The sequence below is a fragment of the Juglans microcarpa x Juglans regia genome, chromosome 5D (genome assembly GCF_004785595.1).
Source record: "Juglans microcarpa x Juglans regia isolate MS1-56 chromosome 5D, Jm3101_v1.0, whole genome shotgun sequence".
Lineage (NCBI taxonomy): Eukaryota > Viridiplantae > Streptophyta > Magnoliopsida > Fagales > Juglandaceae > Juglans > Juglans microcarpa x Juglans regia.
Genome location: NC_054602.1, coordinates 4,490,950 through 4,561,899, shown reverse-complemented (window position 1 = coordinate 4,561,899; position 70,950 = coordinate 4,490,950). Strand labels below are relative to the sequence as shown.

General features: G+C 37.2%; 6 protein-coding genes across 9 annotated transcripts in view; 4 read left to right on the top strand and 2 right to left on the bottom strand.

The window, feature by feature from the left end:
- The first annotated feature begins 596 nt into the window (after positions 1-596).
- On the top strand, positions 597-2,478 carry LOC121265185 (transcription factor bHLH106). The gene is made up of 2 exons (XM_041168697.1): positions 597-1,062; positions 1,884-2,478. The coding sequence occupies exons 1-2, from the start codon at positions 775-777 to the stop codon at positions 2,304-2,306; spliced, it is 711 nt and encodes a 236-aa protein (XP_041024631.1). The 5' UTR covers positions 597-774; the 3' UTR covers positions 2,307-2,478.
- Positions 2,479-14,469: 11,991 nt separating this feature from the next.
- LOC121265184 (CDPK-related kinase 7) lies at positions 14,470-22,791 on the top strand. The gene is made up of 11 exons (XM_041168695.1): positions 14,470-15,708; positions 16,736-16,866; positions 17,470-17,511; positions 17,639-17,747; positions 18,644-18,722; positions 18,802-19,098; positions 19,887-19,999; positions 21,519-21,626; positions 21,705-21,767; positions 21,883-22,050; positions 22,206-22,791. The coding sequence occupies exons 1-11, from the start codon at positions 15,226-15,228 to the stop codon at positions 22,341-22,343; spliced, it is 1,731 nt and encodes a 576-aa protein (XP_041024629.1). The 5' UTR covers positions 14,470-15,225; the 3' UTR covers positions 22,344-22,791.
- A 1,738-nt stretch (positions 22,792-24,529) lies between these two features.
- LOC121265183 lies at positions 24,530-28,619 on the top strand. The gene is made up of 6 exons (XM_041168694.1): positions 24,530-24,901; positions 25,529-25,621; positions 25,874-26,107; positions 26,472-26,574; positions 27,551-27,780; positions 28,165-28,619. The coding sequence occupies exons 1-6, from the start codon at positions 24,570-24,572 to the stop codon at positions 28,385-28,387; spliced, it is 1,215 nt and encodes a 404-aa protein (XP_041024628.1). The 5' UTR covers positions 24,530-24,569; the 3' UTR covers positions 28,388-28,619.
- Positions 28,620-31,729: 3,110 nt separating this feature from the next.
- LOC121265180 (dual specificity protein phosphatase 12-like) lies at positions 31,730-36,034 on the top strand. Of its 2 annotated transcripts, none has more exons than XM_041168691.1 (7): positions 31,730-31,850; positions 32,543-33,041; positions 33,596-33,648; positions 33,789-33,853; positions 33,951-34,029; positions 34,823-35,128; positions 35,593-36,034. In XM_041168691.1, the coding sequence occupies exons 2-7, from the start codon at positions 32,587-32,589 to the stop codon at positions 35,745-35,747; spliced, it is 1,113 nt and encodes a 370-aa protein (XP_041024625.1). In that variant the 5' UTR covers positions 31,730-31,850; positions 32,543-32,586; the 3' UTR covers positions 35,748-36,034. The 2 variants fall into 2 exon arrangements, with proteins under 2 accessions (XP_041024625.1, XP_041024626.1); XM_041168692.1 differs by lacking the exon at positions 31,730-31,850 and adding an exon at positions 31,926-32,132.
- A 443-nt stretch (positions 36,035-36,477) lies between these two features.
- Positions 36,478-52,451, bottom strand: LOC121265182 (rhomboid-like protein 20). Its single transcript, XM_041168693.1, has 8 exons — positions 52,284-52,451; positions 52,065-52,165; positions 49,768-49,908; positions 48,169-48,235; positions 47,311-47,462; positions 47,076-47,177; positions 46,562-46,684; positions 36,478-37,067 (listed from the first exon to the last, which is right to left on the bottom strand). Exons 1-8 carry the CDS (start codon positions 52,306-52,308, stop codon positions 36,900-36,902), a joined length of 879 nt encoding a protein of 292 aa, XP_041024627.1. The 5' UTR covers positions 52,309-52,451; the 3' UTR covers positions 36,478-36,899.
- A 15,105-nt stretch (positions 52,452-67,556) lies between these two features.
- The window catches only part of LOC121265179 (F-box protein At2g32560-like), a 4,863-nt gene continuing 1,469 nt past the window's right edge, over positions 67,557-70,950 (bottom strand). The window contains exons 3-6 of one of the 3 annotated variants that reach the window (XM_041168690.1): positions 70,647-70,819; positions 70,309-70,435; positions 69,720-69,753; positions 69,087-69,169 (exon numbers count right to left, since the gene is read on the bottom strand). In XM_041168690.1, coding sequence (XP_041024624.1) covers positions 69,726-69,753; positions 70,309-70,435; positions 70,647-70,819 — 328 coding nt within the window. In that variant the 3' untranslated portion in view covers positions 69,087-69,169; positions 69,720-69,725. Of the gene's footprint in view, positions 67,995-69,086; positions 69,170-69,719; positions 69,754-70,308; positions 70,436-70,646; positions 70,820-70,950 lie in introns of those variants that run through there. The other 2 variants (XM_041168689.1, XM_041168688.1) reach the window with 2 other exon arrangements.

The window sequence follows — 70,950 nt, the reverse complement described above, 5'->3', positions numbered from 1 at the left end:
GTGAGTTTTATTTTGTGAGATTTCTTTGTGAGCCAAGCATTTCTTAATTAATTTATAGTTTATAGCCGTTCTAAATTTGATATAAAACTAAATTTCAAAATTATATTTTACTGAATTTTGAATAAGGATGCCGATAGTAGGTAAAAGTACTTGAAGGTCCGGTTAATTTTTGTGTATGCATGCCTCTCTTATAACAAACATTATTATGATGTCTCACTAATTAAATTTTGGAAAACTAGATTTTATAATATAATAATTTCAAGAGATTTTAATCATATTATATATTAGTTAATCCATTTAGGCTCGGTTTGGATCTAAAAGTCATTTAACTCATATCAATTCATTATATCTAATCATTATAATTTTTTTAATTTTTCACACAAAATATAATAAATAATTTAATTTTCTCTAATATCAAAATAATAACAATATTAAAAATATTTTATTCTAATAATATTTTATTCAACTTTTAATTTTTATCACATCTCAATTCACTGTTCAAAATTCGGTAGTGTAAAATTTATAAGTTACATCCTTAATGATCTCTGAGCATATATAACAGCTACATTCGTGAGTCCGAGAAATTTATCTACTTTTTCCGCGACAACATTATTAAATCAACGCACAAAAGGTCCCAAAGGAGTCAAGGACCCAAAAATTCTCAGATTATATAACCCTAAAGACAAAACGCCACCGAAAGCTTCCTGCACTTTCTTATTTCACACAGGGATCAGTCGAGGATCCAAATCATAACCACAAAGCGTAGCGGCCAGTATGCATCAGCCTGCCGAAAACCAAGACCTCTACCGCTTCATCACTGGCAACGGCGTTATCAACGTCGGAACATATGGTTTCCCGGCAAACTGTGAGTTTCCGGGGATGCAAAGCTTCTCATGTAGTTCCTCATACTATCCCTTGGGGGTGTCGGGTTTAGCGGATACGCCACCGCAGGATAGAGCACTTGCAGCTTTGAAGAATCATAAAGAGGCTGAGAAGAGGAGGAGAGAGAGAATCAACTCCCATCTCGATAAACTGAGGAGTCTTCTTCCTTGTAATTCTAAGGTAATTAATTAGCATATTATCTTAACTTACGTGCACGGGTGCGCATGTGTGTAAATTCTTTCTATATATGTGGGGGTTAGGTACTTTACTGGCTTTGATGTTTGAGAAGGATTTTCTTTTCCAGGTGAAGGGTTAGTGTCTGCGAACGAGAAATAAATTGTTTTTACTCAGCATGTGTTTTCGATTTTATTTTGGATGGTTTTTGTAAAATCCTTGAAGGGTCACAAATATGCCTTGCTCCAAATAAGATTCTCGTGTTCGTTGTGTTTTTTGCTTTCATGTTGACTGTTTGGTTACTAAGAAAAGTACACAGAGAAATGAGAGAGAGATTGCGACGTTGATTCTTGGACTTTCCACTATTTATGTCCGAGTAAGAGTACTTTCATGGCTTACTTGCACAAACTTAATTTTCTTCATCAACTAATGCTTTGATTTTATTTTCTTTTCGGTGTGTGTGGCGGGCGGAAGCGTTTTTTGAAAGAAAGAACTCAGAGTTTCAGTTTTTGTTATTTCTATTTCTAGGGAGATTAATTAATTAGGATGTTCTGCTACAAGAGAGGAAGAAGAAGAAGGGAGTACTTAAGAACCAGCTTTACGAATTTAAGATGATCTGAAATCTCGGGTTCACAAATTCTTTTGAAACTTTAGAATGTTCAAACTGCATATACAGAATCTGAAAAGGGGTCAAGGCCTTTCTAGCTTCTAGGGCTACTCATCACTTTAATTGGGAAAGTTGCCCCAGCTTTTCAAAATAGGGTTTTCTGATCCCCCCCACAACTCCATCCCTTCTGATCATCTTTTCTTTTTCTGTATCTTATCAGACAGACAAAGCTTCACTACTGGCAAAAGTGGTTCAACGTGTTAAAGAGCTGAAGGAACAAACGTCAGAAATCACTGAACTCGAAACCTTCCCGTCTGAAACTGATGAAATCACCGTACTCTCGGGCGACCACAGTGATGGCAGATTAATATTCAAGGCCTCATTGTGCTGTGAGGATCGCACCGATCTGATACCAGACCTAATCGAAATTCTAAAGTCTCTCCATTTGACAACTCTAAGAGCAGAAATGGCCACGCTCGGAGGAAGAATTCGCAATGTTCTTATTGTCGCTGCGGATAAAGATCACAGCATTGAGTCAGTACATTTCTTGCAAAATGCCTTGAAATCTTTACTTGAACGTTCAAGTTCTAGTGATCGGTCCAAAAGGCGACGCATAATATTAGATCGAAAAATGATTATGTAACCGTATGTAGTACGTGATTGCTCGTTTCGATTTCCAAAATTATTGTTAGCTTTTGCATTTCATATGATCTTCCGATCGAACATCGAGAGCTAGTTTACAATATGTGTGATATATATGGGGGTTTGTTTGTTTCAACCCATATAACATGACAAGAAGAACAATTTATGTGTGAGCTTGTTGATAATTTGTTTAATTAGTACTTGACATTTATAGTTTTTCCGAGAAAAGTGGAAGAATCTATTTAAGTATGAGCTGATTTGTTTATATATATATATATATATATATGTACGCATAAGGAATTCGGAACAATGGGACTTGTTAGATCATCTTGTTTATTAAGTCATGAGCTGCATGGTGATCATCTGGTTAGATCGTGATAGTATGTATGCATTTAACGTGCCGTTTTCTAAAAACAATGGGACTAGATCTACGTAGTTGCATGGATTTTTCTGACAATAACAATTTGAATGAATTGCTGGTTAATTCGTGTAGTCTTCGAACGAACGGCATATATGCTTTGTATTTCTGCTTGTAAAGACTCATGATTTATTGAAACTACCAATGTAAGTTTTAAGGAATAGTCTTCTTTCAGTAATTAAGTGCTATATGAGAAAATTACATTTGATATTATCTCCAGTACTGGACCACTTTGGATTTTGAATGTGAGATATTGTTCCCTCCAAATACGATTGTGTCTTCCCTAGATCTAGGTGTACTGGTCCTTCCGTCCATATTTCACATCGTTCTGGTCTCGGACCATGCACTACGTACTAGCTTTTTTTGGATTATATAATATAGTTCATTATTACCTTTTAAATTAATTTTTGCAAGAAAATGTTTTTTTAAAGAAAAGAGCTTTGGTTTTTTCCAACATTACCGAGTTTTCAACGTTGCCAATTGGATATATACTTGGGTTTTTCTTTCGATCGAAAAAACATTACTTCGCGAAGTCAGCATTGTGGGATTCAATTTTCTTCTTCTTCTTCTTCTTCTTCTTCTTCTTCTTCTTCTTCTTTTTTTTTTTTTTTTTTTTTTTGCCTTTGTGGATAGGAAGATTCCATTCAAGATCTCACTGGATATATTGGTGCCATTTGGGTCAAAGGTAGTAGCAACAACAGTTGGATTGCTATTATATATATATATATATATCTTATAATCACTGCTAATCACTTTCCATTTGCAAGAAAGAATAAAATCAGATAAGTAAAATGCTTGCTCCACAGATGAAGCCCACCGAAAGCAGCCACCGATTCCCTTTTTTAATTTCTTTTTTACTTAGTGATTAATTAAGGAAGTGTTTTTAAATGATGTTGTGATTTTTTTTTAAAAAAATATTTAAAGATATAACAAAATGTATGAAAAAAAAAAAAAAAAAAAACACATTTACTTTGTTCGGTGTCCACCTTCGGTGGCCTTCATCTGTGGACGTAGCAGCGTCCATCAGATAATCTCCATTCAGATGTACTGCGTGGACAGTTTATTCAGGGACTATCTGCAACCTTTTCGATCGAGGTACCAAATTTTGCAGCTTCTGAATTTAGGTTTGGAGGAACGTCCGTTTGAAATGTTTAGGTTATCACAAAAGGTTATTTAATTCGGGGTTATGAAACTAAGTTCTGAAAATAATAGAAGTTTTCGTTGTCTGGTCCAAGTTTTGAGGATCTTTGATCAATAACGAGAGATTGACCAAGTGAACTGATCATGATCGAAAGCATGCAGTGTTATACATAATGGCCAAATAAGCGAGAGAGAGAGAGAGAGAGAGGGGGGGGCGGGGGGGGGGGGGGGGGGGGGGGGGGGGGGGGGGGGGGGGGGGAAGGCGTGCGTAAAGGGAGCTGACAAAAAGCAGCAATCATGGGCCGGCAGTGACAAGAAGACAAGAGAGACCCAGAGGAAGTGTGGTGTTATGTGGGGAGTGCTCTTTTTCTTTTCATTTCATTTCATGAGTGGAGACAAAGTGCAATGCGGATCGGAAAGCCCTGTCGGGGACGTGCTCTCAATCTCTGCAAACCTCTGTGTGTGGCCCTGGCGTACATCCTTTTCTTATACGATAGAATTGGTCCTCTGTGCTAACCTAGCTATCATCTCTGTCTGCCTCTCTTTGACCAATCATAACTCCCACTAGATTCAATCAGCTTTCTCCACTGTTTGCAGACGCAGCATGATCTGCATCATCATCTTCTGCATCCTAAAATCTACAAAACTACTGCTCGCTTGCTTTATAATCTGGATATATATAAACTTAGGACGGTACGTACGTATCTAGCTAGGAGATCGATCGAGCACTTTCCCATGAAATCACTTTACAGCTACAACCACTGTTCCTTCCTGCGTTTTTCAATCATCTTCCTTTGGAAGATGGTGATACCTGTTGTTTCAACGCTTTGGAGCAAATTTGAATATCTATGAGAGCTCTGGACATTTGGCCCTGGCAGTTCGAATTCTGGAAGTTTTTACATGGATCCATATTCTTAAGGGCTTTCAGAAGTCATCTCGCACGGATTTTGCATTAGGCACTTGGAATTGGAATGAGTTTCTAATCTGAGATTTTTTTACCTCAAACACGTGATGGGTTCTAATGTTTTGTCATGATCTTGGAGTTGGTGAGTAAAAGATGCTATACAGTGCTTAGAGAAGTCATTACAGTAGTCATGATCCGTTCCAAAATAATAATGGGAAAAAAAGAGGACAGTAAGAAAGAAACAGTCCCTACACAATTATTGGAAGAGACATAAATAGATGCAAGAAGTCATGTACTGTCGATCGATCGAGGACTCCAAATTTGGAAACGCCAACGGATCCATTTCCCTCGTCGGATGATGATCAGTTCAAATTCTGAGGACGTGATGATCAATCCATGTACTATACATCTTCCACTTCAGCCCCCTCCTTTTTCATGAACTTGAGAAAAACTGTTGTTTGAAAATGAAAGAATTTGATGAAATTATCTACAAACTATATTCCGTGTAAGTATTAAGAAGTTGAATTAAAAAAATAAAAATTGAAAAAAATGGTCTCGAGTTATTGTATAAAATTTAGGACCTTAAATGAAAGGATGTAAAATTATTACACATGAAGTAGGTCCTATAATATTTATTATTATTCGATTGAATTTTTCGAAATCACTAGATTATGACGTTTGGATATCAAGATTATCTCAACTCATCTCAAATCAATCATTGATGAGATCTACTACTTTTTCAACATATCTCAACATATCTCAACTTATTTCATATATTTAAATGCATATTTCAACTTAGTTACATTCAAACACATCTCGATAGAATTCACAAAATACTACCATTCACATATCAACACAGGTCATCTGAGATCATATCAGATCACCTCAGTATCTAAATGTAGCCTAAGGATCGTCCATTGCTAACTTGGGTGCAATTGTAGAGATCATTGTCCAACCAACTTCCAAAGGGTTAGGAGCAATTGTTGTCAAAATTATAAAGTTGTATTTCTGAAACTTGAATTTAATTTTACATTGAGGGAATGGTCATATAAATAGATACAAGGAATTAAGCTATCTATGGTAACTAATTAAGTATGGTATGAATTTACAATTACAAAATTAATGTCTAATTTCCTAAAATCATGGTGTTGCTAATTTGAAGGAGATCTTTGCTGATTTGTGGTAAGTGAGCTGTCAATACTCCCCCTCAAGTTGGTGCATGAAGATTCGTAATGCCCAACTTGTATGAAAAATGGTGAAAAAGTTTTCGTCTTAATGCTTTGGTGAAGATGTTGGCAACTTGCTCATGGGAGGAGGTGTGAATAATTGTAAGGAGTCCGGGCTGAATTTTAACACGAATAACGTGGCAGTCAATCTCAATTTGTTTAGTTCGCTCATGAAACATATGATTGTGAGCGATATGAAGAGTAGATTGATTGTCACAGTATAGGCTGATAGGCTCGGTGTGAGATACACTAAGACCATTAAGGAGCTGTTTCAACCAAGTGAGTTCGCAGGTGGTGACGAGCATGATGCAGTATTCAGCTTCAACAAAGGAACGGGCCACTGTCGCCTTTTTTTTTGTACGCCAGGAAATATGACTGGTGCTGAGTTGAATGAAATAGCCTGTGATGGAGCGACGAGTAGTGGGGCAACTAGCTCAATCTGAATTAGTATAGGTAGTAACATAGAGAATGTTGGAGGAAGGGGGGAAAATGCCTTACCTTGAATTGCCTTTGACGTAACAAAGAACTCGAGCGACAACCTCCATGTGAGGAGCACGAGGAGCGTGCATGAGCTGACTAAGAATAATCACTGCAAATTTAATATTAGGACGTGTGATAGTCAGGTATATGAAACGACCAACAAGTTGTCAATAAGTACAAGGATCTGGAAGAAGAGTGGCATCGTGATTGGTAAGCTTCAAGTTTTGTTCCATGGGAAAGGGGCCAATCCGAGCACCGAGTTGGCCACTATCAGATAAGATGTCAAAAGCTATTTGCTTTGATTGAGGAAGATGCCGTCAGGTGAGCCAGCAACTTCATGACCAAGAAAATATTTGAAATGACCAAGATCTTTGGTCTTGAAGTGTGTGGAGAGAAAACTTTTAAAGACCTCAATTTGTGAGCGATCATTTTCGGCAACCAGAATATTGTCAACATAGACAAGAATAATTGTGATACTAGTAGAAGTGACCAAAGTGAATAAAGAATGATCTGTCTGAGATTGAAAACAATTTACATCAAGAAGCATAATAGTTAGTTTAAAAAACCAGTTGCAGGAAGCTTGTTTGAGCCCATAGAAGGATTTGCGAAGGTGACAGACACGAGTCTCCCTTTTGGGACAGTAACTAGAAGGAGAAGTCATGTAGACTTCCTCATCCAGGCCGTCATGTAATAAGGTATTATTGACATCAAGTTGGTTAATAATCCATCGTCGAGAAGCAGCGAAAATCAATAAACACCGAACAATAGTCATCTTGGCAACGTGAGCAAAAGTCTCATGGTAGTCGAGGCCTTCAACTTGAGTATAGCCTTTGGTGACTAATCGAGTTTTGTATCTTTCGACGGCGCCATCCGCTTTGAGCTTAGTTTTGAACATCCATTTGTAGCCAATGAGTTTCTTTCCAGGAGAAAGTGACTCAAGCGTCTAAGTGGAATTTTCTTCAATAGTATGGAGTTCAGAAGACATGGCATCGCGCCAATGGGTGTGACGAATAGCAGTGGAATAATAGGAAGGGTGAGAGCAGTTAAAAAAGCAAAATGAGAAGATGAGAAGCGAGAATAAGAATGAAAATTAGATAAAGGGTGAGAAGTACCTGAGGGCGATGCAACAAGTGAGGATGCAGTGGGCTCCATGTGTATTGCAGGGCATAGGGGTGTACATCGATGGTTTCAGTGTCGGCTTTAGCGCCAAATCGAGACCCCACCGACGTCTACCATGAGAGCTCAGTATCGACCGAAACAGCTCGATTGGGGAGAGAAAATCGAGATTATTGATCTCAACGCAGTGCGGTTCAGTTCTTCAGTTTGTTGTCAGCATCTCTGTGACGAAAGAGGGATGCCACATCCATTGTCGAGTGAGAGTAGAAGCTTAGGGTTTAGGGTTTAGGGTTGTAGAGGAAGAAGAAGACTCGGGAGGAAGAAGAAGATGCGAGGAAGAAGAAGAAGGGAGGGTTAATGAAACCTAATTCAAAATAGCGCCGTTTGGTTTAAAGACAAATGGCGCCGTTCTATATATATATATATTAAACTTCCACTTGGAAAAACGATGTCGTTTCACTCATTTAAGTGAAACGGTGCCGTTTTATATACATATATTCAAAAAAAAGAAAGAAAATGATCGGTCGGCTCAGCAGTTTCCCAGGGGTTCAAACCTACGCCAAACCACCGACGTTGGTTTTCCCTCAAATCCTTTCACCCGCCGACCGATTCTTCATCGGTTTTGGTCGGTTCCTAAATCCGACATCCGGTCCGCGTTGGAGACAGTTGGTCCGGCTGGTTCTTGTATAGCCCTAGCCGAGCATACATAGTCTTGAAAATATGCGGGTCGAGTAGTGGTTCGACAAGGACGAATAGGACGAGGAGGAGGAGGAGGAGCAGAAGGGTCGGGAATATTAGTAGAGGAAGTGGGAGGTGAAAAAATAGGTTCAGGAACAGGAAGAGAAATAATAGGGAGAGATGTAGGTGAAAGATCAGGAATGTCTTGGAAAGTAAATTGTTGTTCGTGAAAGGTTACATCACAAGAATATGGGGAGGCAGGAGGGTTTGACTTTTGAGGAAGAGGCCATTTGGACGTGAGAAAGAGAATCAGTTAGGCTGATACCATGTCAAAATTATAAACTTGTATTTCTGAAACTTGAATTTTACATTGAGGGAATAGTCAAATAAATAGATACAAGGAATTAAGTTATCTATGGTAACGTATGGTAAGAATTTACAATTACAAAATTAATGTCTAATTTTCTAAAATAACGGTGTTGCTAATTTGAAGGAGATCTTTGCTTATTTGTGGTAAGTGAGCTGTCAATAATTGGTGCAAGAGTCGAATAATTGATAGAAAAAGTCCTTCGGACTTGTAAGTTGGTGCAAATGATTTGTTCTCTGTATTATTGACATAGCATAAAATAGTTTTCTAAAAATAATTTCTTAATCTGAAGACAGTGTAGAAAGTGTTCGGATCTAGACAAGTTTGCAAAATAGTCTCTCTCATGGGCCCATGGCAACTGCTAACACGAGCAATTGGTAAAAGACATTCCTTTGACACGATTGAGCCCAACATATGCATGGGTCCTGATGGTGTCGAGCTTGTTATTAACAGCCCATGCTGGTGTTATCCAGAGGCCCAAATTTGTAACTGGGCTAGTTAGCATGAGCAGGAAGCTCCGCCTTCTCTATTCATGTTCTCAGAATATTCATGTTCTCTATTCATGTTCTCATTTTGAGGAGATATTTGACTCTACGCTGCCTATGGCGACCTTATAAACCGAAGATATTATATGCTACCTACCTATGCGTTACGTAAAATCAAATTCGTTTTCACACTTGAAATATTTATTTCAAGTCTCATATACAGTGAATGGGTTGAAATAAACATAACTTGACATTATTGTATCTCAAATTCGATAACAATACAGAATCTCATTCATTATTGTTGCTCAAAACAGACATTTCCCCACTTTAAAGCATTGAGATGCCTTAAGCAAGCAGGTATCCTTTATCCTTCCCACTTGTTTTGGCATCAAAGCTCATAACCAAAAAAACGAAACAAAAATCCTAATGGAGTACTAAGGTAAGTGGCCGGTTGTGTGCTTTAGGTTGTTTAATTTATGCCAGTTATCGCCCAGTTTACTGCTTGTATCTAAACCTTCCAAGCTCATGATCAGCATCCGCTAATATAAAATGGAAAATGATAAACTTATAATTAGTCTACAATTATTTTACAACTTCACTATTTACCACCCCACACCCCACATCTTATACTTCCTATGAAAAATATCGGGGACACCTTGTGAAAAGGTGATAGATGTGGAGTGTGCGAGTGAATAGTAACTCATGGTAAATCTCTATTTTTAATGAAGTGGTGCAATCACATTAGTTGATTTAAAATAAATTGTAAAATAATTATAAAAGAATTGTAATTATATCATTATCATGAAATTTGATTGTTTCTGTTAAATTAATAGGCAATAATTTTGTCTTGTATTGTGATATGTCATTTCGATCAATATGCAAGAAACATTTGCTTGCACCATAAGTTATTTGATTTAGTTCTTTATTGGCTTGAAAATTTTGCAATTACTTAAACCACTTCCGGCCTTCACGTCTTACCCACTCATGGACGGACAACTTATATATAATAACCATGCGTAGAGCGTGAAAGCCTTTTTTTCGGAATTCTTAACCACCACCCTGTTGTTGGTTAGCAAAGAGCAGCTTTTAAAAACTCCCAAAAAACGATTAACAAGGCAATATAATACACACACAAGTAATATCATGTACATGTTCATATTCTTTATAGGGGTAGCAATTTGTGTTTGTGAGAGTATTCGTGTTGGGTCGTGTCGTGTCGTGTTGTGTCAAGCAGACAAATATTAATATTAATATCACATATTCTCAACAATAAAAAAAGACAAATAAGATCACCAAAATGTTTATAAAATTTAAAAATGAAATTTATTTGTGCTATACTGGTTGATTGTGGGTTTCATGAGTTAATTTACAATTGATCAATTTATTAATTATGCCATATCGAATTAAACCGTTTTGATCCAAACTAATTTATATTAAATTCAATCCGTTTATTTTGTATCGTATTCGTGTAGTATTTACATTTCTATCCCTAACAGGCAACATGCGGATAAACCTATATCTAAAATATGGTTCCAAGCAAAATAAAGTTTTGTAATTTGTACAGCCATTTTCAATTGCGAGGCACAGTTTTTTAAACCAGTTATTTGTCTATTACTTGTTGTCCTTTTCGAAGATCAAAGCATGCAGTAGTCCAGAGTCCTGATGATATCACAGTGCAGCCAAGAAAAACCTCATGCCTCTCCACAAGTTGAAAAAGAATAAAAAATACTGGATGAACCCCTACTAGACAACAAAGAACGCTCGGCTGCCTTGGCAGCAAACAAATTAATTAGAAAAGGTACTTCTTTCCCGCCAGATTAATTACTGTCCTGGGTCTCGACTCTCTTCCCCACCCTCATGGCTCTAGAATCCATTGGGATGGGTTCAATACATAGTGTAGTTTGTCTTATTTTGTGTTGGAGTTTCTTGCTGGTTTCTAGTGGTTCTCTTTGTTTTCTTTTGTATTGTTGCAATCTAATTCAGAACCGGGCCCCCAACAGAAGTACTACTGCAGATAAAATAACAGTTTTTCTATCTTTACAAAAATGTCTGCAATTTTAGAAGGAAAGGTGTCAGAAGAATAAAATTAAACAAGTGAGCAAGAAAGTTGCATTTTGGGGGAGGAGAATATAATATCTCTAAGCCCTATGTTTGAACATGGAACCATCACAGAAACAAGTGCCTTACCGCGATGTTTGACATGTGTCTTAGATGATTGATTGCTCCCACCTTATAAAAATAAAAGAATGAAAAGAGAACATCGGATCAGAACAGCATAAACTGCCGTAGTTTGCTCGAAGTGGTACAAGGGGACCATGTTGTGGCCAATTCAATGATCAAAGAACCTCAAATGGCTTGTCTGTCATTTTCCCCATCCCTTGATCTCTCTGGTCAGAGCATTTTAACGAAATGGAAACTGGGTTACTGTTGGGTCACCTAACAAAATCATACTGAAGATAAAGTGGGGGCTACCAAACGATGATTATGCGCATAATGATGACATTTCTCAAGGCGTTCCTATGCCCAAAACAAAATTGGGTTCTAAATAACGACATATCTCAAGGCATTACAGTCCTCCCTCCCTCTAAAACAAAAAATATTAACTCCAACTTTAGACTTTGTGGTAGCCATTTGGGAAGAGATTAAAAGAAGCTACTTTTCGTGATTAGCGCCTGAATATTACCATTGGATTCTCCTTATCAACTGGGTTTTAACAAACATTTGACCTAGATGGCTAATACAGTCAAGCAATTCCTTGCATGGCTTGGAAACATCTGTACCCCATGTTCTTCCATGTTCATAGGCAATTTTTAATCCGCACGTACGTACCAACTCTCTCTCTCTCTCTCTCTCTCTGTGTGGTGGAGGAACATCTATACAACTTTGATTTTCTATCATCTGCAACAGCTTTATTCTGTAGAAAAAGAAGGGTTGGAGAGGATGGTATCAAGGAATCAGAATTCTCTTTTTTGCTATTTGCACAAAGCTCCACTATGCAATAAAGTAGCATGATTGTAGTCCTCATTTACCTTTCCCTAAATTTATGGTATCATCTACATATAGTGGACAGAAAAAGAGCTTACCAAATCTAATTCATATTCTTTTGTTCAGAGATCTTTTTCTTTTAAAGGACTTTGTCAGCAATAGTGAGGGTCACAAAAAGGTTCGCATTTTGATCATTTGTCACCAAGTTACAGCCTTATATTTTTGCTTAATTTGTTTCTTAACAAGGATTGGAACCATTATAAGTACTTTGCTTTACCGGCCGCTTCCTCGCTAATTACTTAACAATTAATGCACTGAAAGATGGGAAGCATTTGTGATGCTTAAATTCCACACTACAATCACTTCATCATTTGTCTCTAAGTCATGGTTTTCGGCTAAGAAGCATTCAAAGTCAGCCTGCATTAATATAAAAATGATAGGTGGTCGCATCATATTAAGGATTTAGCAATAAAAAAAAAACTACAGCTGCATGCTTGCAAATTGCAATAAAAGCATGAGAAAGAAGAGGAATTTCCCTCGGTTGGGGCTGAGGATCGGAGATTGGGTAAGACTGAACACGAGGGAGGGATGTAAGACAAAACGATTCAAAATTGTCAAAAGTTACAACCTAAAATTGTCAAGCTCCATGGTGACGTGAGTTGATGCTCCTTAATTTTCAAGAACACACGTACAAGACCAGCGACTAAAGCCCAGCTATAGAGGTTGTTGGTGAATTTCAACATGATTAGATCAGATTATGCAAAATTTTCCATTATTATTATTTTTTTTTAAAAATCCACGTTTCCATGCATCTGGATGCTTAATTATATAAAACATCGATAAACACATGTTTGTATTATTGTTTTCTTATTGGTAGAGAAAGTTCTATGATTTAAAATAAGGTAACAGCTAGCTAGCATCATGTATTCCGAACAACAAAGAGGTATATGAAAGCAGGAGTTGATTGTTTCGGATCACCCGTACTATTCATGCATTATTCTGAAAAACAAATTACTTGCCTGAAAAAATGATAGTTCGTGTTATAATTTAATAATGTTTTCTTTGCTTTTCTCAGGGCATGATAGTGTGCTGAAATGTTCAGGAGGTGGGAAAATGAATCCAATCATTCCTCTTATTATTTTAAGCAGAAATGAAAGAAGAAAGAGTGGTAACCCAGATGGATTATCGATGCGTGTGGTTTTAATTTAATTATAGAGAAGCTTCTCTACTTTGAAAACTTCTCAATTAATGGTTGGTTTTGGAGGAGGGTCCATTGCTATATTAATGTAACTACCGGATGCCAACCTGATCTCAGCTCATTAATCATGATGCTCCAACGATAGCAGACCTCATATCATATCAACATTATGATCTATATATACCTCTTAGAAACATGGAGTATTATATACCCATAAAATAAATAATGACATGTATTTCTTTTCTATTTATACCGATCTTAGAAGCAAATGCTATGTGCATGACACATACCCTGCGCCCTAGTCTTTTCTTAGGGTTTTCCTTGATTTTTCTTCTCTGCTTTTTTGGTGGACACAGTTTCTGAATGAAAGTTAAAGTGCAGCAGGTCACCTACCAAACATGTTTAGCCCATTATTCATAGTCACTGATCATGGTCATGCCCTTGGCCTTGGTTTTGTTAGAAACACACACAAACACATATATGCATACATACACTCTTCATATTAAGCTAATCAGTATACCATTCAAGTGGCAATGATGTAGATGTGAATCCGATTGGTGGGGGTGGGAGTGTATTTACTCCCTTGATTAGGAATAAAGCTATACTTAATGCTTGTCAATGACACCCGACTCTTTATTTAGGAACAATAAAGTAGCTGCACCTACTTTCAAGCAGAAGCCCACAGAAATGAATGGCATCTTACCCTACAAATTAAGGGTACAGGATGAGGACATCTCAGATTAGATTTCCATGAGATCTGCTGAACGTTTTACGACTTTATGCTGTCTTATTTCGCAAAAGAAAACTAAAATTTGGATTTAGGTAAGATACTAAATTGATTATTTAAACCCAATTTCAAGCTTTTTAAGTCTGGCAGAGAACAGATATGCTACTTTTTAAGTACCTTGCAAATTGTGTAGGCTTGAAAAGCTCTGGTTCAAGATGGGTACCTCCAATTACAGTCTATTATTACTGTTCAATTATTATCGAAGTTAAAGAGGTAAGAGATGATTGGGTTTTCCTAGAAAAGACTCCCCATGTAGGAAACCGAAAAAGAAAAAGAAAATAATAATAAAGACGGAGCCTTTCAAAGCCCAACGAAAGCTGGTCAAAGCTCAAATAAACACACACACAGACAATGGTAGCTCAATTTGTTTAACTTCTTACAATGTTCACAAATAATGGAAATGCAAATGCATCTATCCTTTGCTCTTAATTGTTTGGGATCACTAACGACAGGCTGGAAGGATCCAAACCAAACCCCACTTCCATAGTTCCATTATTATTAGAGAAGAACGGACTCTTCAGTCTCTAATAAAGTTTGATATTTTCCGCACAAACAGAACCAGTAGCAAGAAAGAAAAGCTTACATAAAGTGAGAAAAAGGAGGCTTGGGGTTTCTTTCTTTTCCTCTTTCCTTGCAGCCTCTGCCAAGCATCTTCTGTTCACTTTTTTCCCCTTCCTTTTCCAACTCTCTCTCTCTCATTCTTTCCTTACTCTTGGAGAAGTTTTACTGGGTTTTCTTTGGTTGGTTTTCTGCCATCATTTCCTCTGTTTTAGCTAGAACTTGCTTCTTGTTGAGGCGAGTCTTTATTGGCTTTCCTCTCTGGCATTGAACTGTTTATTTAAGAAGAAAAAAAAGTTAATTTGCTTTTCTTATTAATTTTCCTTCCTGAAATTACCTTTTGTCCTTTGGAATTTGATTTTCTGGAAATTCAGGTGCTGATCCTTTCTAGGTCTTATGATCATATCCAGTAGTTTAAATATAAGTTTGAGCTTCAAATTCCTGAATGTTTCCCATACCTTCACTTCTATCGGTCTAAATTTCATTACTTTCTTCTGTTCATTTCGTGGTCGCAAACGTTGAAGTTTTGTTGATTGCTTGGCAATTCTCGCTCTTTATTTTATTGGGTTTCGGATACCATGGGACTCTGTCATGGAAAACACATTGACCACCCAGAAACCAAACCCGATAAACCGATAATTCCCGGCGAGAACGAGCCGGTACCTCATTCCCAGACTGGCAAGCCCTCAAATTTCCCATTCTACATCCCAAGTCCCCTGCCAAGTCTCTTCAGGAACTCCCCCGCCATTTCGAGTGTTAGTTCGACTCCTTTGCGTATTTTCAAGCGTCCATTTCCTCCTCCTTCTCCAGCAAAGCACATTCGGGCATTGCTAGCCCGAAGGCACGGCTCAGTTAAGCCGAATGAGGCCTCAATCCCGGAAGGAAGTGAGTGTGAGATTGCGTTGGATAAGAATTTCGGATTCTCGAAACAGTTTGTAGCTCATTATGAGCTTGGAGAAGAGGTGGGGCGCGGGCATTTCGGTTATACTTGCTCGGCCAAGGCTAAGAAAGGGAGCTTGAAGGGGCAGGATGTGGCTGTCAAGGTTATCCCGAAATCAAAGGTTTGGTTTCTATATCTTTGTTCTTGTTTGACTTTTCTTTGTGACTCTGTTAATTGTTTAAATAGTTATGTTTTATGAATGTCATTATAGAACTCCTCTTGCTTTTGTGTTGCACTGTTGCTTATCTTTATCTGTGGAAGAAGTTTGTTGTAGATTGTTTGAAATTAATATCCCATTGGGAACTTGGGACCTTTTTAGTTCTTACTCATTCAAAATGGCTTCTTTAGGTTGTTTTTGTTGTTCTGGTGAAATTACAGGGGAACCTTGTTACTGATTGGAAGCAAATCTCAGGATTGCTGGGAGAGTATAGAATGCAATATCAACCGCTATTTATATGTTATCTTTAAGGGGTTATTGTTTACTCCCGAGCTGTATGTTGCGTACATGGTACTGGTTGCGTTCATAATATATTTTTCTCTTTTTCATAGTGACAAGACCATTTAGGTGTGCATTTTTATGTATTCTTCATTTGAAAGTAATCCGCTATTGAGACAAATATGGAGTTCAATGATCTATGATTGTTGAACACCATTGGAACTCCATTGGATATATTGTTTGTTTCGAATAAGCATAATGAAAAGTTGTCTTTTACTGTTTTGAAATCACCACTTGTCCCAAAAGGGAAGAGGTAGATTTGATTATTTGTATTATATTCTTAACATTCCCCCTCACGTGTGGGCCAGACTCCCTCTCAATGAGTGGGCCCAATGCGTGAAATATATAATTAAATGGGATAGAGTATAGAGTCAAGGTTCGGACATAGGACCTCTGCTCTGATATCATGTGAAATCACCAATTGTCCCAAAAGTTTAAGCTGATGGGAAGATGTAGATTTAATTATTTGAATTATATTCTTAAGACCTGTTATACAGAATCATTGTGATATTTTAGCTTATATTTCCACACAAAAGCGATATGAAATTTTCTCTATGATTGGTAAGATCACTTTTATTGGTCCTCTTGGCTATGGACTGGGGAAACAAATGAATGACTGTTACATCTCATGAGAATGCTGATGTTTTGGCAGATGACCACAGCAATTGCTATAGAGGATGTGCGAAGAGAAGTGAAGATACTACGGGCACTAACAGGACATGAGAACCTAGTGCAGTTCTATGATGCCTATGAAGATGAAGACAATGTTTATGTAGTTATGGAGTAAGTTTAGGTTGCTTCAAATTTTCTTATAATTTTGTTACAATGCCTTTCATGGCCTGAGGAAATGAAATGATTGATAGTTCCATATAATTTCCATACTAGTGCTTGAAAGAATTTATTTTATTTTTCTCTATCCAAAGTTGATGCCAAATTGTTACTTGTGACAACTGTGCATAGATGTAAATGCCAGTAAATAATTCGTACTTCCTAGTGTGCCTTCTGGTTATCCACCAAACTATTGGGATATGATGCCAATTTTAGTATGTTGCATGTGGTGATAAACTTATTTAGCATGGCTGAGTCATCAATACAATCGGCTTACAGATGATTTCTATGAAAATAGTGATGATGCATGTTTAGAGGTTTAACCAGATAAATCAAGATTTCTGGCAATGCATGTTTTTTTTTTATCAGTATGCATGCTTATTAGCTTTTCATCCTTTCACTTTTCCCGCTGTACATTTGCTGGATATCATTTACTCCCAAGTAATGGTTTGAATTCAATAATTATTTTTAATTTTTAAATTGGTCTTGATGAAAGCTACAATTGAGCTTTGAAAATTTTGAAGGTTATCATCTTCTTTTATGTGTTATGTTTTGCAGATTGTGCACAGGAGGTGAGCTATTAGATAGAATACTTTCAAGGTACCCATATTCAACAAACTTTTTATTATTATTATTTTTTCATTTATACATGAAGAAGGAAAAGGCATGCCATCTCTGCCTGGTTTTTGAAAATTTGACCAGCTAATTTTCCATTTGTGTTCACTAGGGGTGGAAAATACTCAGAAGAAGATGCAAAAGCAGTTATGGTTCAGATTTTAAGTGTAGTTGCCTACTGTCACCTCCAAGGTGTGGTCCACCGAGACCTCAAGCCAGAGGTAATTTATCAAAGAGTTTATTGAGGAGTATTCTTATGGTAATTCAGTCGCTAAAACTTCCTGATAAATTTACTCTGGGAGTTATTTGGACAGTGAAATGAAGAGAGAGAGAGAAAGTTCTCCTTTTGGGAGTGTTCTCCACAACATATGCTTTAACTTCTTTCTTTCATATGTAGTGACACTGGGTGATATAACACTGAACAATTTCTTGAATTGCATTATAGCTTTTGGACGTTTCATTTATTTTTTATGGTGGCTTTCATTTATCATTTCAAAGTAAGAACTGGATGTGTGCCTATTATAGTGTTTCGTCAATTGGGAAAAATATCTGGTTAATCTTTTGGCCAATGTCTATATTTGTTGCTGGGAGGAGGTTTTGCCCTTTCAAGAAGGCTGGTTTAGAATCTTCCAAAGGAAATAGTATGAAGTTGTGAAATGACTTAGAGAATGGTTCTTGCTTAAGCTTTTCTGCGCTTTTGTTTTAGTTTCCTTCAAAATTTCTTAGATCTGAATGGTGTGGAATAGAATAATGTTTCTTCGAGACAATGTGAAAGATTTGGGAAATGGGAAACATATGGCACTACATGTACTTCGGGATTCGTGAATAAACTAAGTAATGATGTGAAAGTTAGGGAACTACCAGCAGTGGTATTTGGCATAGTAATGATTTAAGAACTTTTAAATTGGCAGAAGAAGTAGCTTTTAATGATTTCCCTTCAAAATTTCTGGCATGTCCCTTTTTTCGGTATCAATGGCATGACCAACTAATTTGCACGGGTGTGTAAACTATTTATTACTGATATAACGATGCATTAGAGGAGTATTTTTCCAGATAATATACTTATTCTCCCATTATTCTGCATCCTCTTTTCTGAATGTGTTTCTTTCTACTTCAGAATTTTCTTTATGTTACCAAGGACGAAAATTCTTCACTCAAAGCCATTGATTTTGGACTCTCCGACTATGTAAAGCCAGGTCAGGACTACTACCTGAGATTTATCTCTGATTACTTTTAAAAGGCGAGTTGTGGTCCAATAATTAGAAGTTTCTGCAGATGAGAGGTTGAACGATATCGTAGGAAGTGCTTATTATGTGGCTCCTGAAGTTCTACATAGATCATATGGAACAGAAGCTGACATGTGGAGTATTGGTGTAATTGCTTATATTCTTTTGTGTGGAAGTCGTCCCTTTTGGGCCCGGACGGAATCCGGGATTTTCCGAGCTGTCCTCAAGGCAGATCCAAGCTTTGATGAAGCCCCTTGGCCTTCTTTGTCCTATGATGCAATAGACTTTGTGAAGAGGTTGTTGAACAAGGATTATCGTAAGAGATTAACGGCTGCTCAGGCTCTAAGTAAGTCACTAAAAGCTATCTAATCTGTTATCATGATTTGTTTATCTATCAAGGAATTATATAGCGTTGGAATTAAGCACATACATTCCTCTGTGTAAACAAGCTAAATGGGAGGGATGTAAGGGTAAAAACACACATGTTAGAATGGTGGAGCCACTTCCATCCTCTCATAAAATATAGAGATTTCTAGGGTTGCCTATGTTAAGAGGAGTGGCTGCTTGTAACTCCAGTGGTGAATACCAATAATCTACAGGCTGCCTTATTATGATAGGGACGGAAACCGAATGTTTTTATACATAATTTTCTTTTAATGGTTTTTTCTTGAATCTTATGCTCTTCATTTCTTCTAATTAGGTTCTAGTATGGAACTTTGATAAGCTCCAGTCTAATGCTTTCTGTCCATCATGAAGTTACCAATCGTCACAGTGAATTTCTGCTGGGTTTTATTCTAACATAATGAAAAAAGTACAGTCTAATGGTTGTTATTTGAGATTATTATGTTTGTACAAGTCTTGTTTGGGGAAAGAAAGAATGAATATGAGATGCATTTGTTTATGAGTACTGGGTTCTATCGCCGATATATGAAAAATAAAACCATATTGGAAAGCCGCCTTCATGTTTTCCCTTTCAAGTTTCTCCCTAGTGAAAAATGGTAATAAGAGACGTGGGAAGCAGTTATCTTGCGCTTACTTCTTTCACATTCATCCGTTTCTAGTGTTTAGGTGAAGATACTCTTATTCCATGGTGTTGTTTAAATGTTCTATTGATCATCACAAATTTTTGTCTAGGTCATCCATGGCTGGTCAATCACCCCAATGTAAAGATACCATTGGATATGATAGTGTACAAGCTTGTTAAAGCTTATGTATGCTCATCTTCTCTGCGCAAATCAGCTTTGGCGGTATGTTATGGTATATAGTTTATGTTTTTCCCCCTTTTCTCCTTTATCCTATTTTTCTGCATTGTATATGTTAAATTTGCCCGTGGACAATTCTTTGAAATCTAGCAATGTAGTGGTTTCAATTTTTAGAGTGTGATTAGCGTGCTTTACAGTTATTTCTGTTTGGTCAAAAGCTTACAAGTGAAGCCGACCTATTTGGAATAGGTACAATAAAGAAGACTTAAAGTATTGGCATGTTTTGGCTGATTAAAACGAATGTACGAGACTATACTATAAGCTATGCTAAAACTATTGAAATTAAAGAAGGTTTCGTGCTTCTAATTTAAACCTACCTCGTTAACTATATGGTTAGGTTGGGGTTAGTCCATCTTGGAAACCCTGTTTTGCCAACCTGATTACACTTAGGTTTGACAGCATCTCAGATTTTGGTCTACTTCCAAAACTACTCAACCAGCAACTCTCAAATCAGCTCAAGAATCCCAAACTTCATTTAATAGTTTATCAGGATTCAGGACTGACCTAGAATGAGCCTGCCAGCCTGTTTATTTATAAGCTTGGAGCTTCTAAGATTGTTCAAAATAGAAAAGCAAATATTATTAATGGATAGGCCTTACAAATTTATTACAATGTTAAACAGGACTGTTGTGAAAAACGATGACAATGAAGAAAGTATAAACGAGAAATAATCTAGCAATCAATCTCACGACACAAATTTTACGTGGTTCGGTAATGTGTCTATGTCCATGGAGCTGCAGAAGATTTTATTAACTTGAGAAATCACAAGGTACAGTGTTTGGGGTGCATTACTGTGCACATCGTACGGCCACTGTATTAAAAAATCCATATTAATAGGGTTACACGGTGGAAATCCTAATTTCCAATATTCTGCGATATTCGCTCGAGTAGCGTGTCGAGCGCGCATCGAGCGAATTCTCTCTCTGGCCTTTTGCTCAAGCCATCTGTCGAGCGGCTAACGAGCGAACTCTCTGCTTGGACTCCGCTCGAGCCATCTGTCGAGCGAGTAACGAGTGAACTCTCTGCCTGGACTCTGCTCGAGCCATATGTCGAGCTACGCTTGAGCGGACTGAGCCTGGCTCCTCAAAACCCAACAAGGACCACCTAAAATACTGCTTTGTTATCCAAACACATTACAAATGAATAGGCCTAACAAATTTATTACAATGTTGTGCATACAATGTTGGACAGGACCACCTAAAATACAACTCTACCATCCATACACGTTACTTTTTTTGCACAAGATAGGCTGCACCCTGCCCTTCTTTCAGGAAAAATAAAATAAATACAGCCCGAAAGATAATGAAAAAAAAAAAAGAATTTCTTGCACAGAGAATTGAGTAGACTTCATATGGAGTTTGTAATTAGTTACCTACTTACCCCTGGAGCAACGAGTAGAGATAGTACCACCTGCTAAGTTGTCTTAATATTTGTATAACATCCTTGATTTGAATATCAGATACTTTGAGGGCAGTAAATCTGTGAAGTTTTGCCTTTGTGACAGGCCCTTGCAAAGACATTAACTGGAGCTCAGCTAGCTCATTTGCGGGAACAATTTACGCTGTTAGGGCCAAACAAAAGTGGATTTATCTCTATTCAGAACTTTAAGATGGTCAGCACCTTTTCTGATCTTATATTTTCGTTTTTTTAAGATGCACTGGATGCATTATGATATGGGTGGACTTAGCAGGGTGTCATAAAGAACTCCACCGATGCAATGAAGGATTCACGAGCCCTAGATTTCGCCAACATGGTAATGCGGCCAGATTCATAATTCTGTATGTTATAGCTGAGTTCTTATTAAAGAAATCAGCATAAAAGAACATAATTGTAAGAGTGGAAGCTGATTGTACTTGTTTCTGTTGCAGGTCAGTTCTATTCAGTACAGAAAATTGGACTTCGAAGAATTTTGTGCAGCTGCCATAAGTGTGCATCAGCTGGAAGGAATGGAGTGCTGGGAACAACATGCAAGGCGTGCATATGAACTGTTTGAGAAGGACGGGAATAGACCAATTATGATAGAGGAACTTGCCTCTGTACTCTCTCTTTCTCTCTCTCTCTCTCATTTCAACGATAACTCTACCCCCATTTCCATTTGGACTTTTTTCAATTTCTCAGCTAACTTATAAAAAGTAAGAAACATATTTCCCTTCCAATGGATTGCAGTACTAACTTTTAACTTCTTTCCCAGGAACTTGGACTTAGCCCATCAGTACCAGTTCACGTGGTTCTCCAGGACTGGATAAGACACTCAGATGGGAAGCTTAGTTTCTTGGGGTTTGTCAGACTTCTCCACGGGGCTTCTTCCCGCTCATTTCAGAAGGCTTGAATTCGAAACCAGACTGCACAAGGAACTTTTCTCATCCATCTCACTCTTGTTGACCTGAAATGTCGGGAAGAAACTATCTACAATTCATGAGCTGTCCTATACGAGCCAGTGTCGTCTTGGTCGAGTTGGGAGAATGCTGCAAACGATGAAGCTTATATAGCAGCTGTTGCATTTGGTGCTGGTGAAACCATAGGCAGCAATGCATGTTCTCATATCATTTTTTTCCAACTCATATAAGGCTCTTTTTTCGTATTTCTAAATATGATTGGTGCTGTTGAAATCTAGAGAAGTTGTACAGATGAGGGTAAGATTCAAGAATGTAAGTAGGATTAGCAGACTGATTAAGACTGAAGTTTTTTTTTTTCCCTCCCTTGCCTTCAGTGTTTATCTGCCGTGTACCAGCTGCACTAGTTTCCTAATAAATTTTTACTTGCAGCTTTTAGACAAATCATTGCCATTTTTTATGGTTACAGCAGGTTGGCCAGTTATATTGATATCAATTATGTACCGACTGGAAAGGAAGAATATTTTTGTGATATTCGTATTTGGATTGAAGCACTTCAAGTGCTTTCTTCACAGCAATTGAAGTGCCTCAAAGAAAATGAACCTAAAATGGTTCTACTACAATAATCATTTTGCATATATACATGTTCTGTATACTTGGACTTGCCTTGAATACACCCTCATTTTGCAATAAAATCTTGTCTTGAAGATTTTTAGTTTGCACTTCACAGTATTGACATGGTGAGATTTCTTTGTAAAAAAAAATTAATTTAACTTTTTATTTTTGTAAATTAAATACCATCTTACATCATGCTAGTAGTATGTACCGGCTTATTAGCAATAGCCAAGGTCAATATCTAGCCAAATTTTGGTTAAGTAGCTCAAAAGTGATCTGTATTGAAGTAGTCAAAACTTCTAGACTTTACTTTTGAGCTACAATAAATTTATCCATCTCTCCAAATTTGGTCAGTAACTATTTATCTCTAAAATAATATTTTATTTAAAAAATATTCTCAATGGCTACTATTAGATAATTAGGTTATAAAAATAGTTAGAAAATAATAATTTTAAATAAAAATTAAATTATTAATTAATATATGAAGTGTAAATATAAAAAAAGGTAAGAAAATTATTATTAAAATATCTAACATTATATTATTATTATAACTTTTGAATGAATAATTTAATGTGGGCTACCTCTCTAATAATTTTGATTTTAGTTAAAACTTCAATTTTTAGTGACCAATAAATAAAAAGAATTGAGTAAAATTGAATGAAGAGAAGAAGATTATGGTAGGTTTTTAGACATAGCATCTTATCCAAAAGCTACTGGTTGGATTTGACTCTGAATTTAGACACATATCCTCAGACCTCACTGCACAAGAGCGTCATCGTGTTTCAACATGAGTGGTTCCACGTGGTTTAGAAGATTAATAGCATTCTTAATAGATTAGTTAAAGTTAAAATATTTTTTTTTATAAATATAAGATAAATTTAATTTTTAACTATTCTATTCATATAAATTTTTATATTGTAATAGTTATTTTTTTATATAATAATAAAATAATATAAAATAAATTTAACTTTAGCTATTTATATTAAATTTTCACATTAGATTATCTATTTATTTATTATATAATAATAAGTAATTAATAATTAAAAAATATTTATTTCTTTTAATTATTAATTTATTTTATTTTATCATATTTTACTAATTTTTATAATTCCCATCCAACTATATTTTTTTATCAAATTTAGATAGAGTATCTATGAATCCGCGCACTTGAACAAGACATCCATTCAACAAACATTTTTAAAAACTAGAAATATTAGTTTGTTGAAGAGATAAATAATTCATAAAATAAAAATTTAGTTTATGAACAGGAATATTCAAACTTTGAAAATTATTTTGAATATAACTGTAGCTAAATTCTGGCTAATCTATTGTGATTTTTTTATTTAATGACTAAATATTTAATGAATTTAACTTTTAATTAAGATGATTATTCTTTTGTTAATCTGATTTTTTTTTAAATTTAATATATAATTAGAATATCAGCGACATGAGTCTTTGAAAAGGCGAAAAAAAACGAAGAATGTCGGCCACGTAAGGTTGACCCATATGCTGATCTGGCAAGATCTGAATGGTGAGAGCACTGAACTAAAAGCTTCTCAGTTCATTTTACTCCCCACTTCACACTTCCTTCTCCCTCTGCAACTCCCATGGCATTCCACAGAGTCCCGAAGCCCAAACCAAAACCGAGATCCAGAATACTGTTTCTCATCCTCGCCATTGCAGCCATTGCACTCTTGTTCCTCCTTTCTTCCCTCATTTCCACAAATGGGTACTCTCTGTCTTCCTCTGGAACCCGGGAAATCGTTCTCAAACCCGAGAACTGGGACCCGCAAAAAAGAATCCGCACGGGCCACGAGAAGTACTTGTACTGGGGTAACAGAATCGACTGCCCTGGAAAACATTGCGACTCTTGTGAGGGTCTGGGTCACCAGGAGTCCAGCCTCAGGTGTGCCCTTGAGGAAGCCATGTTTCTCCAGAGGTATATATACGAGTCTTTGGGTTCTTTGGTTTGCCTCTGTTTTGTGTTTTGTTGCTTGGGTTGGAGCTTATGGTCTCTTTGGTTGCTGAGTAAGTGTAGGAAAAATATGCGCTTACAAGCACAGTTGGTATGAGGGAAAACAGAATTTTCGTCAGTTAGGATGTTCAATGGAGTTTACAAAAACACGTTTTTCAGAATCCAAAGAGATTATCAAAACTAGTTATCCTTTGTAATTTGGTTCGGTTCAAGGTGTTTTGAGTAGGATTTAAAATGACTCGACTCTGTTTGTTTATCGCATGCAAATGAATCGATTTTACCATCCATATTGAATTTCATGTACTTGAAGACTTGGTCTTTCTTGGTTTTCCAAAATTTGGGGTCCATTTTATTTCAGTAAGATTTTCTTGCTTGGAGTTTGGTAGTTGAATTATTCTATAAAGAGCATCATACATTACGGTAGTTCTTATTCTGTTTTGTTTGCTACGAATTTTGCGTTCCTATGCTATGTAATACTCCTTGAACTGATTCATTTCCTCTGGAATTCGGACTCACATAACATTTATTTTGTACCGATATAGTAACTCTATTCGACGTTGCCTAGTCTTTCACTACTCTCTCTTCGTGCAGAACTCTTGTCATGCCTTCTAGGATGTGTATCAATCCATTACATAATAAGAAAGGAATTCTGCATCATTCTGATAATGCAAGTTTAGAGGAAAGGTGAGTTCATTGAGGCTTTCCTTGTTGGTTTGTCCCAGAAGAAGATGAGTTGTTGAAATGTTAATTCTTGCTTTCTTTTCAAAGTTATTATTTCCTTTGTCTGCTCTGAATTTTGAATGTGCCAGAAAGATAACTTCTACTTTAGGTTTTACACTTGCAGTTTGAATTTATTTCCTATTAATGTATATGTTAATTTTCAATCACGAAAGTAAAGTGTTTTACAATCTGAACTCATATCCTTTAATTTGGTAGGTGGGCTGCAAGCTCATGTGCCATGGACTCTTTGTATGATATGGATCTCATATCTAATACTGTACCAGTGATTTTAGACAATTCAGAACTATGGTATCAGGTCCTCTCTACAAGTATGAAGCTGGGAGCAAGGGAAATTGCCCATGTGGAAGGAGTCACACGTATTGCTCTTAAAGAGAACAATCTGTACTCAAATCTCTTGCTCATAAACCGAACTGCAAGCCCCCTTTCATGGTAAGTTGGTTTCTTCTCCCCCTTTCTTTTTTGTTTTTGTATATCTTACTCTTTCTTCCTTTGCTGGGATTTCTTTTCCTTTTCTTTTCAAGTTTCAGTGCAAGTACTTGAACTTGATTCAGACTTCTTTGAACCTCTTGACCCCATTATTTACTTGAAGAAAAGTTGATTGGAATAACCATTGAATAATAAGAGATAGGGTTTGATTTCCTTTATGCAATCCAATATCGTTACTGGTGAGAGTTCTGAAAAATCCGTCTTGTTTAATTGGATTTCATATATTCTCTCAATTCCTTGCAACTCAATGTGGGTCAGTTAGGAATTATATCAAGGATATGAGTTTCTGATAATGACTGCTCTTCAGGTTTATGGAGTGCAAGGACCGAAATAACCGAAGTGCTATAATGTTGCCATATTCTTTTCTCCCATCGATGGCGGCAAAGAAATTAAGAGATGCAGCTGATAAGGTCTGAATTATCTGACATCCTGTTACGGTTTCATTTTGTGCACTTCTTTTTCTTCTGTTTGCTATTTAGGAAAATGGTTTTTTCGGCATTACGAATATCTATATTTCCGAAACATTTTAAAAATGTTGAAACACTTGGTATAGTTTTCAAGATGTTGATTTTCTTTCTTGCTTTTATATTTCAACCTGTGGGCCGTGGGTACCACAGAACATGAATATCTCTGTTCTCTATGGTTTCATTGTTCATTGGTTTTGGATAGAATGAATTGTTCTTCATTAAAAAGAAAAGAAAAGAAGAAGTAGAATAATTATGCAGTTTATAACTGGATGAGATTTAACCCAATTTGAACCCTGTCTCTATCCCTTAATTGGCACTCAAACTTTCGATTGTGGAAGTCTTAACACTGTTCTAAAGTGATTGTGGACATTTCTGAAGATTCTAGACTGGCTGTGTTTGGGTAGTGTATTCAATATTTTATCATTACTTTTCACTACTATTCGATATTTTATTATTACCTACCACTTTTTCACTATTATTCACAGATTATCTAAGATCACCTCACTACCCAAATGTAGCCTATATCTCTCCATCCAGTACATGCTTCTGAACTTAATTCAGGCTATTTGATAATGTTGATCTCTATCTTCAATATGAAGTGTTGGAACTTGGAACGGAAATGATGAATTTTTTCCCTGTGGTATTGCTCAATATGTGTCTATCCATGCCTTTTTACTGCATATTACCTGATTCGCAATTCTTGATACTCATCATGGAAAAATGTCATAAACCCAGCAATGCTGGAGCTAGATAAGAATGTGCTGGGAATTTAAGATTCCTCTCGCAGCCGATTGGTAGTTACGACATTTCCATGGGTACATTTTTTGAATTATTGTTCTCTAAATGTGGGCTATAAACTGCGTCAAAAATTTTCAGTGAGAAAATTTTGATCAATCTCTAAACAAACTCATGACCACAGGTTAAGGCAGTCCTTGGTGATTATGATGCCATCCATGTTCGTCGTGGGGATAAGATGAAGACGAGGAAGGACGGATTTGGGGTTGAGAGGACGCTGCATCCCCATCTGGATAGGGATACACGTCCTGAATTTATCCTCCGAAGGATTAAAAAGTGGGTTCCACCTGGACGAACTATTTTCATTGCTTCAAATGAGAGGACACCTGGATTTTTTTCACCTCTCTCTGTCAGGTAACCTCCCTTCCCCCCTGGCTCTACTCCTCTCAAGCAAATTAAGGTCTCAACGAGTTTTAACTGCAGAGTGTTTGTTTTGTCAAAAACATTAATCCAACCATTTCTGTGTTAGTATGTGAGAACTACATGGCAGTCCATCTGGAACTGGAAGGATCTAGCATAATGATGCAGTGAAACTAGATGACACTGTTGGCTAACTTGATAAGGGTTTTCCTTTTATAGGATGAAACATTCTAGGGGGTGTTGGCATGCTCTCACTGTTCACTGTTAGTCAGAAATTGCATTTTGTGGTACTTTTTGGCTCACGATCAGGTGTCTTTGGGGAGTAATTTGTCATGTGAAGACCTGCTGACCTTGATTTGTGGTGATCCGTATTTGCAGGTACAAGTTGGCATACTCATCAAACTATAGTCAGATCCTGGATCCCTTGATTGAGAACAACTACCAGTTGTTCATGATTGAGAGGCTTATCATGATGGGTGCAAAAACATTCATTAAAACATTCAAGCTAGATGAAACAGATCTCTACCTTACAGACGATCCTAAGAAGAACAACAAGATGTGGCAAATACCTGTCTATACCATGGATGAAGAGGGAAGCTGACGCGGCTTCCACAAGTGTTATCTGTTTCATCCATAACTCATCTTCTTCTTCCCACTCATACCCTTATATAGGCAGATATTTAAGTTGCATATCAGACAGTTTCACATAGAAAAATCAAGATAATGGGATGAAATGAGAGGCTGATCGCTTAGATTGATGTTGTAAATTGCGATCCTAGTTGTACACAGGCTTGTATGTGTTCTTGAAAGGTATTTATATCTTCACAAGCCCACTCGGCATGCTTATTTTTTGTTTCCCTTCTGCAGATATGTGCCTTTCCAAGTCTTGATACAGCAAAATGTTAATCTCAGCACTCTCAGACGTTTTGCTCGAAAATTGACTTGGTCAATGGTGATAATGTGCGGAAAGGCCCCGTATCTAGAAGCCCAGTTCATACCTTGTCATTGACTCATTGGTCATGGCCCATTAAGATGTTGGCCGCTGGCCCAAATTAACCTATGGAACTTGGACTAATTTCAGGACCTCGAGTTAAAAATAAAAACAAAAACATTTAGGGCAAAATGCAAATCAGTCACGGTATTTTTAAAGATTATAAAAGGAGTCATGAGCATAAAGCTTTTTATTTTGCTTGGATAATTGGCAATGGTTTCACGGGCATCCGGGTTTATAAAATCCCACGTTTGTAGGGGTTACAGAATCACAGATTCCTTGCCTGCATTCCTAAGACAAAATTCCTTGCCATGTTTCCCGCACGGTTTTATTTATTCTCTCGTGGATGAGAGAGAGAGAGAGAGAGAGAGAGAGTAGATCTCATCCCTTTGGGGTCTTCGGAAGTTAACTTTTTGTTTGAGATATATAGTAAAAGAGACAGTCTTGCAACTATTTATGTATGTCTCCCGTACAACATTATATAGTTTATGTTATTGTCGTAAGAGTTTTGTTACAAATCAATAACTGTTTACATCACACACTCTATATATGATGTGAAAATTTATTTTTATTTTTTTATAGAATATGATTATATTTTTCATCAAGTATAAGATATTTTTCATAAGATGTGAGGTATGAGATGGTGAATAACGACTAATAATAAGATAATAGCAAGTCTTTTGATCATTAGTTAATCCATCGGCCTCACGACACCTCCCAAGTCCAAGTAGAGGCTATCTTCTTGGAATAAAATGCAGGATTTTGCACGCTCTATCGCGTTCCCAAAGCAAAAGTAGTCCCAACCAACATTGTCATCGGACCCATCAAATTTGTCTCCTAAAACAGCGCTTAGAAAGGGACACGGCATTGTACTGCTGTCAAAACGACAGCAATATTTTGTAGCTTTTGTGCCGCACATGATAACTGTTCACAAAATTGGACACTCCCATCATCACTCTCTCTCCCTATCCTACGTATACTTGGAAAAGAGTAATGATATACGTATAATTTTTTATACAATCGTATTTTAAAACCAAAATATTTATATAAAGTGATATTATTATTTTATAAAAATATCTCTAATTTAAAATATAATTGTATAAAATGTTATAAAAATAATTATACATCTGTCATTTTCTATTGGGAATTATGACATCACCTGGATAAAAAAATTAAAAACATAACACTTTCCATCATTCTATTCTTTAGAATAAATAGTTATTATATTATAAAATCGACGTGTATAACATACTATCTATATTACTTAAATAATAATATTTAATTTTATAAATATAAATGCCTAAATTGCAAAAAATATAAATGTTGAGTCATTTATAATCATTGTTTCCTATCTTATAACTTTAATTTAGGACAATGATTCTATAAAAGTTACATACTATCTAATATCTATGATAATATATTTTATCAATTGGATTTCTTTAAAATTCCGGCCATCATTTTTAATATAATAATGTGATTTTTCTCATATTAATATTTACCACTTTTAGATTCAAAATGTTTACCATCTTAGTATTTATAATATGGCAAAACTCTACGAGGTTTAACGAAATAAAGTTAATACATTTGCCCAACCAAGAAGGAAGAGAGAGAATATAAAATAGCAAACGGGCAAAAAAAAAAAAAAAACATAAAAATCTCTCTCTCTCTCATCTCTTAAAGATCCTCCTATCTCCAAGGGTCAAGCTTCAACTCCTCTTTCCCTCCTACTATTTGGTCCTTTTCGAAGTTGTCCAATGGATGGGTCGATCTACTATTTTTCGGCCACCTACGATCATCATGCACCGTGCCACAAGACTCCTTAACTTTTGATCCTTTAACTTTTGGAAGAATATCGTCTAAATGAGTGGCGTGTGAGTCTTGCACACAAAATCTAAAGTGGCGCATTACTCCTCTCTCCAATATGGCGTGTGATCGGTGATCTCTATGCACCCACACAATCACTGACGATTGTTTGTCAGCGTATCGTACAATCTAATGGTTGTTATTTTTTTATGTTTCCACTTCTCCTAACCAAAGATCATGAAAAAGAGGAAGTGCAAGTTTCCTTCAACCAAACCGGATCAGCAAAGTACAACATAAAACAATCTATTGCAACTTTTGGTTGTAGTTTTGTATTTTGATTTTTTGACTGCAACAAAACCTCTTCAGGCAACTTCTCCTGGAAAATGGGTAGAAGTCAAGTCATTGGCTCCAAATCTTTTTTTTTTTTTTTTTTTTTGTGTTGTATTAGCTAGTTTGTGATTATTGTTAGGATCTCCCACTCCTTTGACTATTATACGTTATTTAAGGTTGTGTTTAGATGTTGGGATAATTTCAGATGATCTGAATTGATCTATAAATAGTAATATTTTGTAAATCCCATTAAAATGTGTTTAAATATAAATAATTCGAGATATATATATATATATATTTAAATAAATGAAATAGGTTGAGATGAGTTTAAACTTTTTCTGAGAAGTTGAAAAAATAGCAAGTTCCATCAATGATTAATATAAAATGAATTGAGGTGATTTTCACGTCCAAACATAGCCTAATATATATATAATAGAGCTTTGTTACTCATCATCTCTACATACTACACACTACACTTATTTTTTTTTAAAAATTTTTTTTTAGTTTTATTTTTTCTAAACTAAATGATTTTTCTTATTCATAATCTATACAATACATATTTGATAAGAGAAAAAAATAAAAAATTATGTAGTATAAAAATGACGAGTATAATTTTTCTATAAATATCTTTAGGAAAAAGAAAGAAGCAAACGCAACCACCAATCTAATCGTCCAGCTGAACACGTCGAGCCACTACTACTCTCGGTAGGCAAACTCCGAGTGTAGGGCCTTGATCTTTCCACGGCATAACACGGCCTGACTTTGACTTCACCTCTTAACCGCAAATACTCGGTGGGGTCCACTCCCCACATGGCAGTTGCTCCCACGTACCGAGCACTACATAACCACAATGTAATTGAATAGGAAACGATAAGCGCAGAGAGAGAGACGAGAGAGAGAGATAGAGTGAGTGAGTGACCGGAATATTCCGAGATTTCAGGTTTGAGATTTTTATTTTTATTTTTTTAAAAAAACTGAGTTTCAACAGGAAATGAAATAATTTTACTTCGCAATTTAAACCTAAAATTAGATTTTCTTTGATATTATTCCTTTTCGATTTTTTAGTCAAAGAAGCTATTAAAAAAAAAAAAATAGACGATTTTTTCTTTGCTGAGAAGCCCTATGTTTACCCGGAAAATTGATTGACTGCGATTCTTTCGCATGAAATCTGTTTGGTTGTGAAGGAAACGAGGGAAAATTGAGAGAAGACGAAATTCGAACTGTATGTTTTATCGTTTATGTTATGACGGTTTCTGAAGATATTGAGCTTCGTCTTCACTGAGCTAGCATTCCAATTTTCAGAACTAGTTGCTTTCCAACATTTTCTCAGCAGCCAAACAATCACGCAGAGATTTGTTCTCTGAAAATCTTCCGATGCTTTGATTGCTTATTATCCTCGATTGATAAATGTGAATTCATTCGAAAAGTAGGATGAACTGATTCTTGTAGCTTTTGATTAAGAAGAAAATGTTAGGTTGTTAATAATGTGGCGCTTTTTTAATTTTTCGTTCCCTTCATTTTCTCTGCAACCATACATAACGTTACTTTTTAAGGGAAAAGTTTAGTTTCCAGCTCGGTTAGTACTGCTAGACGATCGGTTTATATGACATAACAAACCGCATCTTTTGGTAGGAAAAGGTTTTCAAGGGTTTGGGCGGAATCTTTTGTGTGTTGTCATGCCGTACCGTGTTCGCGAAAATCTATTCATCGGCAACATAAGCGACGCGGCGGAGGTTCTCCAAAAGGGTAGCGCTGAGATCACACACATATTATCCGTACTCAGCTCGGTCTCGATATCGTTTTTCTCTGAATGGCGTAGCGGTCTCGTTATTCCCACAAAGGAAATCAAGAAGGTTTATGTTGGTGGGTCCGATAGAAGCGGTGTTGGTTCGGGTTCTGAGGATGCTTCGGGTCGTGACGGAGGGTTGAAGAGTTCCTTGTCGCCTGAAAAGCTTTTGTACTCGTTGGAATATGCAGGAAAGGATTTGAAGATGGTGAGGATGGCTTTGCCACTGAGAGATATGGAGAGTGAAGATTTGTTGGATTATTTGGATGTTTGTTTTGATTTCATTGATCAGAGTCGAAAAGAAGGGCCCGTTTTGGTCCATTGCTTTGCCGGCGTGTCACGAAGGTATAAATTGTTTTTATTTTTAGTGATAAATATTGTATTTTGTAATGGTTTTAGGTTGATAGATATATGTAGAGCTGTAATTTGGAAACGAAGTAAGCGCTTTTCAGTCGTACGAGTGCCTACCATATTTTTCTGGTGGCGTGCTCGTAGCATTAACCACCCTCCTGGGCTTTTGGTGGTCGTAGATTGAGATCTAAGATGGTCGTAGTTGGTAGTATATAGGGATCAACTCTGGGATTTGCGGTATTCCGCAGACAGATGAGTCGTTATGGTATAATGCTTAACATTCAATCAAGATCTTGAAGAAGTATAAAAATTTGCAAATGTCATAAATATCATTTACAATACTTTTTTTTGACAAGTAGAAATATCATTTACAATATTTATAACTAAATTTCAGAAATTGTTTGAGAATTAGCTAAAACAATATTTACTACTAAACATATAACCAAATGTTATATGTCAGTATAGTAATAAATGTCAGAAATTGTTTGCGATTGGCTGAGTTTTCAAGTCTCAAGGACTTACACTTCTTTGCATGTGTTTTGTTGCAGTGCAGCTATCATTACGGCATATCTCATGAGAACAGAACATCTATCTCAAGAAGGTGCGAGCAAGTCCCTTTTTTGTATGAAGTTAATATAGGTCTACAGATTGGTATATGCCTGGTTTCTATTCTTGTTTCCAATATTTTCAATGACCCCTTCCCCTTGTCTAATGAGATTGAGAATATCTACATTCCTCCAGATGCACTTGAATCCTTACGGCAAAGCTGTGAGTTTGTTTGCCCCAATGATGGTTTTCTAGATCAGGTAATGCAACAAAATGCTTCATCACATGGTTAGTCTAAGGCGCAATTTCCTGTGTGTACATTATCATAAATCTATGTTTTTCTTTTTGCCATATCAGTTAAAAATGTTTGAGGAGATGGGCTTCAAGGTTGACCATGCAAGCCCCATATACAAGCGCTTCCGACTGAAAGTATTGGGTAAACCCCCTTCTTTTCTTTGCTTAATCGTCTATTTAGCTTATGCCTTTGTAGTCTGGTGATGCTTTTACTTCTTAATAGGGAGGAGCTCTGAGGCTTAATCCAATAGAGGTCTGAAATTTGTTAGGATTTATGAATCGGGAACAATTATATATATTTGTCAAAAAGTTTTTTTTTTTTGTAAATTACATGCACCTAGTGGATCTTAAACCAATGACTTTAGAAAGAAAAATAAATGTTTATTTGCTTGATAAGTGATTCATTTAATTGTCTTATTTTCAGTTTTTCAGTTTTTCATCCTTGTTATCCCTTGGGTGTCCATTCTCCAAATTAATCAACTAAGAATTTTTAAATTTTGTTGTCAACCTATTTGTCACTGGTCCACATGGCCTTTAAGTGTTAGATCCGTAGCATCTTTTTGACTCCTGGGTGTTCTATTAGCTGCCAGCTTGCTGCCATGAGCCTGATATCTTTCTTTTATTATGTACTAGATATGCCACTTAAATATGGTCTGTATTTGCTTTCTTAACTTAATTTTTTTTTTTTTTTTTTTTTGCATCTTTTAAATATCAGGCTCTATAATCAACTTCAGGTGTAATTTTGTCTTTAAATTATTTTACTTGTGATAATTATAATAGTTCTAAGTTAATCTAAAGCTTGGTATTTCCCAATTGCATTTATCAGATTGTTATTGTTTCTTTCCACTGTTATGAGCTTGAGAATGAAAAGAGAAGGTTTTCTCCTGTTCACGAATGGGCATTCTTTAAAAAGGTATATCCGTTCATGGTCTCAGGTGAGTTGTACAACCGTGGGGAGAAGATAGAGAGTTCTAGATTTGGGGCAGATCCTGGCTTGTCTACAGCAATTTCCTCAGAAGTGGAAGTAACTTCAAATGTAGGAAATATTTGCACTCCTGCATACCGCTGCAAGAAATGCCGAAGAGTTGTTGCTGTGCAAGAGAATGTTGTAGATCACATTCCAGGTGAGGGTGAAACATCCTTTGATTGGCACAAGCGTAAAAGCAGAAACCCATTTATCAAGTCTGATGAGACTGAGTGTTCATCCATTTTTGTTGAGCCTCTACGATGGATGACAGCAGGTAAATTTCTGATTTTTGGATTACTCTTGAGGTGTACATGGAGATGAATACCGAGGTATGAGCTGTAACTGTATTTCGAGCTCTAACTATGACAGACAAGTAGGGTTTTCATGGGGCTTACATCTGTTTGAAATTTCATGTAAATTGATTGCATTAAAGAATTACATCCCCCATTCTGGTTATTTACTGCCAGGTAGATAAAAGCCACCTTGTATCTTGAATATAGATCCCAACTGCTGTTAAAAGGATCCAGGCCGCTCTTGTCCAAATTAGTCTATTTGACTAACTGCAATTGGATCATCTTGATTATTGCTGTAATCTAGATCAAATCAAACGATTCCATATACTGCAATTATAATTTGAATTTATGATTGTTGTGGGCATCTTAGCATGTAATCTGTCATGTGCATAGGCATGTATGAAATAATTAAGGTTTTTATAGTGATTTATATGTTGTCACCCAGTTGAAGAAGGTGCAATGGAGGGCAAGTTGTCGTGTGCCCATTGTGAAGCCCGATTGGGTTACTTCAATTGGTCAGGCATCCAATGCAGTTGCGGGAGCTGGATCACCCCAGCCTTTCAGCTCCATAAAAGCCGAGTGGACATCAGCACTGTCTAATATTTGCAAGGCAAATGAGCTAATCCTCCAGCCATAAAGTGCTCCGTATCTTACCAATACTATAATCTTCTCAAATATGGCTCGAAGAAGGTATACTTTCAAAGTGAACCTGAAATTCTAGAACTGAGGCCTCTCCAAGCTTTTTGTATTTTATCAATTTGATTACGATGGATCTACAGTGGGAGTGTGAAGTATGAGTACGATGTATTTACCTATCTTTTTGTATATTACCAATATGCTGGCTTGTTTGAGTGAATGTTCGAAACTTCGAATATCATGTTGTCACAGAGTTCGTGTGTTAGGCATTTTTTTTGGCACGAAAATATGAGAGACATTACGAGATAAACTGCTGGGTAGGACTCTGCTCTCCAATTATTTATTGTGCCAATTGCATTTCTTTCTTTGCTTCCTTCTCTCCCGGAAATTAGTGTTTTTACATGTTCAAAAAGTGCAGTCCGCTGTTTGGTTCATAACTTCATACAACTAAGTGCTTCAAATACTTAAGAATTATTTTATTTTACAGCTATTACTATAGGAATATCTATGGATGATATCCAAACAAAAGTCCATCCCTAATAAGTGATGATTTTTATACTTTTTATATGAGGAAATAATGGAAAAACATATACATAGATTATAAACTAAACACAAATGTGTTTTAATTACAATAGGGTTAGTTCCACAACGGACTTTACCATGATAAGAATTAGCTTGCCAGAGAGAGGGAGAGAGAGAACCCTATCAAAGGTAAGCATATCATTTATGGATCACACATAGAATCTGCATGTTCACACCTATCAAAGGTAAGCATGGCATACATGGGCATAGAATCAAGTTCACAAGTTAGTGCGAAAAATTGGAACATGTTCCTAATTGTCTGTTAGTGGCGTATGAATATATATCTTGCAACCAATAGCTACAACCAAAATGACAAGGACTACAAAAGAAACTAAAAATTACAAGAAAATATAAAGAGGAAAACCCTTTCCTTTAGAGTGATACTGCAAAAACCTTGACGGGGCTTCTCTAGGCATATCAATCTTGTCACTCATTCGTGCAAATTTGCTTGGCCAGCATGTCTGTGTCAGATAAGATTCCATCTCTGAATTTGAAACAATATAGGTTTCATTTTATGGAACAGTGTTGATGGAACTAGTGAGACTGTGCTTCGAGAAGGATGTTAGTAGCCACATTGACATCATTTCTAGCCTGCACAAGTGCCTGCCGCGCTGAGTCCCTGTCAAAGCCCATAGAAACCAGGGTAGCGATAGAGTCCTCTGATGGCTCTATGGCAGATGGCATGGAGGATGGGTAGTTTCTCTGAAACAAAAAGAGGGAAGAAGTTATTCTAGAGCAAAAAAATTGTACCCATGAAAGTACTTCCACATACTTTTAGCTTATATTTTACACATCAGTTTCAAGAGATATTTTCTTTTAGAATCTTGGTTTCAAAAGAAAAATATGCAAGCCAGCCGCACCCTACCTGACCCTGTCTAAACTGGTTGTTTAGGATTTTACAAAGAGTATATATGACCATATGAGTTTTGACTATACTTCATATTGATATTTCCTCGGTGAAACTTCCACAGACCAGAATTTGGAGATACTCCTTTTCATTTGAGGAAATAAATAATTAAAAAAGTCAAGAAATTATTAAAATCTGAAAGAAGTTACAGTTCAAACACCCAAGGTACCAGGATGCCTACAGCCTGTCAAATATGTCATATCAACGTGGTTTCCCTCCTAATGGTTTGAAGCCAAAAGTTGCCATAAGATGCATTATCGTGCAGAAGAAAACTAGTATTTTCACAAGGAACATTAGAATAAAAATTGAGTTGGTTTTTACTTGCAATAGCCAGCTGTAGGTGATTATAAACCTGACTGGCCCACTTCATGATACTCCCTACCATTCTCCTATAATTTATATCCATGAAAGCAAACCCATGACACTTATTTATGCATAGTTTGGAAAAACTAAACTATGCAAAACATGTCAAAAGCACATATTGGGTTCACTAAAAGTTAATATCTCCAGCCTCATCTTGGTTCCTAAGCTTTATTTGTCAGCTTGGAATCAAACCTCAGACATATGTAAGCTGTATGGGAGGAGAGGGCTGAGTAAGACTGAAGTAGTGTTTGAGTAAGCTTTATTAACGGACTGGAGTGGGAACGATGCGTTTTATCCCAAAGTGAAGCGGTGCATTTTGGCTTAGGAGGGAAGAAAGGCAATGGAGGCTTAACGGCGTCGTTTATTTATCTTTTACATCGATTTGTATAAAAACCGAAGTGGAACTTGATTGTTTTCTGTTCAGTTGGTTAGATCAATTCTTGGAAGTGTATGGAGGTTTAAGGTTCCTCGAAAACCTTATTTCAAGAATCAATAAAGTGGATTATTGGTTTCTTTCTCTCTTTTCTTGATCACATTCTTGTTCCAATTCTTTCTTGTTCTGGGTTGGTGTTGGTATCTTTTGTCATACCTTACAATTGGTATCAGAGAGGCCGATCCTCTCAAGGCGGAAGGTATGCGAGGAGCTCTGAAGTCGCAGTTGGATGGGTCACAGAAGCAACAGGAAGCTGTTCAACGACAGTTGGATGACCTCCATACACGTTAGAACAACTATCTGATATGCTCAAGTCTTTGGTTGAATGTAGACAAGTTGTACCTCCTTTTGATTATTATTCATGGTAGTGGTAGTGGGGTTCCTGAAGAAAGATCAGTTTTTCCTCATGGGGTGAGGCTTGATTTTCCACACTTTGATGGAAATGATCCTGCGGGTTGGGTTTTTAAAGCCAGCCAATTTTTTTATTTTCATAAAATTCCCTTGAATTAGAGGCTTTTAATGTTAGCGTATCATATGGAGGGTGAGGCCTTGGTTTGGTACCAAGATGCCTTAGATGGTGGAGTCTTTAATGGGTGGGATACATTCATCAAGGCTTTGCAAGTCATATTTGGCCCCACAACCTATGATGACCCTATGGAGGCCTTGACACGCCTCAAACAAATCACTTCTATGACCAACTATAAGGCTCAATTCGAGGCTTTGTCTAACAGGCTTAAGGGCTTGTCAGAAAGGCCTAAATTGAGCTGTTTCTTGAGTGGTTTGAAGGATGAGATTCGGTTGCCAGTCCGAATGCTCAATCCCATTAATCTCAATGCAGCCTTTGGATTAGTAAAAATCCAAGAGGAGTATGTAATGGCCACTAGGAAGTCAGTGAGGAGTATGGGAAGTAGTTTTGAAAGAATGCATTTCGATGCACCATCTGAGATGAATAGGTCTCAGAAGACAGCAAGACCAATTAAGAAGGTTTGTTCTACACAGATGGATGAGAAGAGGAGAAAGGGTTGTGCTACCACTGTGATGAAAAGTGGAATCCAGCACACGTGTGTAAAAAACCTAAGATGCATGTGTTACATGGGAAAGAAAATTTGTCTGAAGATTTTGTACTGCAGGAGGGCAGTGAGGATGACTATAATGGATGAGAAGGTGAGCAATGAAGATGAAAGTATGGAAATTTCCATTCATGCACTGTTAGGATGCATTAACAACAATTCTATGAAGTTGTTGGGTAGAATTGGTGAGTCTTCAGTAGAGATTTTAGTGGCCTCTGGAAGTACTCAACTTCATAGATCCACTAGTAATCAAGGCAGCTAAGTTGGGAGTTGAAAAAGAGGCCAGCTTGCAAGTTAAAGTTGCCAATGGTGACACTGTCTTGAGTCAAGGAAGATGTGAAGAGACTCTTAAGATCCAATGATCTAAATTCAGAATCCCTTTCCATGTGTTAAGTTTGGGGGGATGTGATGTGGTGCTGGGAGTTTAGTGGTTGAGAACATTGGGACCCATTAATTGGGATTTTTCAACTATGGCTATGAGTTTCAAGGTGGGACAGTCAGTTGTAGTTTTGCAATGACTGAAAAGTGTAGATTTAAAGGTTAAAAATGGGGAAGGGTGCTTGAAATCTTCCCTAGTGAATCAACATGGTTGGTTCCTGCAGTTGATGGCACACGATTCTCAATAGACAGTTAACAGTGGGGTTGATGAAGTTACTACAGTTATTGATGAATTTGCTGACATATTTGTTGAACCAGTGGGATTGCCTCCTAAAAGGAGTTTTGACCATCAAATTCCTTTGAAGGAAAACATTAGTCCAATCTCAATCAGACCCTATAGATATATACACTACCAGAAGACAGAAATAGAGAACATAGTGAAGGATTTGTTGAAATCAGGAGTGGTGAGGCCTAGCCAAAGCCTTTTTTCTTCACTTATCTTATTGGTTAAAAAGGCTGATGGATCATGGAGAATGTGTGGATTACCGTGCCTTGAATCAAGAAACCATCAAAGACAAGTTTCTCATACCTGTCATTGATGAGTTACTTGATGAGTTGTTTGGTGCAAAGTTTTTTCAAAGCTGGATCTTCGATCAGGTTATCACCAAATCAGAGTGAGGGAAGACGACATTGAGAAAACAACATTAAAAACTCATGAGGGCCAATATAAGTTCTTAGTAATACCCTTTGGCCTTACTAATGCACCTGCAACTTTTCAATGGCTGATGAATGACATATTCAAGCCCTTCTTAAGGAAGTTTGTTTTGGTGTTCTTTGATAACATCCTTATTTACAACAATACCTTATCTATGTTAACATATACAATTTAGGAGTTTATACAATTTAGGACTTCTCTATTAATATTAGCTATATAGATATATTATCATGTATATAGGCTAAATATCAGGGATCAGTTAGATGCTTCCCGTGTATAGCATTTGACTTACTTTCCTTTGAATATGGTTTTTCAGATTGATAATGAAGGTGACCAAATACACAGGGTCAGTTTTTTCAAAGTTCTCTTGGTTTTGACATGGTATCAAGAGCCGGTTGGTAAGGTTCTTCTATCACTTGAGTTTTTTTTTTTTTCTGCTCTCGTTTCGTGTTTCGGCGTGTTCTGTGTTGCTCTCGGTGAACCCAAAATGAAAGCTTCCTTGTTTTCGGTCTTCTCTTTCTGGGTTGGTGTTGTCGGCACCTCCTATTTCTAAGCCGGTTGGTAAGGTTCTTCTATCACTTGAGTTTTTTTTTTTTTCTTCTCTCGTTTCGTGTTTCGGCGTGTTCTGTGTTGCTCTCGGTGAACCCAAAATGAAAGCTTCCTTGTTTTCGGTCTTCTCTTTCTGGGTTGGTGTTGTCGGCACCTCCTATTTCTAGTTTGAGAAGTTTCGGCACCCTCTATCTCGGGTTTAAGCAGTTTCTGGTTCCATTCTTCCTATTGGTGCCTTCTGTTGCGTCTCTTTGGTTTGATTCTTGTTTCGGTGCAGTCTGTTGGGGTTTCTGGATTTTGGCGCAGTTTCTGGTTCAATTCTTGTTGGTTTGGTACTTGTTTCGGTGCAATCCTCTGGTTCAATTTTCTTTCGGGCCCTTTTGTTCCTGGTTTGACTACAATTTTGGCACTCTTTGTTGTGGTTTTCTGGTGTGGTAATATTTTGCCAACTGTTTGATTTTCTGGTCTGGGTTTTCTCAGCACATTTTTTTTGTGCTTGTCGCAGCACTCTTCTGGTGGGTTAATTAATTCTTAGTTCCATCATGTCATCAAATCAATTAGACTCATTCCATATTCGTTTTACTGGCAAAAATTATTCTGCTTGGGAATTTCAGTTTCAATTATTTGTCAAAGGGAAATAATAATGGGGTCATATTGATGGGAGTGTTCCCCCACCTAAAGATGTAGAGGTTTTGTCTAAATGGGGTTTTCTCTATAAAGCTTCGTTCTGATGGCTCTTTGGATCAGTACAAAGCTCGCCTAGTAGCTCTAGGAAACAAACATGAATATGAGATTGATTATGAGGAGACATTTGCTCCTGTTGCCAAAATGATCACGCTTCGAACCATCTTAGCTTATTGCCGCTTCATAGTCGTGGCAACTGCATCAGATGAATGTGAAGAACGCATTTCTTCGTAGTGATCTCCAAGAAGAGATCTACATGAAGCTTCCCTCTAGTATGACTACTTCTTCTCCTCATAATGTCTGTAAGCTAAGGCGTTCTCTGTATGGGCTCAAGCAAGCTCCCCGGACTTGATTTGAGAAGTTTCGCAGTACACTTCTTACCTACAGATTTACACAAAGTCAATATGATTCATCTCTCTTTTTCCACAAGTTTGCATCGGGTATAGTCCTTCTCTTGGTTTATGTGGATGATATTATCATTACTGGCACTGATTGTGGTTTGATTACTAAGCTTTAGCAGCTATTGCATGCGACTTTCCATATGAAAGATCTTGACCAGCTCACATACTTCTTAGGATTGGAAGTATATCATCGGGCCAATGGTATTTTCTTAAATCAACATAAGTATATTTAAGATCTTATTACCTTGGTTGGTTTGGAGGACACTTCTACTGTTGATACTCCTATGGAGGTAAATGTCAAATACAGGAAAGATGAAGGGGACCTTCTGGATGAACCTACTCTCTATCGACGCCCGGTTGGGAGTCTCATATACTTGACCACTACTCACCTTGATATCTCCTATGTCGTTCATCAAGTCAGTCAGTTTATGTCCTCTCCTCGGCATCTCCATCTTGCTGTAGTTCAACGCATCATCCGCTATCTTCAAGGTTCTCCTACTCGTGGGTTATTCTTTCCTACAGACTCATCTCTTCAACTTGTTGCCTATAGTGATGCTGATTGGGCTGGGTGTCTGGATACAAGTCGATTTACTACGGGTTGGTGTATGTTTTTAGGTGATGCCTTAATTTCTTGGAGATGTAAAAAACAAGATCATGTTTCTAAATCCTCTACTGAGGCCGAGTATCGTGCCATGTCTACTGCTTGTTCTGAAATTATATGGCTACGCGGTCATCTTGAAGAGCTTGAGTTTCCTCAGACTACTTCTACCCCTCTTCATGCTGATAATACTAGTGTTATTCAGATTGTCACCAATCCCGTTTTCCATGAACGCACCAAGCACATTGAGGTTAATTGTCATTCTATCCAAGATATCTTGGAGAGTCGGGTGATATCTCTTCCTTACATTTCTTTGGATCTCTAAGTGGCCGATGTCTTGACCAAAGCAATGACTCGACAGTGGCATCAATTTTTGGTTGGCAAATTGTTGCTGGTTGACTTACTAGCATCAATTTGAGGGGGGATGTTAACATATACAATTTAGGAGTTTATACAATTTAGGACTTCTCTAATAATATTAGCTGTATAGATATATTACCATGTATACAAGCTAAATGTCAGGGATCAGTTAGATGCTTCCCGTGTATAGCATTTGACCTACTTTCCTTTTTATATGGTTTTTTAGATTGATAATGAAGGTGACTAAATACATAGGGTCAGTTTTTCCAAAGTTCTCTTGGTTTTGACAATCTAACCATTTGAGACACTTGAGGGTGGTTTTGGAGGTATTGAGGCAGAACACTTCGCTAAGAGGTCCAAATGCAAGTTTGGATTGAAGGAAATCGACTACTTGGGCCATGTAATTCCTGCTAAGGGTGTGAGTGTTGATCCTTCAAAAATAGCAGCTATGCTTGAATGGTCAATTCCTAATCTTTGAAGACATTGATAGGCTTCCTTGCTCTCATTGGATACTATAGGAAGTTTATAAAAAATTATGGATTATGGCACCATAGCAGCACCATTAACTGATCTGTTAAAGAAGAATGCTTTTGTTTGGAGTGACATTGCTACTCAGGCCTTTAGCAAGTTGAAGAAGGCAATTATTGAACCTCCTGTCTTGAGGTTACCTAATTTCTCTAAGGCCTTTACAATAGAGTGTGATGCTTCTGGTGTAGAGTTGGGGGCTATCCTTATGCAAGAAGGCCAACCAATTGCCTTCTACAGCAAAGCCTTGAAGGGTAAGGCTCTCTTGTTATCCAGATATGAGAAAGAGCTTTTGGCTCGTGTCTGCTGTGGGCAAGTGGGGGCCCTACTTACTGGGCCAAACCTTTAAGATTAAAGCAGATCAATAGAATTTGAAGTACCTGTCGGAGCAAAGGGTTGGAACAAAATTTCATCAAAAGTGGCTATCCAAGTTAATGGGCTATGACTTCACCATTGACTAGAAAAAGGGCAAAGAAAATGTAGTAGCAGATGGGCTCTTGAGGAAGGCTAAAGATGAGTCTGCTACCTTGGCCTTGATTACTTTTCCTACCCCAATATGGATTGAAGAACTAAAGAGTAACTATCAATTGTCTTCTATTATCAGTGATATTGTTTCTAAGCTTCAACAAGGCTTGGAAGGCCCTAAGCATTACAATATCCAACCGGGCTTCTTGTTGAGGAAAGGCAAACTGGTACTGGTTCCTGATTCTGGGGGTGGGCAGCGGGGCCCCGCCCCCTCTTCCCCGCCCTGCTTCCACCCCGCCCTCCCATGCTGGGGCAGGCAGGCTACCCCGCTTTGCCCATGCTGGGTCGGGGTCCCCCACCCCGCATGGAGAGGGCCTAGCGGGGGCAGGATGACCCCAGCTGGGCCCCCGCCCCACCCCGCCCCGCCCCCGCACCACATATAATTTTATTTATTTATTTATATATATATAAATAAATATATTGTATATAGATATATACAATTTATTAAATACTTAAAATTGTATTCAAATCATAGGTAAGTCTCACATTGCTTAAGGATGACTATTGTATTGCCTTGGCTTCCTATATAAAGGTTGGCCTAGGAGGCTAAGACAATCCAAAATCTAACTCTAATGAGTTTTAAGTTCTTTTTATATTTTAATTTATTATTTAAATTATATTATAATTTGGGTCTAAAAAAATATTTTTGGATCAATTTTTTTTTTTTAAATACATGTATTGGCCTAGGTGGGGGGTGGGACGGATGGGGTTTTTCCCCCCGCCCCCGCCTCCTGGAAAAACCCCAAACCCCGCACCATGCGGGTATCACCCCTACCTGATTCTCCTTTTCAAGCTAAAGTCTTGCAGCATATTCACAATAGCCCACAGGCTGGGCATGTAGGGTACAAGAAAACACTGCAGAGGGCCAAGATGGATTTCTTTTGGGAAGGCATGAAAAGTGACATTAGAAGGCTTGTTAAAGAATGTGTTACATGTAAGACCAACAAGCATGAGAACTTGAATCCAGTAGGGCTTTTGCAGCCCCTACCAATTCCTCATTCCCCATGGTTGGACATCTCCATGGATTTTGTGGAAGAGCTGCCTTCATCTAATGGTTTTTCTGTGATATTTTCTGTTATTGACAGACTAATCAAGATTGCTCATTTTTTTCCCTTTGTCCCATCCATTCACAGCAAGCAAGGTGGCTCAAGTATTCTTCTCAGGGGTTTTCAAATTGCATGGTATGCCCAAGACAATGGTTTCAGACAAGGACCCTATTTTTACAAGCTCATTCTGAACGGAATTGTTTAAGCTCCAAGGCACTTCTCTTCATTTCAGTTATGCCTATCATCCACAATCAGATGGGCAAACTGAAATTTTGAACAAGTCTGTGGAAGGATATATGAGGTGCTACACCAATGATAAGCCGAGTGAGTGGAATTCTTGGTTAACCATGGCTGAGTGGTGTTATAACACCACTTGTCATACATATTTTGGTATGTCTCCTTTTGAAGCCCTTTATGGGTATGTGCGCCCCAAGTTACTTTCATATGTACCTGGAATAACTGCTAATGCAGTTGTGGATCACCAATTGAAGTCTCGAGAGGAGTTGTTGTCCTTGTTGAAGGAGAATATACAGAAGGCTCAGCAAAGATTAAGTAACTTAAGTTCTTTGCTGATATGAAGAGGACTGAGAAAGTTTTCGAGATAGGGGATTGGGTTTTCTTAAGGCTTCAACCTTATAGATGGAAAACAGTTGCTATGAGGCATAATTTGAAGCTGTCACCATGATTTTATGGTCCATTTCAGGTGATTGAAAAGATTGGATCAGTTGCTTATAGGCTGAATTTACCAACATCTTCAAGAATACATCCTGTCTTCCATGTCTCATGCCTAAAGAAGAAGTTGGTCCAAGGTGTTTCTCCACTACCAGTGTTACCTCCAGTGGATACACAAGGAAGACTTCAACCCAAGCCTGAGGCAATACTGGAAAGAAGATTGAAGAAGGTGGGAAATCAGGTAGCAACAGAAGTGTTGGTTAAATGGTTTGGGGCACCAATTGAGGACAGCTCTTGGGAACTATTATGGAAACTGAGGAATTTTTACCCACTCCTTGTGGGCAAGGTCCTTTGAGGAGAGGGGAATGTCAGGGCCTTGTGGACAAGGTCCTTAAAGGGGTGGAGATTGTAAGGTGTATGGGAGGAGAGGGCTGAGTAAGACTGAAGTAGTGTTTTTGAGTTATGAAGGAATCAACGGTGAGTTTGGCTTTAATGAAACGGTGCGCAGTGAGGAATAATTGAATTAACGGACTGGAGTGGGAACGATGTGTTTTATCCCATAAGTGAAGCGGTGCGTTTTGGCTTAGGAGGGAAGAAAGGCAACGGAGACTTAACGGCGTCATTTATTTCTCTTTTACATCGATTTGTATAAAACTGAAGTGGAACTTGATTGTTTTCTGTTCAGTTGCTTAGATCAATTCTTGGAAGTGTATGGAGGTTTAAGGTTCCTTGAAAACCTTATTTCAAGAATCAATAAAGTGGATTCTTGGTTTCTTTCTCTCTTTTCTTGATCACGTTCTTGTTCCAATTCTTTCTTGTTCTGGGTTGGTGTTGGTATCTTGTGCGATACCTTACAACATAAGATAAATGACTTTCAAGCGTGTTCATTTGAGTTACTGCAATCACAAATTGTCAAAATATTCTCTAAGGAAATAGAAGATTGATTGAAAGCATTAAGCAAAACACTTGCCTCCACTTGGAGGCTTGCATAGGATGGTATGTTTCTTACAATACTCCTGGCTGGTGCTGAAGGTGGACTCCCCGTGGTTGGCCAAGAAATCCGAGAAAAGAATGAAATAATGAACTCTGGTAACTGCATGAGAAAAGACATGCACAATCACATGTTACTTCAATTAACTTCTACCTGAGCTGTAGCAGTTGTAACGTTTGTAAATAAGAGAAGACTCAAAACAATCTGAATAATTCTTTCTTGAATATGAGAAAAAAAGTTCTCCGACAAAGAGATGGCAAAGGCTTTTCCAAATCTAGCAATATTAAGTAAAATGTATCCAGGGAGTTCCATCTAAGTGACTACTACATATAATTTCAAACTCGCAATTCACTCGCACTCTCAAGATGTAAGTTTCACTAATGTAAGAATTTATAGATATTTGAATAGGATGACAAGTTATCATAAAAGAGGGACAAAAAGGGATAAGAAAAAATAAGCATCATTCTTTCCAAAGGTAACAGTGCCAAGTTACCTTTGTCTTGCGGATATGAAAGACATTCAAACGGTATAAAGAACCAGCTAGGATGCCGCATAACCCTGGTAAGATGGATCTTTTCCAGGATGATAAAAGCAGCTGCAAGACAAAAACTAAACATTAGATTATAGTGGCTGGAGAGAGATGGGGATGCCAAATATGCTAAATGAAATTCAAATATGGTATATCTTGTGCCATAAACTGTATAGATAAACTATCTGTCAACTTTTACCTGCAGACCAGCCAGATATATGAAAGATTTATTAGAGAAGCGCACTCCAAATACACGAAACCATGTTGAAACTGGTATATCAAAGATAAAAGGGACAAATGAAGCAAATATAAGACCATAAGGTCCTGTTGTGACCAGGTTCACTGCAGAATCTGCCAAAAAAAAGAAGCCATTTTAGCACTAACAGTATAACTGCAGTATGCCAGCAGAGTCTAGAGGGAAAAGAGCAAAGAAAATGCAGGAAAACATAAGATTTTAACAGCAATCAGTTCATTGAACTAACAATTCTTTTTTATTCTCCTCATTAAGCATTTCATCAAAGACCTTTTCTATGTTCATTTTTGCTTTTGTAGTAAGGAACACAAGCCTACCATGACTGTTAATATATGAGGTGAATATCATTTATGCTTTGCCATAATCAAGTTACTAGAGAAATGCTTGACCCACAAAGGGAATTACAAAAAAATTGTTTTACAATATGGCATGGCTTGATGAAGTAGGTTAAATTTTAAAGTTTTTTGTATTGTAAGGTAGATCTAACGTGCCACATCAAGCCACATCAATTTGTAGGTTTTTTTTTTTTTTTTTTGTAGTTCTCTTTGTAAACCTAGCACTTCTCTTTTTTTGGAAATTATGTACTAATTATTTGATAAAGGGTCATCTTTTGAAAAAAGTGAAAGAAACTTGCCACATGGACAATGTTGCAGGAAAATAGATATAACTAAGAACCAAGAGACAACATAAATGCAAAAAAAAAAAAAATGAAGTAGAAGACATAAATAACAGAAATTTTTTATGTCAAGAAATAACACAGAAATGAAATAGATAAACTACAAAAAGCATAATTGGGAGCCATACCTTTAAGGAGTGTTAGTGTGAGGAACTCAAAGAGTAATGCAACGATTATAGAGAACAAGATAAAGACCTGCAGAATGGGGCAGACTGGTTTTAAAACCAAATAGGTGAAAAAATAATCTCTCTCTCTCTCTCCCCCCATGTTTGATAACTGATCGGTGGAATGATTACACATCAATCATACAAGAATAAATATGATTTCACCAATCAAACTAAGATATACCAAATATCAAAATATAAGAATAAATAATTAAAGCAAAGAAACCTCCCTTTATATTTATTACCATTTCCTTAAGCTTTGATTCTCAGATTACAATAACACACCCCTGTAGAATTAAAGAAAGAGGGGCACTGAATCTCTAAGCACAACGTAACCAATAAAGTTAACCCCATTGATGTTAAGCTCAGTCTTTTGTGTGTCCAAAGCACGATAAGGAAAGCCAAAGCTAGATTGCAGTTATAAATTCTCAAAAAGAAAAGAAAACACTTCAAGGAAACGACCAAATGACAGAACAGTGTCCATGCAGCTGACTATAGTGGTCACCTTTTCCACATATAATTTCATTTCAAGCAAGGGTTAGATTTTTGCCCTCAATTCTAACAGAAAACCTAGTCATGGTCTAAAGTCCCTGCATGGTTGTACCTAGGGAGGTAATATGTGACACAACCTGTTAACCCAACACGAACACAAACATGACACGAAAGTAGCAGGTTCGGATTTTATGTTAACGGGTTCAGGTCAAAATGGGTTGACCTGTTAAGACACTATTCATTAACGGGTCAACCCACTTAACCTGTTTAGACTCGTTAACTTTTTTACTCAAAATTACAATTATATCATCTTTAACCTAAAAACAAAAATACCCTAAGCCTATTTTGTATTTCCTAACTCTCTCTCAATTGAGTTAGTTCTCACAAGTCACGACCGCCTCCCACACTTTCTCTGGATTGTAATTTTGGAGTTTTTATTGTTTGGATTGTAATTTTGGACTTATGTAGTTAGTTTTATATTTTTGGGAGATATTGTGATTTTAAATTTTATGTGAAATTATGTTAATCAGGTCAAATGGATTATTTGGGTCAATTCAACCCATTTACATAAACAAGTCGTGTCGATATATTTTTAATTAATTCATAAAGGGTCAAAAAGGGTTTGGGTTGGGTCAACCCATTATTTTAATGGGTTGTGTTAGGGTTTGGAAATTTGACCCGTTAAGCTTAATGGGTCATGTTCGGGTTGACCCATATCGTATAATACACACGACCTGATACAATATGAACATGATCTATTAACACGATTTGCCATCACTGGTTGTACCAATCTCCATAGGGATGCAGACTTATGGCCCAAGAGAATACTTACATTACAAGCTTCTAATGTCAACTAGCTTGGCCAGGTACAAGAAAAGTAACCAAATAAAAATTGGTGACCTTCACAAAGATGCTTTAAAAGTCTCTCTCCTTGCTTATATATTAGATATTTGTGTCACAGAGGCAATTTGGTTAGTTGCATTAATCCAATGGATCTACAATAGGTATATCTAATTTATATAAGACATCAAAGTCAAACTCATGAGTAGTTTAAGCTAGATGATTACTCACCGAGTACTTATTGGAACCTATCTGTCTCTCAAAGACCCTGAAGTAGTATAGTAAGTAGAGTCCGAACATCAATTCTGGTATGGAAGAAAAGGCAAAAGCTGACACAATTAGCTTCCAAAGTTGAAGCTTCCCAAAAATATCCTGTCACAATAATAAAACGCTTTCAGATGAATGGATGCTAGTTGCAAATTTGAACAGTTCATACCAATTTTAAAGAAGACAAAAAGGAAAATGCAAGAATTTTCGTCTTAGGTTATCAACAATGACATACAGTCCCACTCTTCAGCTCCTTAGAGTAGGTCACAGGAACTAACTTCACGGGAGTTACTGTTGACTATAACTTCAAGGGAGTTACCATATCAAAACATATTTTAAAGAAGCATGGGAAATGCCTCTCCATATATTGTCTACAATAAAATTTTTAACATCTCTAAGTTTTCATGAAAAAAATAACATCCATAAAAATATCTCATCAAACAGAAATCTATCCTGGGGAAGAAACTTCAATTTCTAACAGCAAAGAGGAGCATATGTACACAACTCCACAATGTAAAAAAAGCACAATTATAACTGCATACTGAAGCTCCACCATGCAATGGTTCGCCCTTATAAATATACTGAGCAGACCTCCCTTTGCAATGGCAATCCTCAACTACCATCTAAGGCATTAATTATTGAGCCCCAAGAAGAGAATACTATCAAACACACATATGCTACCATTGCACAATGCAACAAGACATGATTATCTGTCCCACATCTGGTCTTGTGCATGCAACACCAATCTTGACACTTGACAAGGTTTTCAACAATCAAGATCTAAATAAAAGCAACTATCCACCAAAAAGAAAAAAAAAAAAAAAATAGACGCTTTTGTAGGACCTCTGCACATTAGGCACTCTTCTAACAAAACATAACATTTAGCAGATCCTCTGAAAGTCTAGACAAAATAGGAACCACCAAAGTTTCCACTACTTAACCAGTGAGGTATTATATCCTCTCCTCCGCTTGAATATGATTCTATAGAAAAATCAAGTACAGGAGTAATTGACTCTAATTATCAATCTTGGAGCCAGTGGGATATGGACCAAGTAACATGCTCAGACCAATCAGACTTAGTGTGGGTACTTTCTAGCCAGGATCCTTAGCCAGCATATATGCTTACTAATGATATGATTTTGGTGGGTGAGCTAGGGTGTTCTAGGTCCTGTTGGGTGCATGAGTTAATTGCCAAGGCACAATAATTCTTAACTTGGTCTGCACACATAAATCTGGGATAGTGTTAAACACTCATCACGTACCCAAAAGCAAAGCTACAGGAGCTTTCATTATCCTCAAATAATAGAAAAACTTGAAGAAACAAAACCTTCAAAATCAATCTGTCCACAGCATGCCATACAAAAAATAAACCCACCTCCAGTTTTCTCCTATTTTACTAATACTAATAACACGTCCATAGGTAATCCCACTCCTCATCTTAAGATCCCAAGAGGGCAACAAAGTTGTAATTCCAATTGTAGCTATTCCCACACATGCACCACAAAATTCTATACTCGTAACAGCCTATAAAGCATTATCTGAAAGGCAACAGTACATGTCAAAATGGATCCAAATAATAATAAGGAAAAGCACCAGTGAAGCCAAGCCATGCCTACACAACAGCAGAACCCCATCTTTAATTACATGTCAAAAGCAGCAGTACACCAGTCAAAGGTGGTCTCTAATGATGATGATGGAAAGTAACCACAAATCATATTATAAATAAGTTAAAAACATGATTAAAAACAGCAAGTCAACTGCAATTCAGCTATTTACACAGAAAACCTATTTGCAATAACTTCACTTGAAAAGGCAATAGTACATTAGTATAAATCATTTCTTCAGATGGTGATGAAAGATAGAAACGCCCCCACATTGAAAACAAACTCAAAAGTAAGATTAAACTATACCTTTAATAATCTAAGATCATCATGAAGAACATACAATAAAAATTAATAGATCCACAATTTCTATTCTACAATTTTGAGCTCTTTTTATTATAAGTAAAAAATTTGCTAATACCAGTAGGCGCGGCCCAAGTACACTGGATGTATACAAGAGAAAGCACCTAGTTAGGAAGAACTCTACAATTCTAGCTCTTACTAAAAGGAATACAAAGTAACGAAAATAAATAAAAACCCAACTTTGGATTACATCTAAAAGATTCAAATAAACTGAACAGAATTTACATGCACCAAATTAAATCACCAAAACAAGTTCAATGTCGAAATGAAAAAAAAAAAAAAAAAAAAAAAGAGTACCAGATATGACAATCCGAGTTTACTTGAACGGCCTTGGATCCCAAAGAACACGGTGAAGAGAGCAGAGGCAATAATGAAAGCTCTTGTAACAGGAGCATTGTCTGTCAAAGGAAAGAACAGAGATGTCGGAAAAATTGGAGAGAAATAGAGAAAAGGGAACGAAATATAAAATAGAAAGACTATGGGATAATTTTAAGCGAGAAAGACTACTCTACGTACTGAAGCCAGATGGACCACCGTTCATCTTCTTCTCAGTGAACGATGGGAGAAAGACGAAGCTCGAGCACCCGTCTTTCCTTTGATCTCTTCCTGTGGAAGTCTCTACTCTCTTTCTTCGTACTTTTCTCGCTATTACCTTTCTTTCCAATTCCCCCTACTCTAACGAGTAGGTCCATTTTATTTTATATATCTTTTATGGAAAGTATGGTTGACATAAAATTTATCTTTCACATTTTATCATCATTTTTATTATTATTTTATCTTCCAAATTTTTAAAAACTTTAATTTTCATTTTAAATCATATATCTTTTTAATTTACATTATTTTTTATATTTTTAAGTAATAAAAAAAAATAGATAATATCATACTACGTAGTATGATATAATAAAGAGGAAAATGATAGGGTTACTACCATCTTACTACTCATTTTATATTTAATTTTTTTATTAATTTTTTATTTTACTTAATGGTTAAGGAAGTGACTATTAATAAAATTATATATTTTTAAAATTTTTCCTTAATAGTTAAGGATGTTAAAAAAATACTTTAAAAAAATAAAAAACTTGAAATAAACTATGAGTAGTAAATAGATAATAATAAGGTAGTAACCCTATCACTACCCTAATAAAGATGTAGTAAATAACATTTTTATAAAATTAATAAAAAAATTATGCTTAAAAAAATTATATAAATATAAATTTATAATTAGATTTGAACTGTTAATTACGTTCTCCAACAATGAAAAAGATTCGGTAAATTCCCTTTTTATTGTTTTATTTGAAGACATCAACTATTAGCAAATTAGGGGCGGGCAGCAGGATCTCGCCCTCCGCTACCCTGCCTCCCCATGGATGGGGTGGGGCTCCGAGCCGCCAGATGTGGGGGTAGGGTGGCCTCACATCTGGGGCCTCTAGTGGACGCGGAGGACGAAGGGGGCCAGCCTCGCCCCATGTGTGTATACATATGTGTGTGTGTAACTATATATAATAAAAAATTCAGCGTTTTGTTGTTTCGTTACTAAGGTCTTTTTATAAAACACCCTATACCAGAACAACGTTGTTTTGTCATAGCCCCCCTGACTCCCCCATGACCCCTTCTCTGGTCCCGCACCCCTACTGAAAGTGAAAACTCTCTCTCTCTCTCTCTGATATGAACCCGTGTGAATGAATTCCCTTGAACCCACAATCAATTTGAAAACACCCCAAGAAAGCCAAAAATCAAGTCAAGGATGGAGAATCTAGACCCGATGAGAACCCGTTTCAAGAACCTAGATTATATTAAAATCTAGACCCGTTGAAGAATCCGTCTCAAGAACCCAGATTACAAAGGAGGAACGCCACAAAGGTTGTGATTTACCTTTGATAAGTTCAAGAGTTCAATCAAGAACAAGAGGAGAAAACTCAACTCACAAATAAAATTCAATATTATCTAACCTTCAAATGAGCCTACAAGGAGTATTTAAACTAAACCTAATTAAAACCCTAGCCAAAATAAAGCCCCTTTTTACCCAAAATGCCCCTGATGAACAGTGTCGTGCTACAGTACCCGCGGCTACAGTAACGCTACAGTACCTCTTAAAACCCTAATTCCTAAAAAGTAACTTTCCAAATAAGCCCTTGGCCAAAATACAAGGCCTTCTTGAAAACCCTAGTTCATTGAAAATAAGACGTTGGGTCAGGCATCTTCAAGCCCACTTATTCTAAACTAATAAAATAAATCATTTAACCAAATTTGAAGTCTCCAATAACAATAGGCCCTATCTCTAAATCATGTCTTCCACAGCTCGAATCAAGTGGATCAAAGCTGATTCTCCTTCTTTCAAGCTCATCTTGAGTGTTGGGCTCTTGCTAGCTTCATCCCAAGTGGATTGCACCAATCCGTGCATTGCTTCCTTGATCTTCTTGGCTCTTGATCTTGTAATTGGCCCATCTAGAATTTGCAAATGATCTTTAAGACTAGGCCCACCTTGGTTCCCATCATTCCCCCTCTCCTCAAAAGGATTCGACCTCGAATCTCCACCTGGATCAAAAGGAAAAATGTTAGTAACATTGAAAATAGCAAAAACTTGATACTTACTTGAAAGATCTACTTCACGTGTATTTCATTAATTTTCTCAAGAAATTGAAAATGTTCATCCAAGCTACTCCTATCATCAATAAGCAAAGCCATCAAAGGTAAATGAGTAAGTGGATTAAAACCATAAACAACCTCAAATGGAGAATAAGAAATAGTAGTATGCAAGGTTTTATATGCACACTCTAATAAGGGCAAATGATACTCCCGCAAATGTCCATGTAGCAATTCAATGAATGGCAAATGATACTCCCACAAACGTTCATGAAACACACCTAAAGTTTTTCTTACACCACTCCAATTATATGCAAACTCAATGAATGGCAAGTAATACTTCCACAAATGTTCATGCAACACGTTAATGAATGACAAATGATACTTTCACAAACGTTCATGCAATACGTCAGTGAATGACAAATGATACTCCCACAAACGTTCATGCAACATATTGAAAGTCTTCCTTACACCAAAGTTATCCAACAAACCACCATGTCTATCACACATAAGCAACTTAAGCATAAAATTAGTTGGCACACAAAATCTATTCTCTCTAAACAAGTACCAATCTAATTTATAGAACTTACCAAACGATGCTTTTTCACATGATCCATACACACTAGCAAAGTCATCATCATTAGCATGCAATTCCTTATTATATTCAAGTCTCAACAATTTTGCATCTAAAATTAAGATAAGGACGTAACTTCTTGCTAAAGCATCAACTACAAAATTTTCCATACCTTGTGTGTATTTGAATACAAGAGGAAAAGTCTCAACACAGTCCTCCCGCTTAGCATACATTATAGTCAACGACTTACCTTGTCCCTTCAAGTGTGAAAAAGACTCATGTTTTTCAAAGAAAGGTCGGTTAGGAATTGTCGCACCTGACACAAAATCAATGTGGTACTCTATCTCCCTAATAGGTGGCAATCCACTAAACACACCTCTAGGAAACATGACCTCATATCCCTGCAACAAAAAGACAATAACACTAGGCAAAGATACGTCAAGTTCGTTAGTATTAAAACTCGTCTTAGCATAAAAACTCACTTTTCTTTTTGTTTTTCTCTCACTTTCTTCACTCTCTCTTTTCTTTCTACAATTCTTTTCTTTTTCACTCTCTTTTTGCTTTTCACTCTCTTTTTTTCTGTCACTCTCTTTTCCTTTATCTTGTTTTGAACTCTCGACCTGACAACTGTTTTTCAACTCATTCTCTCTTTCTCTTGAGATTTCTGCCTCACCCTCATCTTTTATCTCTCCCATTTTACTCTCTTTCTCGTTTTCGACCTCACTATTTCTTTTTTTCTCAATCTCACTTTCACTCTTGCTTTTTAGCTTAATCTCCTTTTCACTCTTGCTTTTTAGCTTAATCTCCTTTTCACTTTTTCTTTTTTGATCACACTCATTTTCACTCTTTCTTTTTTGAGCAACCTCACTTTTCAGTTTCAAATGGTCCCCATGGACTTGTGTTGGAGTTAAAGGAGTAAGTTTGATTGTTTTTCCATCCTTTTCAAAACTGTACATGTTCCTTAACCCATCATGAATCACCTTCCTATCATACTCCCATGGCTTCCCCAACAAAATATGACCAGCATGCATAGGCACTACATCACAAAGGACCATATCCTTGTATTTTCCAATTGAAAAAGTAACTAGCACTTGCTTATTGACCCTAACCTCCCCACAATCACTCGACCAATGCAACATGTATGGTTTAGGGTGTTTTAAGGTAAGTAAATTCAATTTCTCAACTAAAGTAGTGCTAGCCAAATTAATACAACTTCACAAATCAATGATCATACTACATACCTTGTTGTTGATGTGGCATCTAGTATGAAAAATGTTCTCGCTCTGCTTCTCTGTATCATCCATCTTAATTTGTATATTGAGATCATGCCTGGCAACAAGAGACTCACCATACTCTTCATTCTTACAATTATGTTCAATACAAGGTTCACTCCTCCTCTTATCTCTCCTGCCTTGTAAATTTCTAATTACCACTTCTTGATGATCCATCCTATCCCTCACTTCACCTAACACCAAGTTCAGCCGCTCAAACTGTTGTTGCATGGATTGCAACACAAATGATGAGTTATCTACCATCCCCTTTGGTGAAGAGCCACTCCGATGAGACATTGTAAAGTGCTGCACAAATGAATGTTAGTGGAAAAACCTCACACACTCCCTTACGTGTTTACGCTCGAATAATGGCATTCCACTCGTGTTTCACTCCTAATTGGCTTTTCCTCGATAATAGTCTCACACTCTCTTGCCTTTTACCTCGATAGTTTTCCCTCTCAAGTTCTTTAAGAACTAGTTGAACTAAATCAAGACAATACAACCTTGTATTATTCCAACCAGTAATATAGATCCAAGAAACAAGAAATAAGGAAGGAATAAAACGACACGGGACTCAAGGAATTTATATGAGGGAAAGAGTAATTAGAGAACAAGATACCAACTACAAATATGTATTCAACCCCTTTGAGGATAAAACTCAATCAACAAATGTTTTTCTTCGTCTTTGTTGTAACTATGTAGCAACCTTTAAATATGCTACCTCTCTTTATCTTCTTCTCCTTTTTTTTTTTTTTTTTGAATTTTCTTTTCTTTTCTTTTCTTTTCCTTTCCTTTCTTTTCTTTTTTTCTAATTCAATCACAAACAGAAATACTCAATTGTAAAAATTAAGCAATTGAATTGAAGCACACAAGAATTGACAACGAAATGGAAGAGAATCAATGGAACGGCATTCCAAGCAATTGAAAAACTCAGATATGCATTAAACCCAAGAATTTTGAAACCCTAGGTGATGCAAATTTCAGCCAAACCCAAAACCCTTAGAATTTTGGCAGCCTACTTTTCGTTTCTGCAATTTTTTATTTTTTTTTTTGGCAACTCTAGAACAATGTAGCCCTAGAATTAAATTTAAGGATGCAAGAAATTAAAAGATAGAATCAGACCTGATTGGAAACCTTGCTCTGAATACCAAATGATATGAACCCGTGGGAATGAATTCCCTTGAACCCACAATCAATTTGAAAACACCCCAAGAAAGCCAAAAATCAAGTCAAGGATGGAGAATCTAAACCCGATGAGAACCCGTTTCAAGAACCTAGATTATATTAAAATCTAGACCCGTTGAAGAACCCGTCTCAAGAACCCAGATTACAAAGGAGGAACGCCACAAAGGTTGTGATTTACCTTTGATAAGTTCAAGAGTTCAATCAAGAACAAGAGGAGAAAACTCAACTCACAAATAAAATTCAATATTGTCTAACCTTCAAATGAGGCTACAAGGAGTATTTAAACTAAACCTAATTAAAACCCTAGCCAAAATAAAGCCCCTTTTTACCCAAAATGCCCCTGATGAACAGTGTCGTGCTACAGTACCCGCGGCTACAGTAACGCTACAGTACCTCTTAAAACCCTAATTCCTAAAAAGTAACTTTCCAAATAAGCCCTTGGCCAAAATACAAGGCCTTCTTGAAAACCCTAGTTCATTGAAAATAAGACGTGTGGGTCAGGCATCTTCAAGCCCACTTATTCTAAACTAATAAAATAAATCATTTAACCAAATTTGAAGTCTCCAATAACAATAGGCCCTATCTCTAAATCATGTCTTCCACAGCTCGAATCAAGTGGATCAAAGCTGGTTCTCCTTCTTTCAAGCCCATCTTAAGTGTTGGGCTCTTGCTAGCTTCATCCCAAGTGGATTGCACCAATCCGTGCATTGCTTCCTTGATCTTCTTGGCCCTTGATCTTGTAATTGGCCCATCTGGAATTTGCAAATGATCTTTAAGACTAGGCCCACCTTGGTTCCCATCACTCTCTCTCTCTCTCTCTCTCTCTCATTTTCATCGTCGTTCGTCCGTCGTATGCATTATGCCATCGTCGTCTGTCTGCATCTCCATCACCGAAGGTAAGTTAATCGAATCCAATTATTTCAATGTTTATTTTTTTGTTGAGTTATGGAGATTGGAAGAAGGATGTAATTAAATGGAGGAGGAGGATGGGATTGTGTATTTGTGAATTGTGTGTTGTGGAGATTCGATTTGTGCATGTGGTTATGATGTTCGTGTTAATTTTTTTTTGTGTTTTGGTGACTTTAGGATTTCAGATTGAAACCCTCAATTAGTTTAGGGTTCCAATCCAAAACCCTTAATTATGTTAGGATTTTCATGAAACCCTAAATTAAGTTGGGGTTACGAATTTGTGGAGAGTGGAGGTCTTTTTTTAGGGATTCCTATGGTTTATGAGCTTTTCATTGAGTTTATGATATCTAATTTGTGAAAATTATTATAATTTTGCATATTAGGGTTTATGAATCTACAGCTTGTTACTAGATTTTTTTCTCAAAAATAAAAATGGTTCAAATTGGTTGTTACAAAATCTCAATCCCTCGGGTTAAATTTTGTTTATTTTGGCATGGCTGTCAATTTAAGGCTGTAAAATGGAATTTACCCTTGATGTATATGCGTGTGTGTGGGTGTTCATAAGTTTGAAGGTCGGCATCCTTTATTATTTGAGAAATTCATAAAGGAGTTTCTCACCAGCTTTATTAGTGACATTGTAAATATGTTGAAGCTCTAGAAACATTTGTTTAAGAGAAACTTGTTAAATCGGCAAAATTGTTCAATCCCTACAGTCTATAAATTGAAAATGGCTCAATTATTAGTTGTAGCAAATTCTCATATCAATGCTTGATGGATGGTCAAGAAATATAGAACAATTATTAGTTTTAGCATATTCTCATAGGAATGTTGTGCTGGGCTAGATTGATCCAAATTTTGGATATGAAATGGTGACTTTTATTGCAATCTTTTTATATCTATTGTTGGAAATATTTGTTATTGCAATGGTGACTTTTATTGCATGAAATGGTGACTTTTCTTGCAATTTTTTTTATCATTATGTGAATCATTGGTGTTGTTGTGAATCTGTGATATTAACTGTTGATGTTAGTGGCATGTTTTCATTTCTGATTTTTTATTGTTTTGGAGAATCATGAATGTCTAGTCTGGCAGATTTTAGTGATAGATCTCCGACCCTTACCCCCAACACCTAACCCTATACCTGGCACTAACCCCACGGACCCTAGTCCTAACCCTACGAAGACGGAACCTTGCCCTGCCCCCAAGGCCACACAAAACAATAAAGTTGTTTCTAGAGTTTGGTCCCACTTTACAAAACTAGATGGTGGTGACCCCAATAACTCTCAAACAAAGTGTAACCACTGTGGTAAATTCTATAGATGTCATTATAGGAAATATGGTACATCACAATTAAAGGTCCACTTAAAAGAACAATTCAAGAAGAGTCCAATACTAAAATCCTTACTAGAGAAGATTCAATCTAGACTAGAGATTGGACTAAAAAAATGCCGGATGAGAAAAGTGGGGGTTCAACGTTGAAGGGGTATACTAAGAACGATCTCGATGAGTGTAGAAAAAAGTTAGCTCATATGGTTATCATGGATGAGCTATATTTTCAGTTTGTGGAGAGAAGAGGGTTCCAAGAATATTCTAACTGCTTGGAACCTAGATTTAAGCTTCCTCCTTGCCACGCAGTGACAAAGGATATTAAAACACATTACACGAAAGAGAAAATTTGTTGAAGGGCCAATTGGCAAATCAAGTAGTTTGCCTCATTACCGATACTTAGACATCCGTCCAAGATTATAATTACATGTCTTTGACTGTGCATTTCATTGATTGTGATTGGATACTACACAAAAAAATTGTGAAGTTTTTTCAGATTTTTTACTACAAAGGTGAGACAGTTGGGAAGGCCTTGGAGGCTGCAATAAATGAGTAGGGGTTGGTACGAGTTTTGACAATTATAATTGATAACGTCTCGTCTAATGATGTCGCCTTGAGATATCTTAAGACCTATATTAGAGAGGCAAATAAGACAATCTTAGGTGGTGATTGTTTGCATGTTAGATGTACTGCACATATTTTGAATTTAACTGTGATTGATGGGTTGAAAGATGTTGATGACTCAATTGTAGGAAGTCAGAACAACTGTGAGATTTGTGAGATTTTCTCCTGCTAGATTGGAAAATTCAAGGTTGTTGCGAGGAATGCGGGCATAACATTCACGAATGGCCTTTGTACTGATGTTCATATGAGATGGAACTCAACTTTCTTGATGTTGGAGGCGGCCCAAGAATATAAGGCGACCTTTGAATTATTGGGTGATGAAGACATTTAATATATAAAATATTTTGATGAGTTCGAGGGATTAGGAAAGTCTATTGATAATGATTTGGAGGTTGTTACTACTTTTGTAGATTATTTGAGGCTTTTTTACGATGTCACATTGAGGTAGTTCAAAAAGCGAATAAGAATGTGCCTTTATATGGGGATATCCATGACATCCTAACAACTCCTTGATTGTTCGATCTCATGGAGTATAGAAGATGAAAAAAATCCTCAAAGCTATCAACTTCCCAATCCTGGGTAGCCCTACTAAAGTTCACGTTCCACTATACTTGGTTCCCGGATATCACCATAACATCAGCCAGTGAAGCTTCTTTTTCACATGTGATCCTGAAAACTAATGGGGATGAGTCCTTAAGGGCATTATCTCACACCATAGGTCGCTTTAGAAATTAATTCTAGAGCCATCTCCCAACACAAGTCTAGTGTGACGAGTGAATACCCCCATCCTCATCTAATATGCTTCCAAAGTCTCACTCCATAGGCCCCACTCACCTTTCTAATGCTCCAATCCCCCCTCCTCCATATTTGGAATTAATCACCGACTTCCATAAAGTTTCTGATTACTTAGTATATATCCACAAGCATTTCTCAAGTAAGACCCTATTAAAAATCCTTAGATTTATGATTCCCAATCCACCAGAAGAGATAGGAGAGCATATCTTATCCCAGTTAACCAAGTGGAATTTGAATTCCTCCCCCATATATACCACTCTACAAAATAAAGTGCTTTTGATTAATGTGATCCTACCACATTTTAATAAGTACAGTCTCTTCCAACCAGCCAATCTACGTTCAATCTCTTTAATCATTGTATCCCATATCGATTTAGCCTTTGACGCAACTCTCAATAGGAGACCAAGGTAACTTATGGGAAGAGAGGAAACCTTACATCCAAGAATATTAGTCAACTGCCGAGTGTTGCGCACATTAACAATTGGCACCAGCTCTGATTTGTCAAAGTTAACTTTCAGGCCTGATGTCATTTCAAAGCAAAGTAAGTGTAATGACTCGGCTCAATAATTCTAAAATCGAGATATTACTAATTTTTATTGGGCCTGTATTATATTTAATGGACCATATTGGATAAGTCCAATAGCCATAAATTATTAAGGTTGATTAAGAGTTTTAATTAGGCTTAATAACTAAGTTAAATCTCATTTATTATTATTTATTGAACGAGTGAGACTCCTTTTAGAATTTAAAGATTTGGCCATTAAAAATGTGTTTCAATTTAAAATCATCAATAATTGAAGTCTCCTACATGGTTTGAGTTATTGTCAATCCTACATTGAATGAACTAATATATCATGTTTTTAAATTCAAACTTTCTTCCTGAATGATCGTGACCGAGTCCAACTCGAAATCGAACTTGTCGGCATCCTATTCCAACAAGGAAGTAACTCTACAAGTCGTCTTCATGTTAAAACTCTTTAACCTAGTCCAACTCAAACTGGTCGTCACTCTCTCCCAAATCTCTCTATAAATATCTTCTTCCACGTGTTAGTTGGGAAAAAAAAAAAAAAAAAAACCCATAAACTTCGTAGTCCAGCACCGTGATCAATTTTGTATCAGAAATTTTAGGAAGCAACACTACAAGGTAAGTAGATTGATCATAAATTAAGATTAACATATATAGCTAGTTATATATATTATTATTAAAATCGGTTCTTTTAAAGCCAGTGTTTACATACCACGCATGTCATAATATTTGCAAGCACATCATTCATCATGTTTCATTCTACATATTATATTTATATATGTATTATGCCTCCCACATTGCATAAGACACGTAAATTTTTATAAGATTAAGTGTAAGATAAGCTCAGAACAGTAAATCAGATGGTCATTCAAATACATGGTAAAAATGCAAATTTATGGGTAGATGTGCAAGTCACAAACCTAAGCATGGTCCACTATAATATGCTAGAATATTATTAGTGGCTCCCATTATGACAGCATGATGTGGGGTCGGTGCACAACGTTGCACACAACGTTAAGTGTGTGGGCTAGTAAGATAAGTATGATAAGTTAGATAATTCAAGACAACGCATGCATGATATAAGCATATGCATGAATGATCATGATTTTTTAAGTTTTTAGCATAAAATATTTTTTGAAAAATCTTATGTCAAGTATATTTACGTTATAATGAGTTTCTTACTGAGTCATTAACTCATTTTAGTTTATTTTTATGTTTTTAAACCACCTCAAGTTGGAATTATTATGACGATAGAGCTGCAAGATGAGACTTATTCCAAGGAGGCGTGACAATGACCTAAATTATGTTCAAAGATTTTAAGTTATTATCTTTATGGCACGAGGTTTAAGAGATTTTAATAAATACTTCTGCGCACCCTCTTTTATGATCTCAGTATTTTAATAAAGAATTATTTTATTTATAGAATCTTTGTACCTGACGATTCCTTTAAAATAAGAGAAAATATTTTTAAGTCAAGGTTCAGTAGTAGTACTCCGACTCCCTAGAATGTTTTTAAAAGTGACTTTATTATTAACCATGAGGAGCGGAGTGTTACAGTAAGAGAGCCCTCAATGCCCACATATGGGCCTTGTTCTACCTCACAAAAAATAGTGTGTCATCTGCAAACAATAAGTGAGAAATGTTTAGAATACCCCTATTGGGGTCACCAATTGAGAATCTAGCCACAAAACCATTGTTAACTAAGGTCGGGATCATTCTGCTAAGCGCCTCCATAACAATGACAAACAAAAGTGGGAACAATGTATCATCTTGTCTTAGGCCCCTCGAGCTATTGAAGAAACCAACTGGACTACCATTTTCCAACACTGAAAAGTTCACTGTTGAGATGCACTATCTGATCCAAGAACAATATCTCTCCCCAAATCCACACCTCCCACACAAGCATATTAAGAAGTCTCAATTCACGCAATCATAGGCTTTCTTCATATCCGACTTACATAAGATCCCCTTATTGCCAAATTTTAATCTATTGTCTAGGCATTCATTGAAGATGAGAACTGAGTCCAAGATTTGTCTACCCCTTACAAATACATTCTGGGGTTTCAAAATGATCTTTTCCAACACCTCCCCTAGGCGGTTTGCAAGCACCTTAGATAATATTTTATACACCTCATTCACAAGACTAATAGGTTGATAATCTTTCACTTCCATTGTCCCAATTTTCTTAGGAATAAGAGCACTAAAAGTGGCATGTATGCTTTTTTCAAAATTTTCAACTAAAAAAAATTCATGAAACACCTTCATTAAATCATCTTTCACATAGAGAATCCATTAGGGCCAGGTGCTTTGTAACCATTTTCCTCACCACTCCAAAGACCTTGAACTCCTTGAAGGGTCTCTCCAACCAAGAAATATTTTGTGGCTTTATGGACGCAAAGGCTAGTCCATTGAGGTTTGGCCGCCATCCCACTTGTTCAGTAAGCAAGTGTTCAAAAAAATCTTGTTTCAAAGCTTTCAACTTACCTGCATAAGTGAAACTAGAAGTGCCGTGAATCTTATATGAAAATCACTATTGTCTAACCCTATCCACAAAACCTTCAGTTTTCAGCCACATATTTTTGAGTTAAAATACCAACATCCTCCTTGAATACCACCACAATCCAACAAGATAGGAAAGTGATCCGAACAAAAGCGAGGCAACCTCTTTTGATATAGGTTCGGATAATGACTCTCCCATTCCGACGAAACTAAAGATTTGTCCAGTCTAGATCACGTATGATGATTAGACCACGTGTATGCTTCGACGATGAGTGAAAAATCCACCAAACCCAAGTCAAAAATACATTCCGAGAATTCCATCATTGCAGGTCACAGCCTACTGTCTCTTGACCATTCACCTAGAAATATTGTAACATTAAAGTCATCGCATATGCACCATGGTAGGTCCCACCAACATTGAACTCCTACTATTTTGTCCCATAGAAGTTTTCTATTGCTAATTGAGTTCGGCCTATAAATACTAGTAAATGCCCACAAAAATTTGTCTTCCACATTCTTAAAAGAATATGCCACTGTGTACAGCCCAATGAATTCCTCCATTTTCTCTACCACCATTCTATCCCACATAACTAATATACCTCTGGAAACCCCATTAAATGCTAAGTAGGCCTAATCCACATAAGTGCAACTCCATAAACTTCAAACAATTCTTCTTATAATATATTTCAGCTTAGTTTCTTGTATACATACAATGTCTGCCTTCCACTCACATAGTAAGTTTGTTATCCGAAAATGCTTATTTGCCTCTTTAAGTCCTGGGCGTTCCAAGAAATAATTTTAGGCTTTGTAAAAATGTCTGCCTTCCACTCATGTTGTAAATTTTAGGCTTGAACTGCCCTCATTGTTTAGAGACCGAGTTAGTCTCTTGAGCTCACTCTGTTTTTTAGAACCTGATTTCTTTTGGTGAACATGTCCAACTTCAATGGCTGTGAGCAAGGCCATGAATTGCTCCTCAAAACCCTCACATTCAATTCTCACACAATGTTGCATTTCTTTCACCTTGTGCAAAACTGAATTGGAAACGCTATACTGACCTGGCAAAAAAAAATTGAGGGGTACGGGCTCCCCGAACATGTCTATCACTTTCTTGGGTGTCCACTATGACTCCAACAGCACTCTCACTTCTCCCCAAAACCATTGTGACTACCATACCACTTAGAGGGGTCACTTACAGACAACAACATCTGATAAGGCCCCACCGTGGCCTCGTTAGTACCCTCAACTTCATAAAACAACACCTGTGCTACTTCAAGGTGTTGTGCAACCTTCATCAAAGGGGAAACCACTTGGATCTCAGGTGGGGACTCACCCTTTCCATCTATCAGCCTTCTCTATCCTTGCTGGGTCTGAGATCCAATGTCTGACGGTACAACACCAATAAGATCCAGTTCTGGTTCTACTGCAGTCAACTTCCCCCTATCACCTCCGTTGTTTGAGCCCCCGTCGAAGGTTTTGCAACCAGTGTCAAGTCTATTGGGGCCTTTTCCAAGGTCAGTTGCCTCCCGTAGGTGGAAGGCCTCGCCTTGTCTCCGTCTCTGATTCTCCACACGGGCTGAGCATCAGCTTTGGCCTTCCCTCTATTCTCCCCCACAAGCTGAGGCCCATTGCCTGCCAATCCATTCCTTTTCGATGGCCCCACAGGTCGAGGCCCAACTTATCGTCTCAGGTCCATTGGGTCCTTATTAGGTCCCACAGATTGAAGCCCAAAGTAAAGCTTCATAGGCCCATGACACCCTTCTGCTACATAGCCTAAACCCACTGCCTTATCCTCCTCAACGCAGCGTATTAAAGCAACCACTTTCTCCTGCAAAGCTGTCAATTGAGATTGTATGTCCTTCAAGGTATTGTGCATGCCATTGCCTGCCATTTCGACAACGGGCCTGCCACTGCCTCCCTTCCAGTGCGCACGTACTGTACCCTTGTTGTGAAGGGCCATTTTTATCCCCTTACCATGAGTGTGTCTCACAGTGGCTTGCTTTAAGCCACCGCCAGCCACTCCACGCATTTGCTCATGGGGATACACTGGCTCCGTCAACTGCACCAGAGCCTCCCTATAAGGCATACTTTGTTTTTGGGTTCCCACCCTCGATGGTCTCTATGATGTTCCACCAGTGTTACTCAACACGGTGCCCTCCCCTGCTATAGCTTCCTTTAGTGCATCTGCTAACCTCCTCCAACTCATTCCCTCCATATCATCAAGTTTAAGTATAACATTTTGCCTTCCACCCCTACTGTACTCTGCTAGCATCATGAGTCGACCATTAGCATATGAACACTTAAGTGCAATGAAGCTCTTGGCACCCTCCCTTGATGTAGTGTAAAAATCCTTCGTTCCCCCTTCAAACGCTCCTCCAAAGCTTTAGCAAACCATTTCATCGATACCATCCCAAGTCTCACTTCCTTCACTATTTTCTAGCTTCTCTCTATTATGAGCAAGGAGTTTCCATCCTTTAAAAAAAAAAACCAAAACAAAAAAAAGAAGAAAAAAGGTTTTTCATTCATGACTAATTTTTTTCTGAACCCATCTGCTCTACCACACCTACAAATCACTGCTCTGCTATGAACTCACCACTGAATCCCAATAGACCTCATCGGAGTTTTTTGTTGTACGGAATTTTAGATTGTACAGAGAAAACACCAACCAACTCAACAAAGTGAGAGAAAACCAGTTGTCTAATTTTAATGAGGTTGTTTCTTGGTTTTGTTCAGTCACTAAGATTTGATTGCTTTTAGATAATAATAGATGAAACAACTATTGTAAGAGTCCTATTGAAATCAAGAAACATAGGTCTGATCTGCCATTCATGCAAGATTAAAAAGAAGTTTGTCTTCCAACCAAGCTGTTGGTGTATACTCGTTGATTATTGTAGGTATACCTTGCTTCCTATTCGGAACAGGGCAGGTCCGATTTGTCAAGGTGGCATTGCTTATCAACCCATAATATCTTGATGAGCAAAGCTGTTTAAGATCTTGCGTGCTCGACACACCTCTCATCACATATTCAAAGCTAGCCGGCTCGAACTAATTTAGAGTGATGTACAGTATTATACCAATGATGTCAAGTAGCGAAATACCCAAATAAAAAGAGCCAAGTTGTGCCAATGAAAAATAATAGAAACATGGAAAGAAGAACAGACCAAAAGAATGGAAAAAGTTAAGAGCAGTTTAACAAGCAAACCATCCAGGAAATGGCCTTCCAAAGATGTAATCGACTGTCTGCAGAATTATCATTAGACTAGGCCTGGTAAATAATTACACAGATTGAGAACTGAGCTACTAAAAATAATCTTTTCACTGCATATTCTGAAGGTCATCTTTTCATTTCTTTGCAGATTATCCACACCAAAGATGAAAAAGTGTCACTTAACTAAGAAAACCACTGAGATTCTCAAACTGAAGTTCTGTCCAAACAGAAGCAGTCGTGGTTTTCCGCAAGGATGTGTAAAACACAAATAACAACAAAACTAGTCAGCGAGTTATTTGAGTAAAACTTTCATTGGGAAATTATAATGTTATGGTAATATATGGTACACTGTATTTGCATATGTTCAAGGCTTCTCTGTGGAGAACCGAAATAATCAAGCCTAATCTTCATCCTCTTTGAATCACTTCTATGACAATGAGCTCTTTTTAACACAACTCTAGAGAAAAAACAAGAGGGAGCTTATTTACAAAGTAGTCATGAGTAAGGGTGGACATTCCTTATTCTATCCCAAGATTTGAGCTGGCCAAAGACGCTTCCACCTTGCAATCTCCTCCTTGTCATAAAGCTTCCTAATTCCACCATAAAAGCCATCTGCTTCATTGCCTTCCTCCTGATGCTCCTTCCTGTTTATCACCATCCGTCTCCATCGTGAGCCAGGGGTATACTGGTTGAACTCCAATATCACATTGTCTGTCAACAACATGAGAAACTTATAGGAAGTTGTCAACAAAAACTTAAAAAAGAAAAATAGAAAAGAAAAGGATCCAATTATGCTACTACTGACATGCTTGAAAAATAACCACAGATTAAGGCAAGAACATTTTAGAAGAAATTCATCAGACATTTTTGTCAGTGAATTGGCCACTTGCTTACCTACTCAAGGGAAGTAAAAACAATGAAACACACAGCCCCGAGGTGCCTAAAGATGGTGGTTACAAAAATAATACTATAAACTCCAAGGTGTCTGGTGGAAATTTATATGCATAATTTAGCCAAAACGGAATACCTGAAGGGGGAAAAATTAATTTGATTGAAAAGCAGCGCAAGCACAAGGATAAAATACCTTTTGATAGAAACTATTATCACTCGGACAACTCAGATTAAACTGAGGGTTCATACATTAAACAAGATAATGATAAAAAAAACAACAACAACAACAACAACAACAACAACAATAACAACAGCAGCAGCAGCAGCAGCAACAATATAAACAGTAATAATAGGTGAACCCTAAACAGCAACCTGAACATTAATAATTGGTGTACCCTACACAAAAAGCTGTACTCTCAGCTGTACTGATTATCATTTGGATCATGGACATCTGCATCAGACGCCCCTACCAATGCTGGTGACTGACATATATAATATTTTAGCCTTTGATACCATGACAGACAAATTCTATTGAACAATCACGCTGCTGTGTTTTAAATTGTAAGAAGGAAGATTTAAATCTCAACTCCTCTAAATTCCTCTATCTTATCCTTCATTTTAAGTCCCCAACTACCTGAACCACTCTACTATGGCGAGAAATAGACAAGCAAAAACTATATATGTAGTTCAATAAATACTTGTATACATGTTTGAGTTTATCTGACAACATCATATAACATGTCTATGGCTCAAAATGCATTATATCTTAACTTCATCAATGAAGTAATACGTTCACAATAGGCACATTAGAAGAAGCTACAAAGGTGCTTTCTCTTTTTCTCAGTTGTGCAATAAAATAAAGTGAACTATTAGTCTCCATGCTTGTGCGAAAGATGTGTGAATGCTGGTTCATGCAGAAGATGTTGGACACAACTAAGTGTTAATAGGAAAAGAGTCCTGCATGGTCCAACAAGGAAAACTGATACCAAATAGTTGTCTACTTAATAAAAATAAGAGTAATGCTACGGATCAGCCTCTATTTGCGGCTGATCCGTAGAACAGAGGCTGATCCGTAGCACACCTTACGTGTCACAGTTTATTTTTTTCCCCCGTTTCTCTCTTCTCACCCGTTTCCCCCTCTCCTTCCCGTTTCTCTCTTCTCACTTGTGTCCCCGTCGCAGCCTAGATCCGCCGCCGATTCGGCCTCCCACCGCAGCCACCGACCACCACCACCAAGCCCGTCCTCCTCCCCCAGCCTGAGACCCGTAGCTCCTCCACACGCATGCCCGTAGCCCAACCCCACGCACCCACGTCGCGGCTCACATTCCGCCACCTACAGCCGCGTGTCGCCGCCCACAAGCATGCCGGACGTCCACCCCTCGGCCATACCCTCCTTTCCTAGCCCACACCGACTGCCCACACAGGTGGTGGGGAGAGTAAGTAAAAATGAATTTTGAAATGAGGGAAATAGGTTTTGTTGCGAGTGTTTTTGGTCATTTTACTATGGTATGTTTTGGATGATCCCAAACAGTGGACTGATGCCAATACTTTTTTATAAAAATAATGTAAACTACGTATACCCTCCTCCGTAATACAAACTAGAGGTGACAATATATGGCACGACCCGTTAACCCAACACGAAAATGACACGATAATAACGGGTTTGAGTTTTGTCTTAACGGGTTCGGGTCAAAACCGATTTACCCGTTAAGACACGATTGCTTAACAGGTTGATAATGGGTCAACCCGTTACGACCCTTGAGAAATTTAAAGTTACAATTATACCCTTATACCTAAAAATAAAATTGTTAGGATTTTAATTTCGATACTTTTATTGTTTGGACTATAATTTTGAATTTGTAGTTAGTTTAATATTTTTTTTATAGATATTATGATTTTAACATTTATATAAAATTAAGCTAAACTTAATCAGGTCAAACGGGTTAATTTCGAGTCTGTTCAACCCATTTACATCAACGAGTTGAAACGGGTCAGGTCGGGTCGGGGTATTCACTAACGGGTCAAAACGGATTAATATAATACGACCCGTTATGTTAATGGGTCGTGTTCGGGTGACCCATATAATATAATATACATGTCTTAACACAACACGAACATGACCCATTAACACAATTTCACACACCTGATACAAACTCATAAAAGAAAACTTCATAACAACTACGGAATCTAAGACGATCTTCTCACCATTATGATGACAGCGGCAGTGATCCTCATTCCCGTTGCAGCGTTCCAAATGACCAATGAGAGCATACCACCAACCTGAAATTGATTCAGAACAAGTTATTATATTGTTATCTACAGGTGACGGAATAGATCATGACAATTGACAATTTATTGTACATTAACAATAAATACATCTGGATTTCAAACCAACAGGGAAATTTACAAGAAATGAGACCTGATGCTGCATAACAAGCTGTTGAAATTAAAGGCAGAAACCTCATAAAAGCATACTGGTTCAGAAACACACCATGTGGGAATTCTTTCTTTCTTCTCCACTGGATCTCAATATGATCTCCGGGCTTCAAGTCACTCAAACAATCAGAGGCATGAAGAACATGCGGGAGAGTATCAACTGGTGGTGCTCTTAGCCTATCCCACTGTATATTTTCCTCTGTTGTCCGCCGCCCATGAGGTGAGTATCTGAAATAAAACATCCGTTTTGAGTTACAGTGCTCTGCAGTTAAGATAAGCTTAGCACATGCAAATTCAATTTCGATGTTGATCACTATCATTTGCAAAGTCAAAAATCTTTATCAAATATTTAGCAAAAC

Excerpts from the sequence above, each read along its gene's own strand:
- LOC121265185 (XM_041168697.1), top strand. The coding sequence starts at position 775 with ATGCATCAGCCTGCCGAAAACCAAGACCTCTACCGCTTCATCACTGGC. Across the intron at positions 1,063-1,883 it reads TTCTTCCTTGTAATTCTAAG|ACAGACAAAGCTTCACTACT; the intron begins GTAATTAATTAG and ends GTATCTTATCAG.
- LOC121265184 (XM_041168695.1), top strand. The coding sequence starts at position 15,226 with ATGGGACTCTGTCATGGAAAACACATTGACCACCCAGAAACCAAACCC. Across the intron at positions 15,709-16,735 it reads AGGTTATCCCGAAATCAAAG|ATGACCACAGCAATTGCTAT; the intron begins GTTTGGTTTCTA and ends ATGTTTTGGCAG. Across the intron at positions 20,000-21,518 it reads TGCGCAAATCAGCTTTGGCG|GCCCTTGCAAAGACATTAAC; the intron begins GTATGTTATGGT and ends CCTTTGTGACAG.
- LOC121265183 (XM_041168694.1), top strand. The coding sequence starts at position 24,570 with ATGGCATTCCACAGAGTCCCGAAGCCCAAACCAAAACCGAGATCCAGA. Across the intron at positions 25,622-25,873 it reads AATGCAAGTTTAGAGGAAAG|GTGGGCTGCAAGCTCATGTG; the intron begins GTGAGTTCATTG and ends TTAATTTGGTAG. Across the intron at positions 27,781-28,164 it reads TTTTCACCTCTCTCTGTCAG|GTACAAGTTGGCATACTCAT; the intron begins GTAACCTCCCTT and ends CCGTATTTGCAG.
- LOC121265180 (XM_041168691.1), top strand. The coding sequence starts at position 32,587 with ATGCCGTACCGTGTTCGCGAAAATCTATTCATCGGCAACATAAGCGAC. Across the intron at positions 34,030-34,822 it reads CTTCCGACTGAAAGTATTGG|GTGAGTTGTACAACCGTGGG; the intron begins GTAAACCCCCTT and ends TCATGGTCTCAG. Across the intron at positions 35,129-35,592 it reads TCTACGATGGATGACAGCAG|TTGAAGAAGGTGCAATGGAG; the intron begins GTAAATTTCTGA and ends GTTGTCACCCAG.
- LOC121265182 (XM_041168693.1), bottom strand. The coding sequence starts at position 52,308 with ATGAACGGTGGTCCATCTGGCTTCA. Across the intron at positions 52,166-52,283 it reads CGGTGGTCCATCTGGCTTCA|ACAATGCTCCTGTTACAAGA; the intron begins GTACGTAGAGTA and ends TTCCTTTGACAG. Across the intron at positions 47,463-48,168 it reads CACACTAACACTCCTTAAAG|ATTCTGCAGTGAACCTGGTC; the intron begins GTATGGCTCCCA and ends TTTTTTTGGCAG.